General features: G+C 42.5%; 1 protein-coding gene across 1 annotated transcript; it reads left to right on the top strand.

Annotated features, from left to right (window-relative positions):
* Positions 1-10,087: 10,087 nt before the first annotated feature.
* DSP (desmoplakin) lies at positions 10,088-48,323 on the top strand (the record flags this gene model as incomplete). Its single annotated transcript, XM_082296429.1, has 24 exons — positions 10,088-10,299; positions 19,291-19,393; positions 21,005-21,153; positions 21,494-21,668; positions 24,274-24,402; positions 25,546-25,596; positions 26,551-26,712; positions 27,611-27,715; positions 28,906-29,001; positions 29,212-29,337; positions 30,107-30,259; positions 31,313-31,467; positions 31,864-31,990; positions 32,529-32,733; positions 33,231-33,448; positions 34,172-34,338; positions 34,654-34,792; positions 36,749-36,942; positions 37,809-37,971; positions 38,584-38,667; positions 39,576-39,683; positions 40,324-40,422; positions 41,262-43,553; positions 45,129-48,323. 24 exons carry the CDS (start codon positions 10,088-10,090, stop codon positions 48,321-48,323), a joined length of 8,607 nt encoding a protein of 2,868 aa, XP_082152555.1.
* Between the last annotated feature and the right edge of the window lie 15,543 nt (positions 48,324-63,866).

Below are 63,866 nucleotides of genomic sequence, written 5' to 3'. Positions count from 1 at the left end.
CCCCCACCCAGCTGCACAGGAGCTCTCCTTGGGCACAGTGTCTCTCTCATGCCAATTCCCATTTGCCCTTTGCCCAGCTCACAGGCAGGCAGAGCAAGGCCTGAGTGCTCCTGCCTCTCCCAGAAGAGCCAGGTTGTGCTTCCTCTTGTTCTTGTCTGCATCAACAAGCTGCATTAGTTACAAAAGCACAAGAAAGCACGGTGCTCTACACAGCAGTCTAGTTCATAATTATTATTTTATTGCTTTCTTGCAGACAAAACTTTTTTTGAGGATGTGGCTAGAGTCTGTCCTGGAGTAGGGACCATACCAGTCATGCAACTGGCAGGACTGGACTTGTTCTTAATTTAAACTCATACTCCATCTAACAGAGTGGCATGGGCAAGTGAAATTTTTGCTCATATTGAAGGAAATCATGTATACAGTGTGTTACATAGTTTTCCATATTGAGTGGTTTTACAGGATCTGTTCACAGGTATTTTAAACCCTACTTAGCACATTTAGGTCACTGAGACCAATGCAAAAGGAGGCATTTGTACAGTGAGTTGATCTGGTTTCCCACAATGCCAGTTAGAGGTAATTTTCTAGGAATCCATGCAGAAAAAATCAAAACTGTTGATCCCTCAGTGCCAGCATAAGAGCTCAGAGCTATGCCAAGAAAGTTAACACAAAGTAGTCCTTTTACTTCCTTGTTTCCCATCAAAGTCATTTTGTATGTAGAGGGTTGACTCTGGCTGGATGCCAGACACCCACCAAGGGGAGAGAAAACAGAACAAAGGGTTCCTGAGTTGAGATAAGGACCAGGAGAGAGCATTCACCGAATACCATGGGCAGAACAGACTTGACTTGTGGATATTAATTGACTTTATTATTAACAAAATCAAAATAGGATAGTAAGAAGTAAAATAAATCTTAAAAACACCTTCCCCCCATCCCTTCCTCCTTCCCAGTTCTACCTCCTCTGCCATGGTGGCACAGGGAGACATGGGGGTTATGGTCAGTCCATCACAGGTTGTTCCTGCTGCTTCTCAGAGAGAAGAGTCCTTCCCCTGCTCCAACTTCGGGCCCCTCCCACAGGAAACAGTTCTCCATGAACTTCTCCAGTGTGAGTCCATCCAATGGCAACAGTACTCCATAAAGTGTTCCAACATGTGCCACCTTTCCACAGGGTGCAGTCCTTCAGGCACAGGCTGCTCCAGCGTGGGTCCCCTATGGGGTCAGAAGTCCCACCAGGAAAACTGCTCCAGCATGGACTCCTCTTTCCACAGGTCCACAGGTGGAAAGTGGAGTCTGCTCCAGCATGGGCTTCCCACAGGTTCACAGGCATCCACCTGCTGCGGTGTGGGTCTCCTCCATGGGCTGCATGTGAATCTCTGCATCCCCATGGTCCTCCATGGTGATGCCTTAGGTTTTAACTTTTATATTTTTCAAATCCTGTACTGCCTAGTGTGTAACTCTGAAGTTCCTTGCAGCCTGTTAACTTCTGCTCTCTCCTGCTAGGTAGACATAACAAAGCCTCTCCAGGCCTGCTCTCCAAGGACACCCAGACTGTCCTAGGCCCAAAAAATATAAACCAAAAGCCTCTTAAGGGGGGCAAGCAGAGGGGAATTACATCATTAAACTGAAGCTTTAATTGGAGAATTAACCCTGACATGCAAATGAACCAGACCTATAAAAGTGTGAAGAACTCCTGACCTGGGGTCCATCTTGGGGTCCATCTTGGCAATAGCCTCTGGCTCCCCAGGGGTACCTTTGAAGGCCCTTCAAATAAATACCTGCCTTTATTCCCTTACTCCTTTCTAGTCTCTGTTTTTAGGCGGCCTCTCAAGGCATCAGTGGGCTGCAGGGACACGGCTGTCTCACTGTGATCTTCACCACGGGCTACAGGGGAATTTCAGCTCCTGGAACACTTCCTCCTGCTCTTTCTCCACTGACCTTGGTGTCTGCAGGGCTGTTCCTCTCACATATTCTCACTGCTCTTCTCTGGCTGCAAATTACTTCTGCAATAACTTTTTTTCCTTCCTAAATATGTTACCACAGAAGAGTTACTATCACTCCTGATTGACTCAGCCTTGGCCAGTGATGGGTCTGTCCTGAAGCTGTCTGGCACTGGCTCTGGGGAAGCTTCTGGCAGTTTCTCACAGAAGCCACCCCTGCAGCCCCTCTGCTACCAAAACCAGGCCATGCAAACCCAACATAGATGTCAGCCTTGTGGGTTCTTATGCTGCTAAGCATGCAAAAGATGAGCATTTTTATGGAAACAGCTGATGTTTCCTAAAGGGAGCTAAATCACCCTAGCAGAAAAGTGGATCTGAATAGAAAAAGAGGAAATAAAACAGTAACTTTATTTCCTACATGTCTTTCTCAGACTTACTTACATAGAGAAGATATTGTAGATACCCACACATCCAAATCAGATGGAGAGCTGGGAAGAAAACACTGATGCAAAGTAGCGTCTTTAGCATCTCATCATATTAGGACTCTAATTCTCTGGTCCCTTTATCAGACTTTTGTAATTACATGGAGCATGGAATGAGAAGGCAGAAAACTAAATGCAATTGATTCTGCTATTTGAACTACAAAGTTTGTGTAGGTGTTTGGGGTAAGGAAACAAAGCACATCAGCTCCTGCATGCTGAGCAGCAGCACTATAGCGATAATTGAGGACTGAGGAGGAGGAGAATATTGCAAGTCTGAGAGAAACTTAGGCAGCACTGGAATTTGGTCTAGACTGGAGAACACTTCCACACTTATATTGCCACATCTTGAAAGCTGCAGAAATCGCAGATGTTTCATGATCCCCAGTGGCTGCCTTGTAGTATTCTGGTCCCTCTGATAACAACTGCTCAAAGTTTAAATGAGTTCTAGCAAAGGTTGTGCTTTTATAATGGAGGAAAATACAGTTGGAATAAAAGAGGTCCCATTTCTGATCAACATGACTCAGCTGGAGGGAGGAGAGAGGCTGACTTCGACTTCTCACTTCTGAATTTGTCCTTAGAGAGTAAAGGGATGTGTGTGTGAAAGACAAGGCTTCCTCATTTTCCTTTCTTTTCTCACTTGTACTGCAAACTTGACAGTAACAAAATCCCCTGTTAAATGATGAGAATAAAAGGACTCTTAGGAAACTTGCTGAAGTCAAGTTTTATTTATTTGAAAAGGCTTTTTCCGCACCCATCAATTCTAAAAGCTGCCTTTGCCAAGTAGCGCAAGGTCTCTTTGGTGTGGTGAGCTCTTGTCGGCTGGGTGTACAAGCACACACAGCTGGAGCACACAACACTGCGATAACATCTGGAATTTGTACAGAAGGTATCTTGGTAAGGAGATTTCCAATTCTACCAGAAGATAAATTGCCCTCTGTAGCCTCAGGGTTTCAGAGAACAAAATATTCCTGTAAGGATGACACCTCCACAACTCAGCTGTGAGAAACAGAGTTTCTGGCACAGTAAAGAACCAGATCTTTACTTTCCCTGGTTGTTATCAAAGTAGTTGTGGTATGACCCACAAATTGAACATGAAATTACAGGTCTGATTGCAAAAATTAGTGCAACGTGAGTAAATTGGAATTCCTTTATATGTATTAGATCAAATTCTCCATTATCCTCCACAATCTTGTATGCACCATAAAAGTTCAGGGAGATGTGCATGAAAACCTTTTTATAAAGTTCTATCCTTTCCTCCTCCATTACGTCGGTAGAGATGCTTGGAACCTTTATAACTGCTCTGATCTGGTATTCACTCTTACAAGGTACTTTAAATTATGGTGGTAACATTTTAATAAGGCTATCAGTGCCTCAGGCCCGTGCCATAACCCAGTTATTTGAGATGCTGGGATGACAAACATCTGTTACGATGTGCAACCTTGCTAATGGAAGATTCACTCTAATGAGGGGGAACCCTGGGTGTCCACAGGGCTAGTGTAGAGGCTCCCATTTGATCCTTCACTTTCATTTCCAAGAATGAGGGCACAAGCAGAAGAAAGGGATGGGTGTCAATAAAATCATGGTACTCCTTATCCCCTTGGGCTTGAAGACACCTGGGTGTAAATTAGAGCAGCCTCATTGTGAAGCAAGTGTAAAGATCCCTTGAGAGCTTCTACTGTCCTACTTCTCACCTTGTGCTGCGTGTGGTTGAACAGCTCTGTGGTATCTAACACCAATTATCAAACCTGAATAATGAGGGGCAGATGCACCTTGCCAAAAGTTCATGTTTTATTAAAATAATTCATCCTCACAAATGAATGCATTTTGCATGCATGGCATGTGGCTGAAAAGATTTCTGTCCAACTACTAAAGAATAACCAGTCAGAAATAGCCTTGTATTGCTCTCAGCACTATTAAGTATCTTACAATATGTTAACTTCTCAAGCTCCAGCAAACATCACCAGGTGTTGATGAAAGAAACAGAATCATGAAGTGAGACTTTAAAGGAACCATAATAATGTAACATTAAATATTTGACCTTGTACAGTCACTGTTCGAGTGCTCTACTTGCAGCAACACGAAATCAAGAGCTGTGTAGAAATACTTGTGTGCATGTTCTGTGGGTCATGGTAGGACCATGCTGGGAAAACAACGTTCCATGCTGGTGTCCTCCACCTGAAGCTGAAGAGTGAGGCATCCTGAAACTTTTTGTCTGAGTAGTCAGTCAGGTTTGACAAGGCTGACACCTCCCTTACCACACCCTCTACTTTTGCATGGTACAGAAGGAATTGTGCAGTCCTAAGCTTCATTCTTCCTGATGAATTCAAAGACTTTTTTTTTTTTAACCCTGCCAGAGACTGAGATGGTAATATTCCAGGGATTCTCTGGAAGGAGCACAGCAGGTGTCCAGTGTTGGGTCCCTTCCCCCTGCCATGTGGTCCTGGGAGAGGGGCCCTGAGGGGACAGACACGGGGTTTCCCTGCCCCTGGTCAGCCTCGTTCCCCATGGGTTGGTTTGTGTCCCCTGCGCGGGCAAGGACCCTCGGGTCCCGTGATTGCTGCAGTTCCTTGGCGGATCCCGGTCATGCGGCTGGAGAAATAAACATCTCTGAAACATCTATCAAGAATCGGTCCATAGATATTTCTTTCCCACGGGCCTCGTTGTTTGATACAGCATGTTGCAGTATCTGCACTGTAACAGTCCAGGGAGCTGGAAATGACAGCTCTTGGCAGGCAGCTCTGGACTTGACTGCACACAGGCTCACAGTGAGCGTCTTGTATCAGTCGTTCCCTGCCCTCCCCAAACTCTCCAAACACTCACTGGGGCATACCTACTTTTTAAAGTGCATTTTGCTGCAGGGCACTGTCAATCTGCCCATAATTAGGCACCATTTGAGTGTATTTAAGACAGATCTTCTCCAGTGTTGGGGTCCCTCCCCCCCTGCCATGTGGTCCTGGGAGAGGGGCCCTGGGGGGGAGACATGGGGTTTCCCTGCCCCTGGTCAGCCTCATTCCCCATTGGTTGTTTTGTGTTCCCCTGCGTGGGCAAGGACCCTCGGGTCCTGTGATTGCTGCAGTTCCTGGGCAGATCCCGGCCATGTGGCTGGAGAAATAAACATCTCTGAAACATCTAACAAGAATCGGTCCATACATATTTCCCACGGGCCTCCTTGTTTGATACATCGTGTTACAGAATCCCCACTGTAACACTCCATGACAGGGATATACCTGAATAAGTTGTCTGAGCCCTCTCAGTTTGTTGTTAATGACATTTCAGACCATGTCTGCTGTTGCTACAGAGGTGTTCCTACTGGCACCAGCCTCTTTTCACATGGATAGAACAGCTCAGACTCTGGAGTGCTAACTGTCCATTTGCTGGGGAGAATTCTGCCTGAGCAAAGGGAGAAAGTGGAAATTCCCAGGACTGACTTCCATGTCATCACAAACACGGACTTTGTGAATGCTGCCACTCAGCTTAAGCTGCCTCTTCCCAGGCAGCCCCTGCACAGGAGGGCTGGTGCACATCAAGCACCTTACAAAGACTCATAGCCAGATTAGTGGCTTGCACGTGCAAACTTGTCCTTACTGCCCAAAACTGTAGGAGTTACGAACACAAGAGTCACATGCTGGTTTACCTGGATGATTTGATCTATATGGAAGGCCAGAGCTGGTTTTTTTGCAAGCCACCATAATGGGAATCAGTTACGAAGTCATATTCAGATTTGTACTTTGAATGTCAGATGTCACTGGTTATCAATGTGTTTCAGCTACTTTAAATTTATTTGGTTCCTATCCAGGCAAGGAGGGCATTAAAGAGAGGATGCCATTAAATAAGCTCAGAAGAGGCTATGTGAAATAGGAGGGGCTGGCAACTACTGCCAAAAGCAATGAATTACCAAGCCATTGAGGGGAATTTCAGTGCGCCCCTGGGAATTCAGTTAAAGAATAAAACACAGAGGTTTCCCTGGTATAGGCAGGGACCAACACAGGGTGTTAAGTTCAGCTCAGGTAGTGTCCTTAGTAAAGACCCACTGTCCAGCAGCCTAAGCCTAAAACAGAGCTTTTAGATCCACCATTTGGGGTTGGGAAGGAGCCTTTTATTAAAACTAAAGAGATATGCCTAGCACTAATATGATGTATAAAGGAACCTTCCTATGTTTACTGAAGCAGTCGTCAGCTGCTGACACTTTGCCTCTTTGGAACTGCTGTTTCCTAATATCCTCATGGCATCTGCAATTCTAAGGGAGGCACATTAGGAAACAGGGCTGCAGCATGGACTTTAGCTCTAGCTTGGGTTCAGGTGCCTGTAGGGAATATTACATCTCCTTTAGACTAACTTGCTTACAGAGTTTCTCCTAAGACCCACACAATTTTAATAGAATCTTACCTTAGGAAACAGAATGCTACCGAAGGGAGATGAACTATAAACTCCAAATTACTGCATTTTATTCTCTCCTGCATGTAGTTTTCCTTGGGAAAATCATACAATCATGGTCTGGTTTGGGTTGGAAGGGACCTTAAAGATCAGCTGCTTCCAACTCCACTGCCATGGGGAGGGACACCATGAGGGAGGGACACTATGAGACTGCAGTTTGCAGCTCACTGGCCATTTGCACTCAAAAATTCTTTGATACCAAAGAAAGTCAAGGAACTTAGGATGTGGCCTTAGGTATGTCCTAAGGACTGTCCTAAGGACTGGGCCTTTCCAGGAATAGTGGAGCAAGGTTTCAGTGAGATCATCCAGCTATGACACTGATATTTTCATGCATTTGGATGAATTTCAAGCAATATCTATGTGACTTGATCCTGCTTCAAGATAACTGAGTCCAGCTAGGGTAAGCACCCAAGAAACATTGATGGTTTCAGCAAATTTAATTATTTGTATTTATTTCTTTCATTTCTCTAGCCATAAAAACAGCTAAGATAGGAGAACTGCTTTTCACCGTATCTCAGTCTTATCCTCTCACCTTCATTTCAGTGGGGCTAATTGTGCAAGTAGGACCACCAGAACCCAGTCATTATTTAAGCATTTAAGTATTTTTCTACGTGTCCAGGTAGCAGTGACTCATCCAGGCCTCTGGGCGTATCACACACATGCTGTCTCCATCACAGATAATGGTGTGTCTCACTGAGCTGGCACACCAGTCCAAGCTGAAAGGTGGGGCTGATTGGAGGTGGTGCTAAAACTCAGCAAGAACCTCAAATCAGCATAATACATTTGGGTCTCTAAATATGCATAAGTATAAACAGACAGCTTTCAAAGGGACTTGCTGGGGGAAAAAAAAAGCTTTATGTTTGTATGTCTAAATACAAGTGCCTGGCTTGATACACAGTCCCTCAAAAAACTCTGACTTTTATGTATATTGGTGGTAGTAATTCAGAGATCTGTATTTACGTTTCAAAAAGTTTGGAGTGGAGTATCAAAGCACAAAGTTCAAGTTTCCGTCATTCTGCATTTCCTGCCTATTCTACATCTGTTTTCTACTTTTTTCCTTCCTTCTTTACAGCATTAAGCCTCTGTATTTGTTTTTCTTACTCATCCTTGATTTATATTCTGCTCCCTTATGGCTTTGAAACGTAATGTCAAACCATCAAATCGTGCAGATGTAATCTGTATTCAAAACAGCATCCCGAATCCATATATATGCACAAATATATATGTAAGTCTGTATACGTATATATGCACTCATGATTCATGTTATATATAATACAGCATATATATTACAATATAAAAGTCACTGTATGAGTTCACATATAATAAGCCACCTTGCATTCTGCCTCTTCGTAGCGCTCTTTACAGCTCCAGGCGGTGCCACCAGGATGCCCTTCAGGACCAAGCAACCCCACGTTTGCTTGGTGGAGCTCTTATGCTTCCACTATGCCACACTTTGCCAATCAGCTCCAGCAGCAGGGCAGGTCCTCACATAACCTGTGCCATGGTGCTCCCACAGGGTCCCAGCAGTTTCAGTGCCACCGGGGAGAACTGCACTCGTTTGGTTGTCTCTTGAATAGTTTAGGAAGTCTTGTCCTTTGATATGTTTATGTGGTTATTACTTACTGTCCCATGACCTATCACTTGGATTTAAAATACCAGGATAATGATGAGTGCAGAAAAGACAGAAACAAGCACAAGAATTTGTGCATGGTGTGGGCTGCTGGTGATCTCACACAAGCTTAAAAATTCCAGCAGGCATGTTGTTGCAGAGCATCAGGCAGCTGATATGTCTGGCCCACGTACTGCACATCGGGATGAACACCTCAGGATTATTTCAGAAAAGCCTGGCAGAGTTATTAATGAGTGACTGCTGCTTCTTAAAATCTGACCATCTTTGTTTTCCAACACCACGGACAAGTGGCCAGACCAGCTGAGGCAGTGCCACTGAGAGCAGCTAAGCAATGGTTCTCGGCTGACACTTGAGACTAATCCAGTGGTCACTGGCTGACAACAAAGGCCCCTCTGGGCATCCTACAGCAAACTGCCTTTGCCGACACCCTGTACACACATGAATGTGTTAAAATGACTTTGTCTCCTAAAATATGGTCTGGGTTTTCGTTTTTAAAAGTTAACCACAACTTTCAGAGCACCTGAAGGCAGGAATCAAGAAAATCTGAGGAGAAAAGACAAGTTTAAATGCCTGTTTCTGAATATCTTCTTTCTCAGGCACAAATGCAGCCAGCACATGGTACTAGTCCAACATTTCATGCACTGGGGCACAAGTTTCAGCCCTGTTTCAGAAATACACTGGGCTTGGAGTGCCCAAAGCCCTCCTGAATGTGGGACCCTGTGTATTTTGGAATTGATGAAACACGCACGTCGTTTTCCCGACGTGTATCAGCACCCTGTGATGTGCAGGGCAGAGGGCAGCTCCCAGAGGACCGGACCCATCCTCTGCGGAATGGTTACCCAGCGCTGCCTTGTTTAGGTGCCAGGTTCTTTCCGGAGAGGCACGAAGGTGTTTGGCGTCGGGGGAACCCCGGCCCCGTCCATCTTCCCCGCAGCGCTCCCAGTCCTCTTGTGAGCCGCCCCACGCCCCGGGGCTTCGGACGCAGCTCCAGGGCAAGCGTCAGCCCGCAAACACGGTACCGGTCGGGAGGAAGTTTCCAGTGGACTCCAACCTCCGCTGGCGACTCCTGAGGGCAGCACACGCACTGAGGAAGGTGGTGGAAACACCGGTGAGACGGTGACAAAGACCGTGCGGTGCCCAGGCGGCCACCGGGGAGCGACACCGCGGCGGCCGCCGGGCGCGGCGGGGCGGGGGCCGGGGCCGGGGCCGCGGCGGAACCCGGGGCGGCCGCCGAGGAGGCGCGGAGAACGCAGGCGAGGCGCGGCTCCACGCCCAGGAGCGCCGCTTAAAACCACCACGGAAAGGTGTGGCCTCGCCTTTCCTCTACCGGCGGGGAGGGGACGGGACGGGACCGGACCTCCGCTCTTGCCGCCGCCGCCAGCAGCACTCGCCGCCCGCCCGGCTCCGCACAGCGCACCTGCCCTGCCCTCACCTGCGGGCCGCCCCGACCCCCGGCCCTTCCCCGGCCCTCGGCGGACTGCGAGGGAGCGGCGGCACCGCGGCGGGCGCTGCCGCCCGTGAATGCCTTTCCTGCCGTCGGGTCCGGCTCAGTGTCCCCGTCGCTTCGCCCCTCGCCCCGCGTCGCCCCGGGCGGCTCCCCCGCTACCATGAGCATCAACGGCGGGTCCCACCCGCGCATCAACACCCTGGGCCGGATGGCGCGGGCAGAGTCGGGCACCGACCTGCGCTACGAGATGAGCTCCCATGTCGTGGGGGGCGGCAGCGGCGGCGGCGGCGGCGGCGGCACCACCACTCACACCCACAAGACCTACTACTACCAGAAGACCTACGGCGGGGACTACGCCTCCGATGGATACGGGTAGGTGCGGGTCCAGCCGGCCCCCGGCCCCGCTCCCTCGGGGCCGCCTTTGGACAGCTGCCGTGAGCCCGCTCGCGGTGGGATTCCCTAGGTGCTCAAGCTTGCAAGTTTCTTTTTCCTGTTTCTCCCTGAGGCGTCTTAACTTCTAAAAGGCTTTTAAACGCAAGCGAAGAACTTACTTTTTGAAAACCGCTTTTGGTGGTGACTCTCCTTTGAAGAGAGTAACAGGACTAAAAACTGTGTCTCCCATTTGCGCTGAGGGCTGTAAATGAGTCTGTGCTGGCTGTATTGACCCAACAGTTCTCTGCTGATAAACCCCTGCTTTGCTCAGTGATGCAAAACAAGCCGAACTGAAGTAAATTGTTTTATACCCCATGCACCCAGGCGCTGCCTTCCCCAACAGTTGCATAACTAGGGCTATAAAACCATTTTAAGTAGTGGGAATTGTTCTCTTGTTAATTTTTGAGTTTGTTTCTAGCTTGTGCGAGGCCTGGGAGTTTAAGTCAGGATCTTTTACAGAGCGATCCCTGACATTTGATGGCAGGGGGCAAAGATACAGGACAAGCAACATCGGTTTCCTCTCCTTGCCTGTTACCTTTTTAAATTTCTGCTTATCCTGTTGCTGTGAGCACAGTCAAAGTCTTGTAGGCAGGGTGCCAGCTGTGAATCCTGGCTTGGGGAATGTCTGTTCTCATGGATGCAGCTGTACCAGCAATCTGTGCGCATCAAGTCTGACAAGGACTTTCTACAGAGTGCAGTAATCATGAAGACTTCTCCACTTCTCTCCTTGTCTGGGAGTTCACAGGACTAAAATGCAGGCAGCAGTTACAGTCACTGAAGGAAGTTGCATTGGCATATGGTACAGCACCCGTACAAAGCACAGCTGGTGGTGACTGGTTTGTGTGCGTGGAATGGCTGTATTAAACCTATTGGTCTAATTATGGATGCTGCTGACTAAGGAATTGATGCAGAAGCACTGTCATGTATTTCGTGCTAGAATTTAAGCCCTAATTTTATGTACCGTACATAATTAAATTGCAAAAGGGTTAGAATTAAACAGACATAGTAAATAAACAGCAGATGAGAAAAGGCAGGCTTCTTTACGTCAAGCAGATCAATGAGAGTAGAGGTCAACTGTAGAGAAGTAGTGTTATCTTAGAGAGCACAGTGTGCTCTGCTTAGGTATGTCAGATCAGTTGCTAGAGCACCACTGAATGAATGACAAAACTTGCATTCTACATATTTTTTGTTTATTACTTTGCCCAGTTCTTAGTTTTAGTTCTTTGTTTGACTTTCGGTTTGTTGTGTGCATAGGTAAGTTAGTTACAACACATTACAGCTAGACCACATCTAGTTATCGATACAGTAGTATGAGAATATCTATTTATTGCTGTATAGTAAGAACAATTCAGTACTTTCCCATTGGGGAGTGCACACACTAGGACTCCAAAATGCCACTGCTGCGTTTCATGTGTGAGGATTTGTTTCGCTAGTGGTGCTTCATTGAAAAAACCTTTACTGTTTACAAGAGACAGCCATGAAAAATGAATGGCAGTGTGTGTTACTTCCTGGCCATTCTCTTTTTCCTCACTTTACACTGGTGCAACTATATTTGGATTCATTAGGGTGATCTCCATATCACTCCTGACTTTCACTAGAGGAGAAATGCTTTCCTTTAATTTAGCATTCTTTGGCTATATAGTTACATATTTTAAGCCAGTCTGTAGTTTGTTAGGCTCTTCTTTCTGTAGCATTCAGTGGTGGTGTAGCAAAAGTAGAAAGGACAGACCGGATCAAAAAGTTAACAACCTTATGTCAACATTTTTTAATTTGCTTTTTATTACATAGTATTCATATCTCCTTTTTGGGAAGGTATGCCTGGCAAGGAGGTTGCAATGAAAGTGGAACTAAAGGCAATTATTATTGAGATTAAAAAAAATAAATAAAACAAAAAGTATATTTATTCATTTACATATTGGTTTATGTGAAAAAATCTGACTGTACCAAATACTTTTAATATTTTTTTGCAACAGAGTATGTGTGTTTGCCACCTTACTGAGTTGCATAGGTTTATTTTTAAGCAGTGCTGATTTGAGTTAAAATGTGTCTCAAAACAAGGGGTTTGTTGTCTGTTAATGAAAAAAGCAGTTTTGCCTGATTTTGCACGTGTGTTGTGTGCAGAAAATCCACTAAATCCTCTGCATGTTGTGCTATTGGGATCAGGGCCGTCATCTATGGAGTTGGTTTTATTGATTGCATTTAGCCTGACATACTCAGTGCCAAAGTTTAGTGGCATCTACTGAACTCAGAAAACGGAGGCTTCTTTTTTCCATGGTGAAGATCACTCTACCCTAATCTTTAAATGCAGCAGGATTCAAGTTAGGGTCTAGTCTTGTAAGTTTTGGGGCGTATTCTGCCAAACAAGTCTGTGCTGAGTATTACATTACTCATAGAGCAATATGAGACGCTCCCTACCCTTAGGGCTCAGCAAGGTGCTTTTACAACATTCCCGGTTTCTTCTGGCTTGGGAACTCAGGATGAGCTTGGCCCGGAGTACAGATAGTCAGCTTGACAGTGAGTCACACGCTGCTAAACTGCCAATTCATCAGTCAAATATTTATCAATGTCTTTGCTATGGAGATAGAAAATCTGATAAACCATGAGAGAAAAGAAAAAAATGCAAAGTTGTGCAGTTTTACTTGTCATTTCTGAGATTAGGGAAAAAAATAGCCTAGGATTCACGGTCACTGGGTGACATGAACATAAATTAATTTACACGGTTCTACTTAAGGATTAACGTAACTTCTGTTCTTCAAGTTAGGACAGGAGTTAGAAATTACATCACCTGCCCTGACACTACTCTGAGGAACCAAGAAACAAAGTAAACGTGGGGAAAACAGACTCAAAGCCACGCTTTTGCCTTTCCCATCAGTCTCGCAAGGATCTGTAGAGTCCTGGCTAAGCTGAGTGGTGGTAGAGCTGGCGTGGTAACTTCCCCTTTGAGCTGCTCAGACGGCGAGGGAGGAATGTGTCTGAATCGCTGCGGAATACCTGCCCTGCCGGCAGAGCCTGCGCCGCGCTCGGGCTGGCAGGGAAATGGTGACGCTGCCACGCCGTGACAAGAGACTCAGGTTGCGCTTTCCCAGGTCACTGTTCCGTAGGGACGTGCGTGAGGTTCGAAGCTCCGTGCCTTTGCAGGTGTGGAAGCCTCTGTCAGGAGAAGGGGGTTTGCTGCGTTTCAAGCGGCCGCTCTCCAGCAGAGGTGTATTTCCATGGTCCACGCTAGAGCCAGAGTTTGGCACCTCCCTCTCTCCGAGGCGGAGGTGGGAGAGGCAGTGTGCGAGCAGCCTGCTGCATCGGGCAGCTACGGCCTTTGGGAACGGTTCTGTTGCTCCTGGTGATTCATACCAGTGGGAAAAAGCACGAGGATTCTCTGTGAACAGGTGTGGCTCGATCGCTTGTGAAAGCCTGCATGCTGCAGAGGCACTAAGACTCAGGGGTCTTAATAATTCTGTAATTCACTAGTGACTCCCAAGTTTTTGCACATTTGTAATGGTATTTAGAGCCTGATTGTGCCAGATGCAGAGGTCTTTTGAGGTTTCCAGCCATCATGCCCTAGTCTATGTGCATACTTGGCAGATGGGACTAGTTTGGTGAGGCCGTGGTGTGCCAAAACTGGTCCTAGTTAGAGCAGAAATATGGGGAGAGCCTAGTTATGAAACTCTTGATGATTTGACAGTTTGTATTTGCCTTCTTTGAGGTGGGAGGGGGAAAACTGGACTACAGCATTTTAATTCCTGGTTATATTCTTATGGATGTTGTGATTCACCACCTTTATGCCGTTGCGTTTTCCAGCTGGCAGGTGGTGGCAGATGGGTGGTGGTTTGGTCCGGTGGTATGTGCAGGCTCTGTGCTGGGAATGCAGATTCCAGGTCAGGTTTTTCTTCTGACTTGCCTACCCTGGGCATACCAGGTAATCCCTTTATGAATCTTTTGCTTGTTCAAACAAGTTTGGGTGGAGGGGGCGGAAAGTGTGAAGAAAAAGAAGCGCTATTTTTTTGCTCTTGTTGAGTTATGGGAATCACTCAGTACTCTGGATCTGCTAAAAGACTTTCTTTTAAAGCTTCCTCCACTTTTTGAATGAATAAAAATAATTTAAAAGCTTTGGATTTTTAAAAGGCTGAAAGCTTTGTGGATTATTCTGATTTGTTTTAAATAGTATCTTCAGGACTAGAGCAACCTCTTTGTGCTTCCAAAGCTATAGGGAGCTGTGAAGCTGTGGGAAGGCCCCTCAGAACTGCTGGATGTGCCTCTGTGTCTCCTTTGCCCTGCTTCTCTGGGCACTGATCGCACCCTGGATAACCCAGCAGCCTCTGGATGTGTAGTAGCAAAGGCAGACACCAGAGCAGCCCCCCCAGTCCAGGTGACTGTGCTGGGGGTGTGCAGGTCTTGCAGCAGCAGGAGGCAGATGAGAAAGCAGAAGGTAGCTGGCCTTCTGTCTTGCTCCTCGGGTTCTTCCTGTCATCCTTGCAGTGATGACATCAGCTGCCATGTGGGGCCTGTGAAGGTGCAAGCTGAGTGTTTAGAGAAGATATTTGATTTGTTCAAAAAACATCACTTGGAATAATTTTTGACTGCTTGAATAAGTCAGTGGCAGCTGTGCTCGGGGGATGTGGGCACTGCTGACATGTCTGTCTCAACTCTCATAACTCATCATGTAGCCTTGAGCATGTTTCTCAGTCCCTTTTAGGAAAAGCAGGAATAGTTGTTTCTTGTTTCAGTAGAGCTGGGGGTCTTGTGAGATTCACTGGTACTGCTCATGAGTTAAACACAAATCCTAGTTCAGACACTTGGGATTCAACAGTAGAGTAATGGCTGAGTTTAGCTCAGGTGGGGTATATTCCAGCAGGGAGCTGTTGTCTGAGCTGCTATCCTGCCCAAATGCCAGTGGCAGCAGGGGTTGGGCTGTCCTCTCATTTCTCAGGGAGAGCAGGAGCATCGTATAGCAAGGGAGCAATGTGTTCTGCCTTGGCATGCACTGAACAGGGTGGCTCCTGTGTGGAATGACGACAGGGAGATGCTATGCTTTTCCTAGGGCTCTTCTGACAGTAGAGAGCAACAGGCCTACATTTTAACATGCCAAATAAAATCAATTCATCTGTGTTTTGAACTGTTTTCATAATTTTAAAATGAAGACGCTACCCCCTTTTGTTTTCCTTTGTTCCTTTAATAGTTAATGACTATTAAAATTATTTTAATAAAGAACTCTGCTTAATAGGTACTTTTTGAAATTCATGAGTTTCCTTCCAAATAAGTGCCATGATCTAAAATGAGTTGTAGGGACAAATACATAGTCAAGGTCTGAGGCAGTCCAGGCTGTTTCACTCAGCACTGTTCTGTGGGGTTTACAAAACCAAAGCAGCACAGCAAATTGTCAGGTTATTGCAAATGTATATATTTATTAGTAGGAGACCCTGCAATCTTTTGTTTTGAGTCCTGCTGAAAGACCAGCCTCCAGTTCTTTCAATTTCTGCTGGAATGGTTGATAACACATGCTGTATTTACAGAGGGGCAGTAAAACAGATGAAAAATCTGCCCATATTTTCACTGCCTGGTGTGCCTACAGTGTCTGATACAGCAGGATTCTATTCATAGGTTCGAGGTTTAGACACTGCCAGAGTTAAATCAAATTGTCACAGCAGCAGTAGGTGTTATAGTGACCAAACATTACTCTAAACTTTTTCAGTTTCCTGTAAACAAAATCAGACAAAACAACAGAGACATTGACAAAATACCATGTAAAGTAATCCACTTAATCTGTGTTCTCTGAGGATTGTCGGTATCCTACATTTTTGTGAGAGGCAGAAACGTATTTTTATGTAGCATGTAGGTTACATGGTTTTACTTAAAAAATCCAGCTTTGTTCTTGCCTCCATGCTATGATGCTGTCCAGCACGTTCAGGGGTTGCCTCAGTTTCTTTGGTCCAGTGTTTTCTGGGTTGGATACAGTTTTACTTTGGCTCTCTGTTTCCTGCTGCCTCGGGGTTGGTTGTCTTATTACTCTGAATTGGAGTTTCTGGTTTGATCTGCTCATCCTGTTGGCTTCATTAAGAGGTGTATTGTACTGAGAGACTTTGACACTGCTAATGAAGTACCTTCCTGTCACATGGGTGAAAAGTATTGAAGATGTGTCCCTGTGAGATTGTGCTAGTGCCATCTGATGTATCAACATCGGTATATGTATGTTGAGGTATAGTCTCGCTAAGTATTCTTATATTTTAAGTTCAGAGATTGATTTATGCCCTTGAGCATATTTGTACTGCTAAATCTCCTTCACATTTGAAGTCCTTGATTCCTGTTGGCTTGGTGGAGCTATGCCATCAAACATCAACTCCTGTGCTGGCACCTGCTGTCTCTGGGTGTGCCCCAGTAGCCCCATGTAGCTCTGTTTGGTCTTCTGACAGATTTGAAAGCCAATGCCTCTAACAGGCCATGGCCTTTTTATCCTTATCATACGATTGATCTCCATATTTTCACTAGCAAAACTGGTTAGCTTTTTAACAACAAAGATAACATCCAAGATGTTAAAAGCAGCATTAATAAAATAGTGTGCTCTTTTCTGTTTTCAATTTGTATAGCTCCAACTTCTGCCATTATTTTGGTTATATCTTTATCTACTGGATTGGAGAGCCTTAAATATGTGCTGCTTTCTTTTTGTGAAGGTCCCTGTGAACTGTAAATAAGTAACTTGGAGATCTTTATTTGAAGACCTAGATAGGATGTGCTTAAGCCTCTCATTTCAAGGCCTCTGCTTCTGCTTTTGAAACAATTTTGTGCATCTATATTTAACTATCTTCAGGTTTTTAATTTTTAAAATTATTTGGACAATAATTATGGATGTGGCATTAGGATGAACACAAAATGCTTGTATTTCTACTTTTTTAATATTTTAATTTGTTTTAATAGCTTGATTTACTTGAAAATGGCTTTTTTCCCCATTTTCTTACCATGTTAACTATTAATAGCTATTGTTTAGACCTTGTCATGGTGAAGTGATGTCTTTGAGTTCAGTAAACTTACACTGAAGCCAGTGGAGATAGACTGATTAGTGACAGTATAAATCTGGTCACCATCTATAGTTCATTTGGCATTAATGGATATCCAGCATTTGTAGCTGCCAGAACATGATGGAAAAAGTGATTCAAGAAAAAATACTCTTCCAGTGTTCTAAAAAGAGAAAATTGCTTGGAAGGTTCCTTTCTCTTCTTTATTATGTTTCATTCATGAGAATAATTGTGGGCGTAATTAAATGTAAATTTCAGATGCAGTCAGATATTTCTATATCTAAACACAGCAGCGATGCCTAAGGAGAAGGAATGATTTAGAAAAGGCAGCTGACGTGGAGCCTGGCACAAAATCAGACCCATATGTTATTTTTCATAATGGTTTCCTTTAAGCTGTTTCCAAGACACACAGGGGTGCATAGCACAGTGGGGCACAGTGTTTGTGCAGCCAAAGGGTCACAGTACAAGCCGGGGGCTGCATGTGTACAGCTTGTTTTATGTCACACAGTGACTCTCCAGTCTTGTCTCTACATCTTTGAGGGTCTGTTCCGTGGTATTGGGGGAAGCTGCTGAAAAGTTGCTCAAACCTTTTGCATTTGTTCCAGATGAGCTGATACAAGAACAGCAGGCTGCTGATGCATCAACTGCACATGCTGCAGAGGAGCTCTTAACAATATAGAGTGTTTCTCACCACTCCAGTGATTTTGTCAAGGACAGTTCTGCTGAGTTTTTTTTTATTGTCACAATTCCTTTTGTGAAGGATGGTCAGAGTCTGTTCAAGTCAGTGGAAAGATTTCCATTGAATCCAGATTGCTTGCTTGGCTCTGAGTTGGACAGGTTCACACTGGTAGTCTTTTTGGCATTAGTGTTGTAAGGAATGTTTGACTCTTCAGTGATTTGTAATGGAAAAGGTTACCTACTGTGAGCGCAGGAGTCAGAAAACTAGGCAAGGCTTGGAAACACCTTAGTTCTTACTGTCTGTTAGTGGTTTATTTCAGTTTCACTGGCGAGTGTTTGGTTTTAGGAGCCGCCCGGGCTTGCCTGGGAGGTCTGATCCCATCACCAAGGAATGGTTCCTCATTTGAAGCACCTCACCCCCATTCAACTAACAGTGGCTCACTTTGGTGGCTGAATCCTAAGCACTGGAAAAGCAGCATTCTGGCAGTATGGATGCGGTAGATTATGTGTAAGACAACAGTAATGACACCGTTACCTGCCTTGGCTTTTTTTCCCACTAGTGTTGGAAAGTTCTGGAGTTTTACTTGGAGACTTCAAACTCATGCTTTATGTATTTGTAAGAAAGCATGTTCTCTGACTCCAGGCCCTACATCTATTTTAGTAGTAGCTTGTGTATCTTGCAATTCATTCCTAAGACACTGCACTAGCTTAGTGCATTTCTGCTGATAAAAGAGCCCTTCTTACACTTGTGTGGACTTGTGTGCTCATGTGCTTGCGTAGCCAAGGATCCTGCTTTCCTTGTATGCCCTGACATTGATGGCTGGTGGGATAACATGAACAATTACATCACACAAAGACTATGCTCTAATGTACTGACTTTCACAAAGATTGTGAATAATTTGTTCTCGCTGTTAATGCTGCCAAAGTTTTCTCTATAAAAGCTACAAATACCTGTGCTGGAAGAAAAACTTTCTCTTTTATGGCATGCCAGTTTCCATGTTCTACTCTATCCTGTGGCAAAGTCAGTCCATGCCTGCTACTGCAGAACTATAAAGTGGGTCTGCCATTGTGGGATTGTCATTAAAATTTCACAGTGCAGTTAATGTGTGTGTGTGTCTCTGTGAACCTAAAGGAGGTGGATTATTCCATGTAACTTCTCTCAGCTGTTCTGATTTTGTGTTTCTTGTATTTCTTCAAAATGTGCAATTCCTCTGTATTTACTTCATCTTCTTCTTCTCCCCCACAACAGTCAGAATGGGACCTGCACCATGTCCAGACGCCAGAACACCATTCAGGAGCTTTTGCAAAACTGTTCGGATTGCCTGACGCGAGCCGAGCTCATAGTGCAGCCTGTGAGTGCTTCTTGTTCTTCTTACCCAAAGTGATTATGAATATTACATACATATTCTGTGTTGTTATCTGGACTCACAGGCTCTGCTTCTTCATTTCCTTTCTCCCCGTTCAGCTGCTTGTGTGAGGCAACTGGGAGTGAAATGACATACCTCCCTCCGAGGTCTCCTTCTTCCCTCTGTACTCCGTTCAGTAAAACTGATTGAAATGTATCTGGTTAATAAAAGGGGTCTTCTTGATTTTTTAAAAAAAACCAAACCCACCCTCAAAAAGATTCTACTGCATCTTATTTTTCACTTTTAGATCAGGACCACTGTCAGTGTAAACACCTGTTACTAGTGTTAGGACTACTTATACTCTCTTAGTGGAAATACCTTCCTTACCTTTATTTTATTTTTCCAGAGGATTGCTAAAGAAGTAAATGGAACTAGACTAAAATCCTCCTGGCTGTTTCAGCTCAAATACATACAGATAATCTCTGCAGTATGCTACACTGGTACAAACCCAGAGTGCCTGGGGGTGGGTTGCTCACTGATGCTAAATTCACTCCTGGCAAACATGGGGTGTCCTCTGTTCCTGCTGAAGTCAGAGGAGGTGCAGGGTGGTGAGTGCATCCTGCTGTTGAGGCCACTGAGATGTGAAACCCATTCACAGTTCTGGCAGTAGATGTGATTTAATGCACACTTTTGGACCCTCTGTGGACAGAAAATTCTTTCAGAAATGAGCTCTGTGGTTAGGAGTTCATTTCCTTTTCAGAGATACAGGACGTGTGAGCATGTTTATATAAAAATCAATGCCAGAGTAAACACTGCCTTTTGTTCAGGATTAATATTATTCCAGTGAAGTTGAAAGAAAGATATGTTTAGTTCCAGCTTGGTGCCACAACATGCATTGCTTACTTTGTTTATTTCTTTTCTTCCTGAGGGACAGAGCAATGAGGTCCATAACATTTTATTTGCAAAATCAGGTCACAGCTGCCTTATGTTTTGTTCAGCATGGCTGTGTCAGTGTGGGATGAGGTCAAAAAGCCATGTCTTCCTGGTTGAAACACCATGACCATGCTGGTCCAACTGCACTGAGAGGGTGCATGGATTTGCCTAGACTTTGGGTGATATGGTGCAAATGTGATGGGGCACAGAGCTGGACCCAGGCAGATGGTACCACTCATGTTTTTGCAGGAGGGGGAAGTCTTAGAACCTATGGGAAACTTGTGGAAAATCAGGAGCAATATCTACCATCTCCTACTAGGACAGTGTTTCCTTCTCATCTTCTAAACACAAAAGCATAATGTCTTAAGAAATTAGCACACCATGAGAAGCCTTGGCTCCATTGACATAAACATCAAGATTGTTCTTTATGGAAAATTCTGTTTGATATTACATTTTAATAATTTTATTCCATATTTTATTTTAATAAGAACTTTCCAGTGACTGTGGATCCTTGCTAGTCGGCCTTCTGCTGGTTAAAGCTGGCAGTCAGAGATTTGGCAGTTCAAACTTTCCAGGCTTCCTAAGAAAAAAAATCAGTCCTCACAACATCTCTTTTAAGAAAACCAAAATGAAGCTTAGATTATGAATATTTAATTTAATCTCCCATCTTTTTTTTTTCTTTAGGAATTGAAATATGGGGATGGTGTCCCACTTAGAGGGAACAGGGACCTGGAAGACTGTTTTGCACAGGCAAATGACCAAATGGACATCCTGGATGGGCTGATCAGAGAGATGAGGCAGATGGGCCAGCCCTGTGACATGTATCAGAAAAGGTATTGTCAGGAAAGGATTGGGGGTGGGAATGTGACTGATAGAAGTTTGTGGTACTTCAGGTATCCCTGTTGTTGCAGGATGTGATAGAAATCAGTAAGGTGGAACTAAATCTGTTTGGTCATGCTAACATGGAGAAGGGCCTTGCAGTAATATATTTCTGATAGAAATTTATGCCTTAGTTATCTCCATGAAATCTTAGTCAGTATATTTTTTCCGTGGTCTTTGCTTTCAGCACTTTGTTTTGAATAGTTGGTGGTCCATTAGGTGAGATAAATTGCATTGTTTGCATGTTTTCTGGGTGTTTTGCTCACAGGCACTAAGTGGTTCTTTGCCTTTCAGGCTGCTTCAGCTCCAGGAGCAAATGCGTGCCCTGTACAAAGCCATCAGTGTTCCCCGTGCCAGGAGGGCCAGCTCCAAAGGTGGTGGCTGCTTTTCCTCTCAGAGTGGCTCAGGCTGGGATGAGTACACGAAACGTGTCACAAGTGAATGTTTAAGCTGGATGAGGCAGCAGAAGGTAAACCTGTGCAAAACCCAGGGACAATGCTAAAACGTGGTGTTGTTCATGAACATCACCTCATATGTAGTAATGTTTTGGGTGCCAGTAGAAAAGTAAAAGTACACATGAATTCTCACATGTTATTCCAAGTTCCTTTTTTTTACCCTGTAGTACTGTAGATATAGTGAATTCCCACTGAAATCCAAACATGGATCGCGGTCTTCTTTTGCAGAGGAAATGGTGTGGAGGTTTGATTTGAAAGCTAAATGAAACACAGGTGTTAACATCACAAAAGGCATTGGCATATTTGCATTAGAGATTATTATGCTCAGTATTTCCCTCCTTCCTTCCTTGCACAGATTTCCTTTGATTCATACTTATTTTAACCCTTTACACAGGACCTTCTTCACAGATTTAACCACTGTCCAGTGTTTTACAGTTGTTCTCCCCCTCTACTCTGTCTTTATCACAGAGAGGTAGAACTGATTGCTATGGGACTAGGCTGTCAGAAGTCAGTGCTGACATGCACACAGAAGTGCTGAAGCTACTGTTTGTTGCATTCTGAGAACAAATTTGCCAATTCACAGCTGTTGCTAATGTAACATGGAGTGGAAAACACACACTGAGAGCCCATACTCTGTGCTGTTGAGGTGAAAGTTGTGAGTTTGTGGTTGGACAGCCCTTTCTGAGGGACAGGTAGGAAGGATGGAACAAGGTGGCTGAAGTCACACTTAGCAGACTCCTTGTAATTTGAAATTGCATTATTTTTATCTCTCTTTATTAGTTTGTTTCTTTGTGATTCCATCCTTATTATCTGGGTATAGCATTTGCCAGGTGGGTCTTACACGAACCAGATGAGGAGGGTAGAGCTCTGTAGAGCTGCAGTATTTTTAAGTGAGTGCTAGTTATAGTCTAGTCTTTCGGTGTGGCATGTTTTAGAGGGGGAAGGGGAAGTGGAGGTGCACTCCTTATGTTGTAATGTGTGTAAGCATTGTGCCTGGGCAGCAACAGCAGAGGTTATTGCTCTGCACATGCTGTGGGAGAGAAGGCTAATCATCCATGGCTTGAGGAGTGATGTTGGACAGACTCTGGGCACGCTTCCAGTGATGAAAGATGGTGAACATGCTGCACCTCCCAAAGACACCACGTGATGCCCTGCTCAGACACCCCTCGATAAACACAGGGAGCATAAGCAAGTGCTTTATAGCTGTGTTCCCACAGTAAACCTCCTGTGAAAGTAGAAGGCGCAGACTCTCTCTCTCTCTCTTCACCTTCATCCCTACAGCAAAGCTGAGGTGGGGCCAGTAAGCACTTACCTCACTGGGAAAATATATTCTGAACTTGCCACCATGCTGCTTCTTTCCGTCGTGACTTGCTGTGTCCCATTACTTGCTCACATTGAGACTAGGATAATGTTTCCCCTAGTAATGCGGAAATGGGAAAAAGTTCTGAGCACCTGCAGTTTTTTGCTGTTTTTCTGGTTTTTTCTGGATGGTTTGCTGCTGGGAGAATCAGGTGGTAGGGAGGGTTGGTCAAATTTCCAGTGCAGAACTAGGGAAAGTGCAGTGAAATCCACACAGCCTTTGTTCACATATGGCAGCCAGCCATGACTGCCACTGTTGCTACAGTCTCTTTAGACTTTAAATATAACGACAAGGGTCAAAGTCCTGTAACTTTTAAATGGCTGAATGAAAAATGGTTTCGTTTGTTGGATCGTTTTCAACACTGCCTTTGAACCCCTGTGCCTGAGTTCTGGCTTTATTGTCATCTGTTGACTCATAGAGATTAGACTCCAGGCTGGTAATTACTGAATTCAGTCCCAACCCAAGATTACAATACCTATTTCTTTACTGGGCATGTGCACAGACGGGCATTCAGACAGAGCCCTAGTGTGTCTTTGCGGCATAAAAAAGGATTTGGAGTTTGTGGAGCTGAATTTAGAGTTAGGTGGCTTTTAATATTTGAAAAAAATGAAACAAGGAGCTGCAGTCAGTTTTTGGGTTAGTAGTTAGCAGGTGTATTACTGTTCTCAAGGCTGTTTCTAGAGATTTGCACTTGGCATCCTACAATAAATGTTGCCAAAATGCAAGACAAACAACACGTTTTCTAATCATTTCAGTTTAGCTTCTGTGGGGTATTTTTTCATTTAGCGTTTCTCCATTTAACGGAGGTTTTTGAAGTTTACATGACCAAATTAAATTGGAAATCTGATGTACTGGGCTATAGAACTTAACTGGGCATTGTCACATGAATTGCATGAATAGCATTGTTTGATAAAGTAATTTGTTTTCAGAGTGATAAGAATGTAATTTTACTGTAGAACATAAAATAACAGTTTGGTCCAAAGAAAACCAGATGAAAGTATACTAGTGAGTGTGCTTCATCTAGTCTAACTATAAAAAACTGAAATATTTTTCCTATTTTGTTTCTTCTGCTTTGGGAGCCTGTCACACAGTTTAATTGATGGCAATTTAGAGAAATTGTAACCCCCTATTCTGAACTTCTGTTTATTTCAGTTTTACTCTCTACCACATAGTCTGTTTCCTTCAGTTGAATTCCTTTATGCTCCATTTTAGGCAGTAATGTTGGAAATGAAAGTACCAATCCTGTTTCTTGCTCCTAGGTTGAAATGGAGCAAGTGAAGTGGGGGTTTGATGCAGCATCCATTGAGCAACAAATTGGCGAGCACAGGAGAACTCACAATGCCATCGGGGACTATCGTTGGCACCTGGACAAAGTCAAAACAGATCTGGTAATTACTGTCCTCCCTTACACATTGCTTGGTCTGGATTTATAGCATTGTCTTACTGGTGTTCTACTACAAAAAAGGAATGCTGGAAAGTTCATCCTCTCTTCAGAAAGCGCTGGTGTTGTGATAGCAACCACTTTCAACCCTAATCCTAATTCTGTGATAATTTTGTGTTTTACGTCTTTCCTCAGAATTTTAAAATGAAAATTTAGTAGCTATTTGACATTTTGTTGTTGTGCACCAAGGCTGGCAATTAAATACTGCCATATTTTTTTGTGAGAAGAATTACTAAGAATGATTATTCTCACTTGCTGTCTGAATATATTAAACAAGAAAGTGAAAGAATAAGATGGAGCCTTGAGTCATCAGGTTTTTTTCTGTAAAAAATGTCCAAATTCTGGGCTAAGATTAAAACTTTTCTTAGGTGTGGATACTATTTTTAGTTTGGTTTTTTTTTTCCTCTGAGACTTCTGTTGCCCTCTGAGTTTTGTGATTGGATTGGAATAAAGAAGTGACTGAAAATGCAATTGTTAACTTCCTCCCCTATCAGCCCAGCATTTAAGTATAGGAGAGACAAGGCTTATTTAATTTCCATTCATCTTTATCTTAATTGGGAGGAGAGTTCAATCTAAAGAAAAGATAGTCTGTTCTGGGGCCCTGATCTCTCAACCAAGCTGAAGAGTGAAAAGGATTTTACTCCCTTTTCCCTTCTTCAAATAGGAAAGGTGATATTCTGCCCTGTGGAATACCAGTTCCAAGGCTGGGCATGAAACAGGGATAAAGACTGGAGCTGTCTGCTCACATCATAATTTATACTAGTTCATAATCTCCAAAGCTAGCTCTAGGACTAGCTGGTCTAGGAGTTTGGTGCAGAAAGAAATCCAGTTTTGAGTGTTGTTTTGGTATTGCAGATTATGTGCAGACTTGGTTATATACTAAGCATCCCTTAGAGTAGTAAGTTTGTCCAAGCCTTGGTTTTATTCTTCCTGAGTCATTCAGTGGAGCAAATCTGCTGCTGACAGATGTCTCTTGCAGGCATTTGCAGGTTACCACCTGCAATTATTATGATATTGACACTGTAAAGCAAATACCAGCAAATAGGCAACTTGTAAAAGGCTCACTAAGTGTTTGCTGTCTCTGTTCCAGCGGGAGAAGGCTGCGGTTCATCAGCTGGAGGAAGAATATGAAGGCCTGCTGGTAAGCATGGGATGTGATCATTGCTGATACCCTGTTTGCTTTATTAGCGCCTACGTGATTGTCAAGGGACCCTTCAGGTTTTGGCACAGTGACAGATCCATATTTAAATAATTTTATTCAGCAGTGCTTTGTAGTTTCTGAAAGTTTCATTTTGAATCACAGACTTGAGATTAATTCATTGCCTGCTGTATAATTGACTTATTCTCACAAGAAAGTTTCTAGTTTGCACCTGGTGCAGGGAGTTGATCACTATGCTGGCAAAGAGTAGAACTGTACCTCCTTAATGGGAATAAATATAGTGATGAAATTAGGCTGTATATGAAACTTAAAAAGTTACTCAAAGGTAGGACTAGAACCAAATTCTGTGTAGGGCTGTGCATTTTCCCTGCTGTGGATCTTCATGTAAAACACAGCGAGAATCTTGTGCAAATGGTTTATTTAACCCTTGGGATCAGAATCTGATTCCTGGCAGTCTGATTTCAAGCAACAGGATGTATATTATGATGTGAAGACAAAGAATGTTTTCGTGAAGTGTCAACTGTGCAAAAGATGCTGCTGTAACATCAAGGATGGACTATGAGCAGCAAATGCAAGTAAAAGTGATGTTAAATATTCAGACATTTCTTGCACTTCCCTCCATACCTTTTTGCTTGCTTGCCTACCTGTCCGCTACATGTGTGTTTGAAGTAACTTCGAGAAGTTGCTGACATTAGGTTCCCATTGTTCTGTAAGTCCTGACATGTTGTCCACTGTCCACTGCCAGCAGGTTTCATGGTTCAATAAACCCAGGGACATCTGCTGTCCACTGCCAACAGATTTTACAGACGTGTGGGTTTCCCTGTTATTTCACTTGAAAAAAAAAAGCCATGCTGTGCTGTGCTCTTGGCTTTCCTTTCTCCACCCAACTCAGGCATTTATGTGTTTATGGCTTCTCATCTCTGTACTTCCTTGCAGAAATACTCCTTTGAGAGAATGGATCAGCTTCGCCAATTCCAGAACCTCATCCAGGCCACCAGCAGAGAGATCATGTGGATCAATGACTGTGAGGAAGAGGAGCTCCTCTACGACTGGAGTGACAGGAACACTGATATTGCTAGGAAGCAGGAGTCCTTCTCTGTAAGACAGCTCAGCCTCCCCATGCTTTCCATGGGCCCTCTTGGAACAGTCAGGGAGGAACAGCCTTTCTTGGAGACACTCATCACAGGATGTTTCTTCACTCTTTTGAAGTTCCTGGGGTTTTTTTATCAACAGTTTTCAATTAAGTACTGTGTAATAACCTTTTGAGGCAAGGCAGGACATTTTTTGGAAGATTTTGCTCCCATTCAATGAGTTGTCATGGTTTATTTTGACCTTGGAATGCGGCCTTCTTGGTACAGTCCACTATGGACCAGTGATCACATGCAGCTTGTGCTGGCATGCCAAACTAAGGGACTTGAATCAAGCAGTTTTATTTCTCCCTCTTAGGACTATGCAGGGGTCAGAGGTCCCTGTATTTGGCCCTGATTATCTCTCACCGGGAAGCAGAGCTATGCTCTCTTCCTCTGGTGGTTCTGCCAGCAGCACGTAGAGTGCATGGTCAGACATAGTTTGCCCTGCTCCTTGTCGTATGTGGGTGTGTAGGGAAATTGAGCATGTGTGTTTGTTTAACCAGCATTGGTGCTGATCACCAAATTGAAAAAGGAATGAAAGTTCACACTGTTAGGGAGGTGGGTTTTTTTTTTAGTTCAGTTGTTCTGGATGTTGCAAAATGCAGTCATTTTTGCTTCCATCATTCCTAAGAAAGGCAGAACTTTGTGTGCTTTGCTCTGTGAAGCTGCAAGCCTAGAGACTAGAATCAAGAAGATTGCACCTTCTTTGATTCTACTGTCTTCATAATTAACCAGTACACCTAATGGAAACACTATAGCGTTAGAGGGGATAATTTTACATTGTTACAGCTATCTGGGAATTTAATCAAATCATCCTGTGCAGTGTACCTTTGGAGCTTGTTTAATGCTGTGTTTTGGTTGTTTAGAAACGTATGAGTGAACTGGAGCTTAAAGAAAAAGAACTCAACAAGCTAAAGCAAGAAAGTGACCAGCTGGTGCTCAATCAGCACCCTGCTTCAGACAAAATAGAGGTGAGTTAGACTTAGTCTGATTTCACTTTCTCCTTTAGTTGTGACATGGGAAAGATTCTCAGTGAAAGTCCACATACAAAATGCTGTATTTTTACCCAGGAAGGGTTTGTCTGCCCAAAATTGTGTCCATTTCACACAGCCGTATGAGCTGCTCTAATAATTTTTACTACCTTCCTCTACAAACCTGGCCATTAACAACTGCATGATGATAGATGCATGTAAAAATTAATTCTGAGCTTAGGGAGTTATCTGAGTGTGTTGAAATTGCTGTATCTCGTTTGAGCTGACTACAGTGCGGTGGAATTTATGGTAGGAAGGCATGTCGTTGCTGTTCTGCTGTTTTAGAAGGCATGTTTTGATAAAAGCCACACCCTTTGTTGAGGGTTTCTGTTTAATCCAGGTGCAAATACTTTCTGCAGCTGAAATTCATAGTGCCTTTCTACAGCTTAGCCAAGACAGTTTTGCTTTCACAGCTTGATGTACACTTAATTTTTAATTAAAAAGGCTGCAACAATTTGGAAGACTTCATTTTATTAGGAAATGCTGTAGTTGTTACAGTTTTAAGAGTGCATAAGAACCCTGCAACTGAAGAAGCTAAAAGGAAAAAAAAATTAAACCTTTCTGCTTTTCAGTGTGTTTACTTTGTTAACTGTTATCATGTTGTATAAAATCCAATTTCTCCTGTAGTCAGTTTCTTTCTTAAAAGAAAGATCCTTGTAAGCTCCAGCAGTGAAGTGAAAGCTGCATGTAGTTTTTTAAAGAATATACATTATGGCTGCTTGAGTATTTTGAATCTAAAAACAACCAGCATAAAGTATCATGTTTGGAGGTGTTCCTTGAAAGAAAGAGAACATGGCAATTTGCAGCTGAAATACTTTATTTGCACTACTTTGTGTATTTCACCCCTTTTTGTTAACATACCTGGGGCTTTATGCTGATCAAACAAATTCAGGTCACGAACAGATTTATCTTTGTGTCTCACAAGCAGGTATTTAACTCATTTCAGTTAGGTGGATGCTTAGAAGTTGCAAAACCATTTGCATGAGTTACATTGTTCTGGTGTGCATGAATTTGTTTTAGCAGATTTTTTATTTGCATTTATGTGGAGCGTAGATAATTTTGGTTGAGTCTAGGTGTGGGAGAGAGATCAGTGTGGTGGCCTGAGTTGTGCATATTACTGTTTTTGTTAGGCCTACATGGATACATTGCAAACTCAGTGGAGCTGGATTCTTCAGATCACCAAATGTATTGATGTTCATCTGAAGGAGAATGCGGCTTACTTTCAGGTGAGTAGTGATGTGGAGAATTCACATTACTTTTTTTAAAAGTATGGTTCCCATCACAGATGTATCTATTGTGCATAGCACACTTGTTGCCATGTTATAAATGCTACCATTGAGCCAGAGATAAACTGGGATTTCTCATTAAAGGAGTCCATACATTTTTAGCAAACATTTTTAAGAGCTACAGCCAAATTCACAACTTTTCTCCCATAGTTCTTTGAAGAGGCCCAAGCCACAGAGTGCTACCTGAAAAACTTACAAGACTCTATCAGAAAGAAGTTCATCTGTGATAAGAGCATGTCATTGCAGACTTTGCTGGAGCAGATCAAAGAGCTGGAGGTACTGTCACACTCTCCTGATGGATTATGTTCTCCTTTTCTGGGAAATCAGCTGCCCTCTTTAGATACCAAATGTAAACCCAAGTGCACTGCAGTGTTTAAATACAGTACTGTATGAACTTGATACCACTATATTTTTAAGTCTGTAACGAGTCCAGCAAATTGCCAAGTTTCTGACATGCTAACAATTGAAAAAAAAATGAATACTTTTATGCTTAGGTGGTAGAATAGATTTTGCCTCAAAGGATAAATGCATTTGATAAATGATTCATCATGTCACTCTATCACCATAGTCTCTTTGAAAGGATATGTCAGCTTTTTTAGCTGTTTATCATGCTTATCATGAATTCAGTACTACTGTCCCAAATTGGAGAAAAAATGGTCAGTGGTGTAAAAGGCCAATTGATGAAGTTAGATTTAAAAGTGTAGTTGCTCCCTTTTTTTTTGGTTAGCATTCATTTAGTTAGATTCTTTCAGTTTATGCATGTGTTTCTTAAACACCACTTTAACCACATTGAAGATTAAAAACCTGCTATGCAAATTTTGCAAACTTTGCATCTTGCCAGAGCTGCAAAGGTACTTAGTTGGATGTTTCTCTGCTCTTTTTAAAACTGCAGTGTTACATTGTAGGCCAGTCAGTCATCCCACTGGAGCTAAAGTAAGTTTTGCCGACTATAAGCTCCACATGTATCCCTCTCTAAATAAAACAGTGGGAACTAGATGTCTTTTCTTTTTAAAATAAAATTTTAACATTCAATTAATCTTTGCAGAATGAACGAGAGAGAATTCTTGAATACAAGAGGCAAGTGCAGAGTTTGGTGAACAAATCCAAGAAGATTGTGCAGCTGAAGCCGCGTAACTCAGACTATCGAAGTAACAAGCCCATTATCCTCAAGGCTCTGTGTGACTACAAACAGGATCTGGTATTGTATCCCTTTTTGGCTGAGAATTAACATCATGTAAACTAGAACATGGCAAATTACTTAGTAAGCAAACCATTGAGCTGACAGGTGTAACCCCTTTATCTGCTTTTGATCAGCTTGAACTTCTTAACAGAAGAAATTCTGCTTTTCTTGCCATTATGAATAAACAAACTAGGTTCTGATTGGTTAATAGATGTAGTCATGATTATTATTATTAATCTATTAAATAGCATTAATACTCATATTTCAAATTAACACATAGAAGTCTTGTTGATAATAGGATTAAAATTGTTATACAGATGCTTCCCAGCATCCACACCTTTTTTTTTGGTGATTTCTCATCTTTCCAGTGTCTCTCTGGATCCTTAGGTGAACAATTCATCTAACAAAAAGTGAGGAATATGCAGCTAGCCATTGGTATTCCCACTTTTTTTCTGGATGGGATATGAAATGAATGTTGATGTTTTTCTTCCTCCTCAGTACTGGGGCTTCTTGGGTTTATTTCTGTATTTTTAACTTAACAGTAAGTTTAGATGTGCTTTCTGCTTATGTACTTTTTCCTGCACCATGGCCACACCCGTGGCTGCCTGGTGTGAGGATTTCTGGCAGTTGGAGCTGATGAATCTGGCTCTGCTGCACTCACTTCCAGTCCCTTTGCAAATAATGGATGCAGCACTGAACATCGTTGTGCCTCCAGCTCACTGGCTTAAAGCCATGCGTGGGTGCGTAGCTTACCAGCCCATGTGTCCACAGTCAATCTTTGGTGTTTGTCGGGGTAAGCCCCAGGTCTGATCATCTACAAGACTGGCAACTGCTCTGAGAATTCTGTGGCTCACACTTGGGCTTTTCTGGGTTTTCTTCACATGGAAACCAGATTCAGGGAGAAGGGGTTGATCTGTACTGATCTTTTGCCCCAGTATGAAGCTGAGATGCACACCCAGACCTGGCAGCTGGGAAGCACTCCTGTTTCTGTGACCTAGAAGTATCTTCCTTGTCTGTCTCTCCTGGAAGCCCCACCTTACTTAACTAAACATTGTTGTGCATCCCCTACAGAAAACGGTGCGCAAAGGAGATGAATGTATCTTGAAGGACAACAATGAGCGCAGCAAATGGCTGGTGACCGGCCCTGGAGGAGTGGATATGCTGGTGCCATCTGTCAGTCTTATCATCCCACCCCCCAATCCATTAGCAGTGGATCTTGCTACCAAGTGAGTTGGTGCCTGGGTTTGGACACTTGCCACGGGGATTAGAGTTCACCCACAATAGCAACCAGTCACAAAATATGTTCTGTGCTTTGATCAGAGTGCACTCCCCCTACCTGTAAGGGTGGGGGATAAAGGACTAGAACCTTGAGGAGACATGCTTCAGTGAAACTTGCTGGGATCTAGGTTGTGGTCTAAAAAGATTTAAATGTTAATGTCTGTGAGGTTTTTCTCATCTGTAATAATGAAAGTCATGTATAAATTAATTTCCAAGATTTTTTCAAGTAGAGAACGAGTCTTAGCACACTCCACATCTGGTGCGTGTTTCTTGGGATGTTTTGTGGCTGTGCTACAAGTATAGATGCATTTTGATCGTGCTTTTTTTTTTTTTTCTCATGCCAGAATTGAGCAATACTATGAAGCTATTTTAGCTTTGTGGAACCAGCTGTATATCAACATGAAGAGCCTGGTGTCCTGGCATTATTGCATGATTGACATCGAGAAAATCAGAGCCATGACTATTGCCAAGGTAAGACACCAACTGGCCTTCCCTGCAGACCAGAGACATCCATGACTTGATGTCTGCTGTCCCAAGCAGACCCTTCAGTATCCTGTGCAGATGTATGTTCAACAAAACCATGGGCCTTCCTTTTGCTGGGTTGCACAAACACTCACACGTATGGAAGTTATAATTTTGTTAAAGGAGAAACAAAATGCTTTCCTACTCAAACACAATACAGATTAGCAGGAAGATTAGCTAAAGGAATTTATTACATATTTGCTGTACCTGTTCCCGCTGTACAAGGGCATGGATAAACAGAGTAAGAGGTAGAATTTCAAACTGCTCTTAATGATGAAATGATGGTAACAAGGATAGATTAACTCTGATGGTACTCTTAGCACCATACTTTCAGAGGCAGCCTAGTTAGGATTTATTCTAAAGTGTGATTACTTTGGGTTTTTTATAGGTTTATTAGTTTGTTCCTTGATGATTAACTAGTCATAAAACTTCCCCAATTGATTTTTTTTTCTCTTTTATTTTAAAATTCCTTCCTTCCTTATTTCAGCTGAAAACAATGCGTAAGGAAGATTACCAAAAAATAATAACTGACCTGGAGATCCATTATCAAGAATTCCTCAGGAACAGCCAAGGCTCAGAGATGTTTGGTGATGAAGACAAACGAAAGATCCAGACTCAGTTCACTGATGCTCAGAAGCACTACCAAACCTTGATCATCCAACTGCCTAATCAACCACGACCGCCACAAACAGGTCTGTTGTCTTTCTGGCTCTTGCAGAGTTTGGACTGCTGAGGTTTCTTTGTTCCAGAGGTGGTGGGTGGTGCATTCTTTTTATGTGAAAATGTTCTCTTCAATGTATGAATGGGAACATGTTCAAGAACTGTTTTGCTGTCTCCCAACATAACAAAACTGGCCATGCACAGGGGAAGATTTTGTTCTTCCTTCCTTTGGTGGGAATCTGGGAATAGTCCTCCAAAATTCATGGAACTTGCTGGGAGAATGAGAGGAATTTAGTCCATCTGATACATTTTATTAGGAAGCAAAATCTCACTGTTGCATTTCAGGAAGCAAGTTTACTTTTTTGTGAAGGAGAAATTTCATTCCCTGAAACAGCTGCCTAAGGGCCCAGATCTTCTACCTGTGCTCAGTTCTACTGATCAGCTCGGTGCTTGGATGGCTTGGCCTTGGCTTCCTGCATGTGGGTGCTCAGTTCTCTGGCAGTTGATGCTTACCCAATTCATTTTACAGTGGTCCCAACTGAGAGCTGTCCCGTGGGTTCCTCAAACACCATTATCGTTAACGAGAGAAACCGAGAGCTTGAGAAGCAGGAGGCCTGGCTGCTGCTGGAGCTTCAGAAACTTCGGCGTCAGATTGAGGCTTCTGAGGTTCAGATGGTTCAAAGAGCTCCTCTTGGAGTGGATCAAGGGGCTATGCATGACTTCTCAGCCAGAATAAAGGACTTAGAGGTAACTGTGGATGTTTTACTTTGAGCATCTCTGTGCTGCAGAGCATGCTGCAGTTCTGTTTATGATCAGCTGGGAAAGACACACATCCTGTGCAGAAAATTCTCAATTGGAAGCTAATCATGATGATTTGGATTAGAATTTAGCTTCTAATTAGAAAAAGTTGATTCTTGAATTTTAGAAGTCAAATTCTGCCAGGCAAGGAATACAGAAAGACTGATATCAAGTGGCTGTGGGTTCATGTTAAGCCTCATCCAGAGCTGAGGGCCATTAAAATCCTTTTTCAAGGACTTCTCTTAACTACCTACCTGTAAAGTGCTGTCTGTGGGATACAGACTGGATACACGAGACTTACTATCCCTTTGCTAGTTCTTTAGATTTGTAGGAGACCAAGGAGAGAAGATTGGTACAAAAAGATTATAGGTTCAGCATATGAGAAATTCTTGTGAGGCAATGAAGTTGCAAAAGTCTCAAGAGCAGAAGGACCATGGCTTGTCAGAGCTGAGTTTTGGAGTGGAGATGCTCAAAAAGACATATTTTGGACAAAAGAAACTGCTCAATATTGCTTGCCTTGAAAAAAGCAAGTTCAGCCGCTGCTTCAGTCCTCAGTCAAGCTGGTTATGTAACAGCAGACTGCTTGGATAAGGAGACCAATTCCATATGTGCTGTAGAACGATCATTCAGCCAACCAAAAATGTGTAAACCAGGCATTCTGTTTTTCTTTAGGGGGTGCAGAATGACTCTCAAATAATGGCTGAAACCCTCAATAAGCATAAGGACTTGCTGCCTAACTTCAGAGGCTGTGAGAAGTATGTGTACTTGCAATCGGAGATAAATGCCCTCTTTCAAAAACTGGAAAATATCAATGGTGTTTCTGCTGGCTACTTAGACAGGTAAGTAAATTGAGGCTATAGCAATAAATATTCACTTTCTCCTCTAATCCTTAGTCCAGAAAACTGCCTTTCGTACCAGTAGTGTAAAATTACACCTTCTTCTCTGCAAATTGTGTACATGTTGATAGAAACAGATACTTACATTAATTTCCTCTCTTTTCTGGAAGACTTTAAAAAAAAGAAAGTGAGAAGAATGGGTATCACAGAAATTTCTTGTGTTACCTATTCTCTTTAGCCAATCATCTGCAATTAATTAAAAGTATCACCCTTCCTGCCTTAGTCCATAATGGATTTGTCTTGTATCATTTAATTTAGCTTGAATGCACTGAGGTGTCTGCTCCAGGTTATTCTGCAAACGGAAGATGTGATCAGAGTTTTTGAAGTCAGACTGTCTGAAGAGGAGACTGTTCCTTTGGATCTTGATAAAGTGGAGGCTTATCGGGCTTGTCTGAAGGTGAGGGGCCAAAACCCAAGGACACAGCAAAGCAAAATTCGTAGCTGCCAGCACAGATCTATTGAGCTGGGGGAAACCCTTCCAAAACGACAGGAGATGGAAATGCTGATCCTGTTGTATTTTATGTGTAGACAAACAATGTTTTGTAAATCAGGCGCAGTGTTGCTGGCTGGTCAAGGGAGGGGATTGTCCTGCTGTGCTCTGCACTGGTGCAGCCTCCCCTTGAGTTCTGTGTGCAGTTTTGGGTGCCTCAAGATAAGAAATATATGAAGTTATTAGAGAGTGTCCAAAGGAGGGCCACAAGAATGGTGAAGGGCTTTGAGGAAGCCATATGAGGAGTGGCTGGGGTCACTTGGTCTGTTCAGCCTGGAAATAGAAGACTGAGGGGAGACCTCATGGCTGCCTACAGCTTCTTCACAAGGGGAAGAGGAGGGGCAGACACTGATCTCTTCTCTGTGATGACCAGTGATAGGACCCAAGGGAACAGGAAGGAGCTGTGTCAGGGGAGGTTTAGGTTGGATATTAGGATAAGGTTCTTCATCCAGAAGTGGGCTGAGCACTGGAACATGCTCCCCAGGGAAGCGGTCACAGCACCAAGCTTGATAGAGCTCAAGAAGCATTTGGCCAACGGTCTCAGGCATGTGGTGTGACTCTTGGGGTGGCCTGTGCAAGGCCAGGAGTTGTATTCAATGATTCTTGTGGATCATTTCCAACTCAGGAAATTCGGTGATTCTATGAAATTACTGAAAGGAGTATATAGGTTATTACTTCTTCCACACCCTGGTTGTTGCTGCCCCCACAGCAAGGGCAGCTGCATGGAAAGTTTCTGTAATCCATTTGTGAACACTATTGTCTATTTGTATCACTTGTGAATGTAGATTTGAAGGCAGTACCTCCTTTCTTGCATACAGGCTTGTTAATTACCCTTGTTGTCCTCTAGGTGTAACAAGTGAATTTGAGTATTATTGTGTGTCCTGGTTTTGCTAGAATCTATGTCAAATCTTAGAGTGAAAAGTATCCAGCCTGTACAAGGGGAAAAGGGAAATAACTGCTTTGCTGAGCACAAAGTTGTCTTGCAGATCCAGTCTTTTATCTGCCTTTATCTGCCGGTCCTTTTGTGCACTGAATGCATTTGGGAGAACAAGAACTCTTTCATTGTTTTCTGTTCTTACATTTAGTAGGGGAAAAGTGTGTAGGTGGTGTAAATGGAGCACAATCTGCTTACCTTTTTATCACGTTAAATGAGAGCTGCAGTTCAGTTGCTGGGTGTTGTTCTTAGCTGGTGTAAATTTGAGCTACACCAAAAAAAAAAAAAAAAGCTTGAGCATAATCACTGAAGGTTGTAGCCATCCCTGTGTCTGGGGGATGCAAGGCAGAGCCTGTGCTGTATATTTGGTGGTGTTTGGTGATGCACAGTATGCAAGTATATGTACCTAAACAAATGTGTGTATGTGTGTAAAGAAACATCTCCCTGGAAGATGTCTATAAACTTGTAAATAGGAAAAAAAAAAAATCTGTGCAGGTTTTTAGATGTTTAAAAACTGGATATGCCAGTCCTGAGGCTCGATTCCACAGCTGTTTCAAGTGCAGAAATCTTTTGTACTTCAGTGAAATTTTCTAGTCAGTTGTTTCTAGGAACAAGCAAGATTCTTATTCTGCTCTAGTAACTGCTCTGCAGAGTTCAGAGAAACTGAAATGTTGGCTTCAGAATATGATAGCATAGACCTTAGGTTTAGAAAATTATTTAGTCTAACTTTAAACACATTTTTAAGCCAAATTGTACCAAAATAGGTGTTTCACTTTAAATAGGTTAAGTTCAGCTGACATCACTATATGTACCTTACTGAGTTAGAAACAACATCTTTAGATCCCAGCATATTGTGCATGCTGTTCAATTGGTTAAGTATCAGTATCTTCTCCAGAAAAAATTAAATGACATTTTGGTTTTTTCTCCAGAAAATGAAAGCAGACCTAAATATGAAGAAGTCACTACTGAATACCTTGGAAAATGAGCTGCAGAGAACACTTCAGATTCACTCACAGTCTTGCCAGTCATACACCCTGTATGACATGGACATTGGAAAGTACTGTGACAAAGTTACCCAGCTAATAGACCGCTGGCAGAGGGCTGATAAGCAGATAGATAACAGGTTTGTTCATATTTTTGTAGAGTTTTCCTTATTGCTATTGCTACCAAGAACATCTTAGCAGTGAGTCTAAAAGAACTGTTGTGCACTAATCTTTGCTTCCAAAGGACAAATAGTGACTTCAGGGCAATAAGACTTGAGCAATTGTGAATAGGTTGAACATACTTCAAAAGGAATTGTGTAAGACCAAGCAGAAAAATATAGTTAACCATGCAAATGTCTAACCTATGTGCTAAAGAGTTGTTCTGATTGTCTTTTTTTTTTTTTTTTTAATTCTTACTAATATTCTTGGATTAAATACTTCCAGTCAGCATTTTCCCCCCTCAAAAAAAGCAACCATGCTTATTCCTAAACGCCCTATAATTGAGGGTTAAAAAAGTAACACTAAGAATTAAGTAACAAAATCGAACCTAGAATCTGAATCTTGAACTAAAGGCATATTCTGATTGGGTGGGTAGGGGAAGGGTCGTGGTATGGCTTGTTTTGGTTTGCTTTATTTTGTTTTTATCTGTGGACAAAATGTAGTCCCAACTGGTTTCACTGGTTGTTCAGTGAAAACTGAGAAGAAGAGTACTGAAGTCAGCGAACTTGATTTTTATTACTGCAGTTTTATCCATCTCTCACTTTGACAGGAAGGCCCAGCCTCTGTGTATTACAGAGTTACTCAAAAGTGAGGTATTAAAAACCCATATTGTGTGACTGAGAACCAATACAATTCTCATTTAAAATTTTTGTTTAGAATCTCCTTTTCAGAGCTTCCTATAGTTTTACATTAGTTTATTTCTGTGTCTTATTTCTGAAAACTGTGTAAAGAGAGAGAAAGAGAATGCACTTTCAATTTTGACAGGTTTTTCCTTTTTTTCCCCTAGATCATGGGATTTAGAAAGGCAGATCAAACAGCTGAAAACTTACCGAGATCTCTACCAGGCTCTGTGCAAGTGGATCTGTGATGCCAAGCGTCGGCAGGATTCTATTGAGTCCATGAAGCTGTGTGATTCCAACACTATCATGAGATACCTACATGATCAGAAGGTATGTAGCACCTGAATGAGTTGTCTTCAATTATCTGGATTTTAAATTGTTTTGCTATACAGAAAATACCAGTATCAATGCAGTCTGCAATACTGTGGCCTGTTTTGAATTATAAAGTATGCAAGCTACCAAAAAACACCACATATGTAGAAGGCAGGAGGGAGGAAATATTATTGTCCTCATTACTTTCTGTCAGTACTGCAACAGATTATGATACAGATTATGAACAAGGCTGGTTTTGGCTCCTTCACATTCACTGACACTTTTACACATCAGCTTTGAATTAATTCAAGGGACTGTAAGATCGTGCAACTTATGGGACAAATTACAGCACAAAAATAAAAAGCGAGTCACTACATCTAAGCTAAAGTCAAAGAACTCTCCCTACCCAGCTCTGGGTTCAGTTGCTGGGTGTTCTCTCTGAGTACAACCTTCTCATGCCCGGAGAGCTTGCTGTTGTACAAACTGGCAGCTGCAGGTCATTTCAGGTCTCAGCCTCAGGGGCTGCAGTAGTCTCCTGCTGCAGGTGCTTTCTGATGGAGGCAGCGTGTACAGGAGGAAATACTGGTAAATCTTGCAGGAGTGTTTCATGGCTCACTTTTCTCTTGGCAGAACTTGCACAGTGAAATCTGTGGGAAGCGAGACAAAGTTGAGGAGCTTCTCAAGCATGCAGATCAGTGCTCAGCTGCAATTAAGGTACTTGGATCTCAGCATTTTTGTGGGGTGTGGTTTTTCATGGTCAGGCACATCCCATTGTCTCTGCTCTGCTGACGGGTGAAGAGTCAGCTCCCTGATGTGTGTGTACAAAAATTGGCAGGGTGAAGTACTTCTGAGTACAAAACACAATGAAAGCAATTTGTGTACTTACCACCTGAAGACTATGGGATCATGCAGCAGATACCAGTGAGAGCTTCTCTTCAGGTGAATCAAAGCCTCCTTCTAGCCAGACCAAACTTTGCAGTTCACATGTTAGACATCATAAGGAAGTCAAGAACAGTTTGGTACCTTAAAAATTAGATCTGATGAGGATCTGATCTAGGAGGTAAGACAAATTCAGATTAGCAGGAGGAATGGTGTGTAACAGCCGTGAAAACCAATAGCATAGAGAGGGAATGGTTTTGTGGTCCTTGCATTTTTATGTCACCTTTATATCCGTGCTTTCTCCAGCTCAATCTTGCTCTCTGCAGCAAAGGTTTTGTTATATATGTGACATGACGTATGTGATACAAAAGAGATGCAGAGACTGTTATTTCTGATGAAATTTGGGTTGATAACAGTACTTAGACCAGTTATTCCCATGAATCTTTTTCATCTCTGAGTAGCCCATAACTTACAAAAACTTTTCTTGTTTTTGTAAAATGTTTTTTCTCCTTTTCCCTTGTCATTCTCTTTCATGAATCTCCACAGGGGTACTTTAACTCATGAGCTTCTGTTTATGACAGGATCATCTGTACATGGTCAGAAATATAAACAAGGGAAAAATGTAGCTTTTCATTAAGAAAACAAAACCAAAAAAACCCAAAACCTTGCATTTTCTGAAATAGATTACCAGAGAATTCTTTGGCAGTTTCTCAATGGGTCTTGCTTTTCCTCTTGTTTTTCAGGATTATGAACTACAGGTTGCTTCCTACAGTTCGGGATTAGAAACATTGCTCAACATACCTATCAAGAAGAGTGTGGTTCAGTCTCCTGCAGTGCTGATTCTACAAGAGGTATCTTTCTTTCCTCCCCATCAGTTTTTTGAATACATTTGTTTGTCTCTGTGAGCCCTTGTGAGTCCTACCCAGCTGTATTCTAATACCTGGCACCATCACTGGTAATGTGCGCTAAGCACGTAATACGGCACAAGGAATTAGTGCAGAACAGTCATTGTGCTGTAAAATCAGACCTGGGCTTGTTTAGGCAGTAGATTAGCCCTCAGGAATTTACCTCATTCCTGTGTACTGTCCACTGCATACATATTGTGAGAAAGGTAGATTCGTGCCCCAAGTGGTTTAGTGGCTTTCAGCCTGGGAATTAACTGCTATTAAAAATTTAACTTGGGTTACTTGTGACTGTCAGACCAGAAGAGCATGATGGACCAGGGGATGATGGCTTGAATTTAATATCACATCAGCCATGGGGAGAAAACAATCTAGAAAAACAAAATAGGTATGCATTTTTCAGAAGGAGGAATTAACACTTTTGGGGTCCTCAGAAAGTTGTGTGAATTTGTGAGGAGGAGAATTTGCTTTTTACTTTGTCAAGTGATGTGTTTGCTAAAGTAGATTGGAATCCTTTAAATGATCTGGACATAGGTACATTCATGTCTAAGTCTAGTACAAGCTGCTAACAATTCTGTTTCTTTTGAAGGCTAATGAGGCTCAGTCCCGCTATATAGAGCTTCTTACAAGATCGGGAGATTATTACAGATTCTTGAGTGAAATGTTAAAGAGCATGGAGGATTTGAAGGTATTCTAACTCTTTTATTTTCTTTAGCTTTCATTTTTATCACGGGTTAGAAAACTATCACGGATCAGAGGCAGAAAAGTATAGTGTAAAATAGCTCACAAAACTATATCCAGAACTCAGAGGTGTCCTATGAAGGAGGCATATTAGCAGTGTCACGCATCTTTTGTGAAAGAGTACAGTGTTCTGTGAAGTGACCTCCAAGGTCACATGTGAAGTGAGGTAGAGACCTGGTCTTCTTGGTAAATAAGGAGGTGCTCATCAAGGCACAACGAGTGATCCTTCCCTGCCCATCCCAGCCTTGACCTCAGTGAGAGTACATCTACCTCGGTGCTGAAAACTTGCTCTTCATGATTAAGGGCACCTCATTTCAGCCCATATTCTAGAGTGTTTCAAAAGAATCAACTCCTGTTTTGATACAGCTTAGTGAAACAGAGGGGCCTGTTTAAGAAGTTGCATATATGGAATGTGATTTTTACCCGTTAGAAAATCACGGAGGTTCTAAAGGTGACTATTTCACGCTTTCTTGGTGAACTTTTGATACACCACATTTTACTATCAGTAATGCACCTCCCTCCCCCCATCAAATATCTTTTCCCCTCTGAAAGTCATTATATGCTCATTTCTGAATAAGGTTTGAATAAATAAGGATTCCAGAATTTGTCTTGATGACATTAAATTAAAAAAGGGTTTTACCTCTCAGTGAAGCATCGAAAAAATTTATTTTTAAATTTTCAGTGTTACAAATATATATTGTATTGCATATCATTATTTTGAAGCAGTTGTCACAAGTATTTATGGGAGTTTTTCTGTTTGTTTGATTTTCTGCTACCATATTGCAGATGAAAAACACCAAAATTGAACTCCTGGAAGAAGAACTCAGGCTTGCTAGAGATTCAAATTCAGAGACAAGCAACAAACATAAATTCCTGGAGCAAAATCTGCAGAAGTACCAGATGGACATTTCTCAGCTTAAGGCAAAGCTGATGAGTTTGGAAGAAATGAAAAGACAAGCTGAAATGGATGGAAATTCTGCTAAGCAAAACCTAGACAAATGCTATGCCCAAATAAAGGATCTAAATGACAGAATAACCAGGTTGACTTATGAGACTGAAGATGAGAAAAGGAAAAGGAAGTTGCTGGAGGATAGATATGAGCAGCAGAAGAATGACTATGACCAACTGCAAAAAACGAGACAAAATGAGAAAGACAGTCTTGGTTGGCAAAAGTTAGAGTCTGAGAAGGTCATCAAGGAGAAGGAGTACGAGATAGAAAGATTAAGGGTTCTTCTTCAGGATGAAGGCACACGGAAGAGGGAGTATGAAAATGAGCTGGCTAAGGTAAGAAACCAGTTTAGCGAGGAGATGAGTAATTTAAAGAACAAGTATGAAACAGAAATTAATATTAAGAAGACAACAATCCAGCAGATAGCTGCACAGAAAGATGATGATGCAAAAGGCCTCAGAGCCCAGGTTGACAGACTGACAAGAGAGAACAGAGATCTTAAGGATGAGATTGTGAGGCTGAACGATGCCATTCTGCAAACAACAGACCAACGGCGGAGGGCAGAAGAAGATGCTCTCCAGCAGAAGGCTTGTAGTTCTGAGGTGTCACAGCAGAAGCATCAGTTAGAGCTGGAGCTGAAACAGATCATTCAGCTCCGTGGGGAAGACAACTCCAGATACAAGCAGGCTCTTGAGGAGGCTGCCTCAACTATTCAGGATAAAACTAAGGAGCTGGAAAGGCTAAAGCTTCAGCTTCAGGAAGAGGCTAAAAGCCGATGGGAACTTGAAAATGAGTTGGCTAAGGTAAGAAACAGTTATGATGAGGAAATTATTAGCTTAAAGAACAAATATGAAACTGAGATTAATATCACAAAGAACACAATTCACCAGGTCACCATGCAAAAGGAAGAGGAGACAAATAATTATAGAACACAGCTTGATAATGCCATGAGAGAAAATAGGAATTTGTGTGAGGAAATTAGGAGACTGAAGAACACAATAAGTCAGACAACAGATAATCTACGGAAAATAGAAGAGAATGCTCAGCAGCAGAAGGCAGCTGGCTCAGAGCTTTCTCAGAAGAAACAGCAGCTGGAGATTGAGCTAAAACAAGTTATTCAGAGGCACTCTGATGAAAGCATGCGGTACAAACAGTCACTTGATGATGCTTCTAAGACCATTAAGGAAAGAAACAAAGAGATTGAAAGGTTGAGAAAGTTGTTGGATGTAGAAACAAGTCAGAGGAAAGAAGTGGAGGATGAGAACAGTCAGTTGAAAAGAGTCCAGTTTGACCTGCAGAAGGCAAACACGAGTGCTACTGAGACAATTAACAAGCTGAGGATCCAAGAGCAGGAGCTGGCCAGACTGAAAATTGACTATGAAAGAGTTTCACAAGAGAAAAAAGGCAGGGATCAAGAAAGTGCAAAGTTCCAGAGCACTGTAAAAGACTTGCAGATCCAGAAACATAAGTTGGAGGAGGAACTTTGCAGACAGAACAAAAATTTAATGGAGGAGACATCCAGGAGGAAAAAACTGGAGGAGGAAATAGAAGGCATGAGGAGATCTCTGAGAGACCAGTCGGTTAAAATAACTAATCTCACACAGCAGATAGAGGAAGTATCTATTGTAAAGAAGAGGAATGAAGATGACCTTAGACACCAAAGAGAAGTATTAGATGGTCATGTGAGAGAGAAGCAAAGATACATGGAGGAGATAAGAAAATACACATCAGATATTGAGACTTTACGTCGTCAGTTGGTCCAAGAACAGGAGCAATTAAAACAGGCTCACCTACGATACGAGCACTTACAGAAAACCTCTGAGGAAAAAAGCAAAGCCTTGAATGAATGCAAAATAGAAATTGAAAGGCTTCAGTCTCTCACCGAGAACCTCACCAAGGAACACTTGTTACTGGAGGAGGAGCTGCGAAATGTTAGATTGGAGTATGATGACCTCAGAATGGTCAGAAATGAAGTTGATGAGAAAAATACCACCATTGCTGAACTAAAGAATCAGCTTCAGATGAGCAGCAAGCAAACCCTGGAACTTCAGGGGTTGATTAATGATTTACAGAAAGAAAGGGAAAAATTGAGACAGGAAATTGAAAAATTCCAAAAGCAAGCTCTAGAGGTATTCACACATATTTTGATCCCAGCTTTACTGTCTCTCAGATATATAATTAATTGCAGTGTCCATTTGAACAAATTAATTCACCCTTTGCTGTTTGAAGTCACTGTACTTGTGATTAACATCTCCTTAATGACCCTTCCTCTTGTTAATTTTTAAATAAAAATGGCAGGATTTGGCCACTTCCTTAGCCTCTTTACTCCCTGGGAGCTGTTCTAGGGAGCCATAAGCTCTCGTCACCTCGGAGAGCCTTGTCCTCAGCCCTTGCCCCAGAAGAAACCTGTGTTCTGTGCCAGTCTCCAGCAAACCATCCTAGGGAAAAATGAGAGCACCTGGAGAGTACCACTGTACTTTAACAGTTCCCTGCTGGCTGTGTGCTTCCCAGGCTATTTCAACCAGGATGGCTTAAAGCCATCCTTTGAGGTTGACCTGAGTGCTGTCACAAACTGAACTGGCTAAAAACCCCAGAACCAACAAGCTGTCAAGGTGCTGATTAGCTGGGTAAGATGTTGACTACAAGTGAGGATTGAAAGTCATGTTGTCAGCTGTACCTAAGGTACTAAAAGTCTATCTTTCATGGGCTGTTTTGGGGATTTATGTTCCTAAGTCACTAAGGGCATTTGAAAATTTTACTATTGGCCCTTATTTCTTAAACTTTAGGTGACAACATAAACAAGTTAAGCAAAACATTTTTTAATATTTTGTTCTGCCTGGTTTCCTGTACAAAGAACTGCTCTTTAAATATATACAAGTGAGCATTTGTGAAAATGTTTTTTTCCTAGACTTGTCCATTATATTTCTTTTCTTGTTTCATTTATTCAGTTTTTGTTTCCTTTATTGTTTTTCTTTCCTTTATTCTAAAAATCCTAATGCTGATTTTTAAAAAATACTAACATTTAGCATTATATAACATCTGTGCATATATATATATATACACACACATATATATATATGCTTTTATTACAAACAGATAAACTTGTATTCAGTTTAATATGGACTGCATACAAATGTGCATGCCTGTGAGTGGTTTTGCATATACATATATGAAGACATTGCGAGACTTAAAATGCAAGGCAACGCAGGTAAAATTGTTCGGAGTGACATGTGAAACTAACAGGAGAGCAAAAATTGAGTAATGTATTTCCTTTTTATCCATGTATGACCAGTCCTTAGCTGATGCAAATTACCCTGGATCAGTAGGACTGCCAGGGCATCTGCTGAGCATCAGACTATTAATGAGTCTTGAATGCTCTGTGTGTTTGTCAGTGTACTGTGAGAAGAATCACAAAGTTATAGAGAAGTCAGTCAGCCAAAGACTGAGGCTGTGGGTAACAGAATAAAGTCTCTTGAGTCTCTGGCAGTACTGCAGACACTGTAAGTGAAGGGATAATGTGCCTTCCCTGGCTTATGTATATCCATAATCTTGGGTAGAGCACTGCTGTGACTAGAGTGTTTTCCAGTGGGAGCTTGCTGCAGGTTAAATGACAGGCTGGAGAGCACTGTAGGTGGAGGGCATAACTCTAACCAGCACAAACTCTAACCATCCTTTCTTGGTTTATTTCTCCTCCACAATTGTAGGCATCCAGTAGGATTCAAGAATCCAAAAATCAGTATAGTCACATTATGCAAGAAAGAGAAACCCTGCTGATAAAAATGAGTGCTTTGGAGCAAGACAAAGCCAGGCTGCAGAGATTAGAAGAGGAACTGAACCGTTTGAAAGTTACCCTGGAGTCAGAATCACGTTTGAAGCAACGCCTGGAAAGTGAGAAGCAACAAATTCTCAATGACCTCAATCAGTGGAAGAGCCAGCACTCCCGAACAGAGGAATCCATAAGGAAGATCCAATGCGAGAGGGAGAAGAGCGAGAGGGAGAAGAACAGCCTGAGGAGTGAGATTGAAAGGCTGCAGATGGAAATCAAACGGATTGAGGAGAGATACCGGTGCAGGCTGGAAGAGACCGCTGTCAAAAACCAGTCAGAGTTGGAGTCAGAGCGTCTCAGGCTGCAAAGAGAGATTGAGAAGCTCAAGCAGCGCCCATATGGGGCTCACAGATCTACACAGACCGAGGAAGACTTCTGTATTGATGCCTCCAAGCTGGTGTTCAGTGGGCTGCGGAAGAAGATCACAGCCATGCAGCTGTATGAGTGTCAGCTGATAGACAAACTCACACTGGATAAACTGCTGAAGGGGCAGAGGTCGGTGGAAGAGGTGGCGGCTGACATTGAGCCCTACCTCAAAGGGGCAGGTGCTATTGCAGGGGTATCCCTTTCGCCCAGACAGAAGTACTCTTTTGTTGAGGCCAAACGGAATCAGCTGCTTACAGCAGAGAATGCAGTCCTGCTCCTTGAAGCCCAGGCAGCAACAGGAGGTGTGATAGACCCACATCGAAATGAGATATTAACAGTGGACAGTGCTATCGCCAGAGATCTGATTGACTTCGATGATAGAGAACAGATCTATACAGCAGAAAAGGCTATTACAGGATTTAAGGATCCTTTCTCAGGCAAAACCGTGCCAGTATCTGAAGCCATCAAGAAAAACTTGGTTGACAGAGAAACCGGGATTCGTCTGCTTGAAGCCCAGCTGGCTGTAGGAGGGATTGTTGATCCTGTCAACAGTGTTTTCCTACCAAAAGAGATAGCTTTATCTCGTGGGTTGATTGACAAAGACCTGTACAGGATGCTAAACAACTGCCAAGGCAATACAAAGAACTTCATTGATCCCACCACCAAAAAGGCAGTCACTTACATGCAGCTGAAGGAAAAATGCAGGATTGAACCACACACTGGTCTGCTCCTCCTTCCAGTGCAGAAGAGGAGTATGTCATTCCAAGGGATAAGGCAGCCTGTCTCAGCAGATGCACTGCTTGAGGCTGGAATCATTAAGGAATCAACCAGGAATGACTTGGAAAGAGGTGCAATTACAGTGGAAGAAGTGAGTGAGAGAATTATTGATTTCCTTCAGGGCTCTAGCTGTATTGCCGGTATCTACAACGAGGCAACTAAAGAGAAACTTGGCATTTACCAGGCTATGAAAATAGGTTTGGTTAGGCCGGGGACAGCCCTTGAACTCCTAGAAGCCCAGGCAGCCACAGGGTTCATAGTGGATCCTGTAAGCAACGTGAGGCTGCCTGTTGAGGAAGCTTACAAAAGAGGCCTTGTTGGAATTGAATTTAAAGAGAAACTTCTCTCTGCAGAAAGAGCAGTCACTGGGTACAAAGACCCAGAAACTGGAAACATCATTTCTCTGTTCCAAGCAATGAACAAAGAGCTCATAGAAAGAGGCCACGGCATCCGTCTGCTGGAGGCCCAGATCGCTACTGGAGGGATCATTGACCCCAAAGAGAGCTACCGCTTGCCAGTAGAGACAGCCTACAAGCGTGGCTACTTCAATGAGGAGCTCAACCAGATCCTCAGTGATCCAAGTGATGACACTAAAGGGTTCTTTGATCCCAACACAGAGGAAAACTTGACGTACTTGCAACTGAAAGATAGATGCATAAAGGATGATGCAACAGGGCTCTGCCTTCTGCCCCTGAGAGAGAAGAAGAAGGTGGTGCACACCTCACAGAAGAACACCCTTAGGAAGCGCAGGGTGGTCATTGTAGATCCAGAAACAAACCGCGAGATGTCCGTTCAGGAGGCGTACAGCAAAGGCCTCATAGATTATGACACTTACACAGAACTAGCTGAACAGGAGTGTGAGTGGGAAGAAATAACTATCACAGGATCAGATGGCAGCAGTAGAGTAGTCCTTGTCGACAGAAAAACAGGTAGCCAGTATGACATCCAAGATGCCATTGATAAAGGCCTGGTGGAGAGGAAATTCTTTGACCAGTACCGTTCTGGCAGCTTAAGCCTGACCCAGTTTGCAGACATGATTTCCTGCCGCAATGGCACTGATGAGGTGTTCCGGCATGAGTCAGTGACTCGGTCTCCCACCGTGCTGAGTGTCAGGAGTTCTTCTTCAGTGATCAGGAGCGGTTCTTTCTCAGAGACCCCAGATGAGTGCAGTCCTATTGCAGCCATATTTGACACAGAAAACTTGGAGAAAATCTCCATTTCAGAGGCTATACAGCGGGGCATCGTGGATAGCATCACCGGGCAGCGGTTACTTGAAGCCCAGGCCTGTACAGGTGGCATAATATGCCCTACCACTGGCCAGAGGCTTTCACTTCAGGAAGCCACTAGCCAAGGCATCATCGATCAGGATATGGCCACACGTCTCAAACCAGCCCAGAAGGCCTTCCTAGGGTTCGAAGGCATAAAGGGTGGACGCAAGAGGATGTCAGCAGCTGAAGCAGTGAAGGAAAAATGGCTGCCTTATGAGGCTGGGCAGCGGTTCCTTGAATTCCAGTACCTCACTGGAGGTCTCGTGGACCCGGAAGTGCGTGGAAGAATAACTACTGAAGAAGCCATTAGGAATGGATTGATTGATGGTCGCGCTGCCCAGAAATTACAAGACACCAACAGCTATCCTAAAATTCTGACCTGCCCCAAGACCAAGCTGAAAATATCCTATAAAGATGCAATGAATCGGTCAATGGTGGAAGACATCACCGGGCTTAAACTGTTGGAAGCAGCCTCCGTTTCCTCTAAAGGCATATCCAGTCCTTACAATGTCTCCTCGGCACCCGGCTCTCGCTCTGGCTCTCGCTCTGGCTCACGTTCAGGCTCACGGAGTGGGTCTAGGAGAGGAAGCTTTGATGCCTCAGCAAGCTCTTCATATTCTTACTCATACTCAACCTTCAGCAGTGGGTCTATTGGGCGCTAATAACAAGTGAGGGAATGTGTCTGCATTTTATTATCGTTTAGATTGTGGTATATTCTGTTTACTAAAAGAAAAAAAAAACACCAACAAAGTAACTCAAAGCAAAGCCTTGAAGTCTTTTCTGGGTGTGTTACCCTTTTCTTCTGAAAAAGCTGTAAAATGCTTGAATGCAAACTTATAGAATATAGATTGGGGAATGCAAAAGTAATATTTGTGAATTTTGAGTTTCGGTTCCCATTTCCTTTTAGTCTTTGGATTTTAATAGGTCTCTATGTATTTTAAATACTGTGTCATGTGCCTTCTCCTGTTATCCATAACTATCAACCTATAAGGTGATAACTGAGGTTAGAAAGTCTTGGAGTAGTTAACTTTTTTTCTACATAGACCTTTTTCAATTTGCTATTATGAAAAAAAAGATATTAACAATACGGACAGAAAATGCCCTTAATACTGGTTTAGAATCTATACCATAAACATGAAACTGTCTTTCAGATGCTCTACTTCTTTATGTTTGGCTAGCCATTTTCTGAAGCATAACTTGGTGGATGTAAAAGGCTATTATTAGGCTGGGCTTCTGTTTTACTATTAATCCATATACATTTTCTACTGTTTTGCTTTATTTCCCTGTAACGAAGAAAATAAAAAACATCTAACTGTACCATGTGAGCTATTCTGGGCAATAAACTTCTCAAGTTTTAAAGTATTTGGTGTGTACTTACTAATTTTATCTGTGGACCTTCTTGGAGGTGCAGGTTGGAGAAAGAACCATTTTTAAAAGTAGTAGATATTAGCTTTGTTGTAAAAAGTGTACAGGCACACTACTTTTCATGATGCTGAGCCATCACTTTTGTGAATGAGGACTTCCGATTCTGATTTTTCAGTAGGAAAATGAAGATATCACCAATAATGGAAGCTATGCCCTAGAAGCAGAAAGCCTGTTTTCTCAGTTGCTTATATTGATGATGATGATAGGAAGCATATTTCTTCTGCTTGTGACCCAGCTCATTGTCTCTGCAGCTACAAGGGACTGAGTCAGATTCTCCCTTATACATCCATGTAACTGGACAATGAGCAGAACTAAAAATTGGCTGGCGCAGCTGGCCAATACAGTGGCACAGGAACATCTTTCAAAACCTGAACAATTGCCTCCTCTAATGTCCTTCTGCCTCTTCTGCTGGCTCCTGAAAGCCTAGGTTGAGAAAACCACGGTAGTGTATCAGTACTTGCATGATGTCTTGCTGTCATCACTTTTATGTAGGCTGCTGGCATCTCCTGACTCCTCTTATCTGAGCTGAGAAACCAGAGCAGGACTAAATGACCACAGTATTAGAGGACACAACAGTGATATTTGACACCACTTCAGCTCTAATTAATGTTCCTTAGCCAGTGCAGATAACTGGTATACATGGAGGCTGTCCTGTCCTCTCCCCTGTGGCACACAGTGCAGATACCTGTGGGTAGGCACCATATTCTCAGCAGAGTGATTGATCACTTACAAGAATTTAATATGGCTTTACACAACGGCTAGTACAGTGCTTTAATGACAAAACTATTCGTATAATTTGCCAGTAGCTGAAATAACGTTTTCCTTTAAGTTGTTCAAAGCATATACCTGCTTTTAGCCATGTAGGAGCCCTGCTGCTATATGAATTTTAGTTGCTATAGATAGGAAGAAGCTTATGGACATAAATGTTAGACACTGTTAATAGTGCTGCCTATTTTTTTTGTAGAATATTCCTTTTCTCTGGTAAGGAATAGCACAGGTTCTGATCCTGCTGTCTCTGGATAAAGTTTACTCTCTAGCCTGAGAAGCATTTCCAGTGTTTCCTGAAGATGAGGGCTGTGTATAAAATCTCTGCCATATATAAAGTATCTTCAGTTACTGGACTAAGAAATTAATGGGACTCGTACAAGTCAGTGTTGGAAACCTCTACAGAAAGTAGGTGAGAAAGTGCATCCTGTCTTCTAGGGAATCTTCACAGCTTCAGAGATTTCTCTCTACAGCTGAGTTTATTAGCTGTATCATAGAGGAAGAGTCAATGTCTGAAACGCTGACTGCTGGGGAGAAACTACTCCGTAAAAAAAATTAAAAAGCACTGCTTTATTTAATCCCAGACTGGTTCTGCAGCTTTAAATGACTGTGGGGTTCCTGGGGTCTACAGTAAGAGTAAAGCTGGTCATTACTAAAGGAAAGTTCACTGGTGGGTGCACGCACTCCTGTGGTTTGCATGGGCTGAGAAATCCTGCAACACTCCACAGCAGGCTCAGCGTATGTTTTTTCTTCAAGGCATTCCTGGCATGTCTGATACATTGTTTAAAGCTCCATCTTTGCATACTACCTTTCTTACTGCTCAGTCAACATTTTGCCCTCTCCTAGTGACCAAAAGAGGAGATAATATCACAGAAATTATGGTGACAGTGCTTTCTCCTTTTAGTGGTTTGGTCTAAAATACTCATTACTGTTTATCTTCTGTGAGATAAGAATTAGGAGAAATGCAAAGCAGGCACCAAACTTGAAAGAATATAAAGAAGTTTATTAACAGACCTAAAAGAAGGGAAAAAAAATAAATTACACCACCTTCCTCCCTTCTCCCACTGACAATGTAAAAAGACAACCCTTAAGATGTTCAGTCTGTTTACCACTTCCATAATAACCTTGTTCTGTCCATTTAGAAAGAGAAGTCTCTTCTTGCTCATGCTATGAAAACATTATCACAACGAGACAGCCGCCCACTTCCAAATATTGTTCAGTCCATTTAGGAAGAGGAGTCTCTCTGCCTGCGTGTGAGTCCCTTCCCCCAACTTGCAGCTTTTCCCGCAACTGCTTTCGAGGGTCCACTCTTGAAGGTTTTTGGAGTACAATTTTAAGGTTGAGCTGTTCAGAAACAAAAACAGAGGCCCTTCTCCTTCCCTGGGAGCAAAGGGTCTTCCTCATTTCATTGTTAGGACTATCTCTGGGAGCATCTCTAGGAACTGAGGTTTCTCCTTTCCCATTTGGAGCAAAAGTCCTCATCTGGTCCATCTCTAGGGACTGAGGTTTTCTCCTTTCCCGTTTGGAGCAAAAGTCCTCATCTGGTTCATCTCTAGGGACTGAGGTTTTCTCCTTTCCCATTTGGAGCAAAAGTCCTCATCTGGTTCATCTCTCCCTGTCCAAACTTCTCATGAAATTACAGCTGCGTCAGCATCTGCCTATCTCAGCGCAGGTGCTTTTGCTTACGAGTTGAACACTCCACCCCCCATATCTTCATGAAATTACAACGGGATAGTCTGATATATCATAGCTTCACAACAGAATTTCAGCTTTAAGCATCTCCTCTCTCTCTTCCCTCAGGTTTTCAGCTCTTCACAGCAGTAAAAGGGTTAATCTCACCTCGGCCTTGCAGCTTTGCAGCTGGAATGTTGAATTTTCCTTATCGCAGTGGAGAGGGGGGAGAGCCGAGCTGCTCTGGCTGCCCACGGCAAGGCAGTGTGGGGGTTCCATGGCTGGAACAGGTCCATGGCTCCAGGATGGCCGTGGCCCGGCCCGGCCTGGCCCAAGCAGGGCCTGGCCGGGCCCGCTGGCCCCCACATGGGGCCCGCAGCCACCTGTGCCAGCGCCGGAAACGAGAGAGAGCTTGGAGGGGGAGTTTGCCTATTCTTAAATGTGGATCACAGAGGTGGTCACAACTTTAAGTGGCTTAGAGAATTGTCCATATTCAAACTGGCCACTGATAGGTTCTATCAGGTCCCAGAGGAAACTGTAAGCACCCCTTAGCAAGGACATCCCCTCCGGGACTATGCTTGCTAACCTATGACACTCCTTCCATACACTCCAGCAGCAGCTGCTAGTGTGAAATTAGTGGTGGCTTTACATGGCCAGAGGTGTGTGAGACCCAGGTGCCCAGGGCCCGAGTAGCAGCTGAACCCAGAGTAGGCAGCAGGTGGGGCAGGACACTGCTAATGGGGGATGCTAAAGAGATAAGTGGAGAGTTTTCTGCCACCATCAAAAGGTGCCGAGGAAGGAGGTTTGGAAGAATCTCTTTTTTCCATTTGCAGCCCTGTGGGGAGGTTAGCTGACAGAGAGAGGCATGACAGTGATGCCATGAAGACTTTAGCTTTTTCTTTTATACCCCTGTTATACCTTTTTACAGCTTCTGTATTCCTAGTGCTTTTTGCCTACATTCTTAGACTTGTTTGTTAAGCTAAGAGACTAAACATCTTAGAAGCTTCGTAGCTAGGGATCAGTGTGCCCCAGACCCCAAGGTCCTGTCCAGAACATATTCTGTAAACCAAGATAGAACTATCCAGGGGAAGGTTCCTTGGGGAGGGGGGGCTCATTTGAACCTCTCATTGGGGAATCTTTGATAGATATGCTAATTAGAAAAGCCTATAATGTTATACCCAATGTTGGGGGGACACACACACACGACACACGGAAGAAGAGAGACACAGAGACACAGGGAAAGACTCGGTGGGGTAAATCTCGATGCATATGACCTGGACGTGTACATCTAAGGATCCTTAAGAATAAATACCAAGGTAAAATCCCTTTTCCCCTTCTAACCGTGTATGCCTCTTGATTTTAAGACCAGGAAAAGGCATCAACAGGTGAGCACGTGCAGCGGGGCAGTGTGGGCACTGTGTTTGTAGCAGTGCTCAGCATTTCTGGGCTAGGACAGCCTTGCCTGGGTGTTGAAGACTAGGCAGGCTGTGGTTTGTTGTGGGATGTAGCAGGAGCACATGAGCTGGGGGCTGCTGCTGTGTATTTGGGGCAGGATGTTCGTAAGATCTGTAGCTCTTTTGCACCAAAGGTGGAATGATCTCTATACGTGCATTTTAAAAAGGAAGACTGGCAACTTTGGATGATCTCTGTTGCTGAGACAGCAATTACTTGACACTGAAAAACCTGAGTGTACTTGGTTCTGCCTGTAGCCGTGAGTACTTCCCTGTTCAGGAGGAGTGCTGAGCTGGGTGTTCTCATTAGGAGCCTCATACTTTCCAGCCACTTCTCTCAATTTGCTGCTTCTTGCTTCCTCCTTGTGCCTTGGGGTAGGTGATGCTCACCCTGTTCAATGGCAAATGTGTGCCCAGTGTGCTGGCTCGGCCGCAGTGCCTGGGGAGGGTTCTCATTAGCAGGCTCAAATCTTTAGAGAATCGGTCTTTGCTCTGAGCAGGATAGCAATTCATTCATGAGAGTTTTATTGACTAATTTAATGGCCTTGATGTTGTGAATTTCCTTCGTTTTGAGGCTGGTAAATGACTGCTGGTTAGGGCCCAAAGCATATAATGCACCATAAGGTCTGCACAACACAGCAGTGCCCAAGACAGAGTTTTGTCTGTCTTAGGCTATTCAGAAATGTGCACATGCTATGGTTAATTAATAGTCCAACCTTATGAATATGGAAGAGGGGTGGGGAGATTTACAGAATAGCAGCAATATGACTTAGTGTAACGATGTCTAAATTGCTAGTAAATTATAACTGTTTAGGCAGAATGTGGGTTTTGGTTGGTTTTTGTTTTCAATTTGTTCCAATTTTTATACATTTTTTTAATATAAATCTGGAAGAGTCCTGGCATTTCTGTAATCCTCGGCTGTCTCTGAGCTGAGCAGAATTTATGTGTTGTGTAACGCTCTCAGAATAACACTACACTCAAACCCACTTTTTTTACATGCCCAAACAATATGTGACTAATTCCTGCTTTGATGGGGAGTGACTCTGAGAGGCAGGGTGAAAGTGTACTAGTGTAAAATTTGAGGAGGATCCAAGTCCAGCACATGCACCAATACCAGCAGTGGTGAAGATTAGGAGGTCAGTGGGAATGGAGTAGCAAAGCCTTCTCTTAAATTCTCCAATACATACAGCACCCTCATCATGCAAATCATAGAATCACTGAGGACAGTAAAGACCTCCAACATCTTTAAGTCCAACTGTTAACCTAACACAGTCAAGTCCAGCACTAAACCATGTCCCTAAGTGCTACATTTAGGGCTTTGGGGTCATCATCACTTAATCACCATATGGCAAATGCTTAAGTGAGAGTGGCTGGGTTCCCTGGCACTGAAAAGGCTGCTGGAACACAAAGCATCTTTCTCTTCCTTTTCTTCAACAGTCACACTCGTGCCGTTTCACTCACCAAGGCCTAGGAACACATCCCATTATCTGCCTGTGTGGTGCAAACTCTCATACAAACTCAATTTCTTACAGAGGTTAAATGACTTCTGATATTGCAGCACAGCTAAACCAGTAAATACGTAGAAGCTGCTGCTGAGTACTGTTATTTGATTACAAATAAGCCCCCTACTGTACACGAAGCTTTCCACTCCTAAGACTGCATTTAATGGCTGAATTGATGGTAAATAGAGGATAAAAGTATTCCATAAGAGGTGGCTGTCATTCAATGTGAACATTATATCCAAGTTCATGGCATCCATCTAAGCCAGAGAGACCTCTACCCAAATTGCCCTTTTACCTCTTACAGCTTTTGTCTCTTGGGAGACACAAAGTAAGAGGAGAAGCACATCTGGCCACAACTCTGCTTTGTGAACTGACCCTAGGGGCATTTGGATTCCTACCTGCTTTCCCAGCTGTTTCTTTCACTCCAAAAAATCCCTAAGGTCCTCTGAGGCCAGGCTCTGCATTAAGTCTAGGCAGATCAAGTTTCTCTTTTTAAAAATATTGCAGATTTAATTTTTTTTTTTTTTAAATAGGCCAAGAGTAACGTGGTTGTTGTTTATTTTTTTTTTCTCCTATGAAAGCAAAGTACCGGAAAGTTTTTACAAGCAGCCAAGGGTAGAACTGGGATAGCGTTTGGTTTCTTGTCTGAGGAGTTTAAAAACATAATCCAATGTTTCTTTTTCATATGGTTTTATTTTTAAAACTTTATTATTAAATTCAGTTCAATTTTTAAAAAGTTGCTATAAATATTTGCATTTAGGAAATATCAGGAAAATCTTTAAACCTCTCTAACTTTTTTTTTATCTGTAAATCTGTTGACAGCATTTAGCACAGCTTCAAAATCCTTGTAATTGATCTAGCATTGTTAGTTTTTCTGGCAAAATATTTGGGGGATACGTATGGAGGAGAATAGGATGAATGCACTTATCTATAGCCCGGAAATTTTAGAGCCTCCATTTCTTTCAGGTTGCTATTAGAGATTGCAATCTAATATTGCCAAATTTATTCAGCTTGTCTGTGGACCCTCTGCTGTGCAAGTTGGAGGAGGAATGAGTCCCAGCATTGTTAGACACATTTGACAACATTGGCCTTTGCAGATGACCTGGTTCTATTATGTGAATCTTGGGATGGAATGCAAATTATTTTTTCTGAAATTTTATAGGTCTCTTGGGATCTGACAGACCTCAAAACACAGGGGGAGAAGTGCCACAGCTTTACATCCAGCCTGCAAACAACTCCTATGTGAACAGTGGCTGTCTGGTGTGGACAATAAATCATATGCACATCCCTCAATATGATTGACCCAGATAGTTCCAAAAAATACTTTGGTATACCTGGGTTGGAATATCTAAGATGCCTCTACTAGAAAAACTGAACAGGTGGTAAAAGCAGATTGAGCAGGCTGTACTGAAACCATTTGACAAACTGGGAATCTTGAAGGAATGCGCTATCCCATGACTGATGTACTTAGCAGGCCAAGTTAATGGGAAAGCCATGTATCTTCAAACCCTTGATTTGGCAATTTGAGGGATCAGGGATTGGTTACTCTTTTCTACCTGTGATGCCATCCTGTATTCCAGCACTTGGGTCGGACCTCAGGGTATTGCCACACCTTGTGAAGTGGTTCCTAGTGTTCAGGTCCAGAGTCTGCACCAAATTGCTCAGTTGTCAGAAGACATCGTGGGATTTGTCATCTGGTAGGTGTAGAGAAGGTATAGACAAAGAGTTGGAACAACTATGGCTTGTGGCAGGTGGTGATTAAGAGAAAATTCCATCTATTTGGGACACCAGAGCAATCACAGTGATCTCAGAATTTGTGGGTGGTGAAGAACTAGTCTTGGGATGGGAGATATCTTCACCAAAGCTCATCTTTCCAAGGCCTTGAGAGTGGCAAACGTAGGATTTTTTTGAATGGGACCAAGTTCCTTGTGTTGCACACACCCAGGGCTGTGGGATTGCAAGCTTTGGAAAGGGTAAAATTAGTGACAACTGGATTGAGCATCATTGGAGTATTTCTCTCAGAAAGCTCATCACTGTGTTGCAAGTAAGCCACCCCACATTTCTGGCAAGAGGTAGGGAGGACACTCAAATTAAGAACTGTTGGTGTTCTCGAGCAGAGAGTGAGACTTGCTCACATATGGGTGGGCATTGCCCTTCAGTTCAAGATGGAAGGGTGAAGAGGCACAACCAGTTATGCGAACTGTTGGCAGAGGAAGCTAAAGAATGGCTAATATTTCAGGAGTCACTTTTAAAAGACCATAAAAATGAATTATATAAATTAATTATTTAAACATAAAAATGAATTATATAAACATGACCTATCAAGGCAGGTCAGGCCTTTCTAGTGGACGTAACTGTTTAGATATGAGAGTAAAGCATCACCATTTGCTGATGCAGTGATGAATGGCTGAGAATTCTGCATCTTGAGGAGCAAGTCCAGGAGGTGGCAAATGCCAGTAATATAAAACTCATTTGATTTCTTATAGGTACATGTGGAAAAGTGCTGAGGGCAATTACAGGCTACTAGCTGAATTAGTACTCTCAAGTTCCCACCTAGCAAAGATTATCCACTGTCATTTGAATCAGGCTCTATTTACATCTGTGGACATTTTACTTACATTCACAAGTCAAGCAAGAACCATTTTCAGTTTCTGTTAACCAGAAATTAGACCTGTTCCAGAGGATATAAAATAGCAGGCTGTGTCTCAAGTTCTCCACTAATGTGCACAGAGGCTGCATAAAAGGTCAGTTATACATTTCCTTGATTTTACTTGACATTAATAGCGCATTACTTTTCTTTAGTTATTTTTACATATACTTAGTGAGAGGTTTGTAAGTTTGCCTTCCATTCCTACCCCCTACTCCCTGCCCCCCCCCCCCCCCCCCCCGCATGACACTTTTGGCTTCTCCTTCTTCTAAAGGTATTTTTTGAGCAGATTTTCTGAGATTTGCCTGCTTTGCAGTCCTTTAATTTTAGTATTTGAAATATCTGTATCTAAAAGTCAAATTCAGACTTGGATCTTGAACTGTCTCAAAGTTTTGGTAAGCAGAAATATTTACGTAGATCTTTCTTCCCTCCACCTTGCTTCTGGAAACAAAAGTGGCTCCTACAAGCAAGGCTTCCCCCTTCTGCTGGCAACCTTGGGAACACGTTCTTTTAACAATTCTCATCACACCCTGTCAAGCTCTGAGTGCTGCACAGTGCTGTGTGCATCTGCTTCAGGGATAAGTAGGACTCTGCTTGTAGCAGGGACGTGGTGTTTCCCTTTGTCCCAGCCACATCCCAGATATCCACGTAATTCACAGGAAGACTGTAGATACGTGTTTCCCTGAGAAGGTGCAGTTAAGCCCTAGCACCAGGGCATCTTTCTGCCATCTGCCAGCTTTCCTCCAGGCTTGGCTTTCCTGCTGGGCTCTGCAGTGAGCTGGAAATGGTATTTGAAGAAGTAAAAAAAAAATTTAAATGCTGCTTCCTACTATGTTGGCAAATGGCAGATGCACTGTCACATACATTGGTACCACGCTGGGTCCTGAAACTGGTACACAGGTTCCACTGCTGAAGATACAGGTTGTGTGTGCTGCATAATACAATAAAGCCCAGTCTTCTTGGGGAGCCTCCTTGACCCTGCTCACTCTTACCTCCTGCCAAGGCAGTTGAAAACATCTGGGATCGTTCACTTCTAGAAAAGGGCAGTTAATGGCAATAGACTTTGATAGAAGCTCACTATGCAGTTAAGGTGAATCTTAAGAGAATTTTAAAGTCAGAATTATCATGAATTATGAAACTTTTATTTATTTTTTAGTTCTGGAGGAACAATAAAATATCTATTTCTAGTTCATTTTTATAGCAACCCTGACTAGCAGGAAGGGAGAAGCTTAGAAAGCAGCAGCAGTAGCCAAGGATATTACTGGGCTGCGTGGCAGGCCTCTTGGTGTAATCATAGTAAAAAATCAGGCTGTGAAATCATCTGGAGTTCTTTAGCCACTATCAGATTTTTGGCAAGGCTTTTTGCTGTAAAGTTGGTTGTGTAGTGTTGGAAGGTAAAGTTTTGGATGATGTTACTGTCTGCTATCATTTTATTTCTTTTTGTTCTGCATCCCAGTTATTTTGAGTACTAAAACTGATTTAATGCACCAGCCACGCTGTATCATCTTTGGGACCCAGAAATCCTTTCTTACCCCCTAGTGCTGTGATTCCCAGGGGACCCTGAGCAAACAATGAAATCTTTGCCAGGAAAAGCCTTTTTGCCTGAAAACTGGTTTCTTTAGCATTTTGAAGCGAACACTAACTCACACACTTCCCCATGACTGTCACCCACTCCTGAGATCCCATGTGCCCTTCATCACTCTGAAAATGACAAAGCACTCCAAATAAAGCTTCTCATCTTGCTCAATATTTCTTGGTGTTTCAGAGGATCTTTTTGCTATTGTTTGTATATATAAGTGAATTCAATGCTCTCCAATAATCTTGTTTGATATCACCAGATGGTTATTTCCAACACAAATCAAGAACTGCTTCAAAGCTGGAGGTTTGCCCATAGTGTTCCACTGGCATGCTTTTAGTTAGACAACTTCAGGAACAAGAGTATAAATTTGATTTCAGGCCACCTGAACAATGTATGGAACAGATTTTTACTTCTCCATCTCCTGGTCACTCAAGAAAAGATCCTGATAGATCTTCCCTTCAGGGAAAGGCATTTTCTGCATGCTATTATGCAGCAGAGTCCAAGTATTCCACTTCCAGGAGTAAGAATAAGGTGCTGTTTCACAGCAAGGATGTTGGCAATTTCCAAAAAGGGAAAAAAATAAGGTAAAAGGTTTTCATTGTGGATTCCTAAAAATCACTTAAAAAAAAAAAATTATGTTTGCTTTTACAGGAATTTCTGGCACCATTGATATCAAATCAAAGGCCCAAACTCAAAATGACCTTGTTTATTATCATATGCTCACCTTCTCAGTCTCTCCCATACCTCCTATAAAATCTTGACTAAAGCAGAATTAAAGGAATGGTGCTGTAAATGAGTTGCCTGAAACTTTGTGTGGTACAGAGTACATGACATCAAAAAGATTGTGATCCTCTGAATAACAAACATTAAAAAATATTTTGCAAAGATCACAGTCAATACTAATCACCCTCTATGGTAACAATTTTCTTAATTTTTAGAATAAATAATAATAATAAATAAATAATAATAATTATAAATATTATTATAATTATTATTATATTATATAATATATAGATTATATTATATAAAAATATTATTATTATAATTATTATTATAATATTATTTATAATATTATTCTAAATAAAAAATAATAAATAAAATAATCTCAAGACTGCAGTGTTTCTGCCTATCACGTAGCTGTATATTTGAATCCTGTCCTTTGGCTGATGAGGTGAGATTGCCCAAGTGCTCTGTCTCCTTCCTAAGTAATCTGTGCAGATACAGCAACTTTAAGGAGTAGGCAGCTTTTGGCAGTCCTAGTCTTTCAGGTAAGCCTGCTGAAAATCACTGAACTTGAGCCTGGTTTTCACAGTCTTCTCAGTGCTTGAATGGTCAGTCCTGCTGGAATCAGGAGGACTCATTTTTGGGAAAGGTATTTTCATGAGTGAGCAGGAATAGTAATTTATAAAGGCATTTTTGTTACAGTGGTGGGGTCTAGAATGTGTTGGGCCTGTTGGCATCTCTTGGGAGAACCAGCACTGGGATAAATCCTGCATTCATCCTGCTTTTGCTGACTCTCCTTATACAACCTGAGCAGAGAAGAGATGCAGGTGGAAACCAGTGCATTAAGCCCCCCACCCAAAACAACAACAAAACTACAACAAAAACACACACACACACAAACAGGCATAGAAAAAGTGTGCTCAGGAACGGTGGGGATTTAGGACTGGCTGCTGCTGACTGTAAGCCACACCTAAAGAGAATATGTAGGAGCTGTAGTGGGCCCCAGTGGCTGTTAGGTACTTAATGAACAGTGATGTGTCTCAATGCATGAAATCAGTGGAAGGCGGTAAAAAAGATTGTCAGTTGCATAGAGGTGAAGCCACGCTGGTGTTTGGGATGAAATTTATCCTAAAGATAGCATTTTCAAAAGGTATAATGATTTAATGTCTACTTGTAGTGAAATGTTGCTCTTGAAAATACTCATGTGCAAGTGCAAAACACTTGAACAAGGGTGAGGTGGTTATGTACTAATTAAGCAATTGATACTTAGTATTAAAGGTGCAATATGAGGCAATGCAAAATACCGGCATTCCCACCTCGAAAACCAACTTTACCTTTTTCTTGAGGTAAACAGTTATTCATGTGGACTATTTTAATACAAGTAAGAACTTTCAAGCCTGTGTAAAGTGTATTAAAATCTCTCTCTCCCTTTTGGAACCACACAAACCCGAAACTATTGAAATCCAGCTAACTGATCTGCCTAATCCCTGGTACCCGGTATCTGATAAAGAAAAAGGATAATATTTAATGAAGAGAATGGCAACTGGTACATGCTTTGTAATTATGTGTGTTGTTCAAGGATTATTTGCCACATGTCTGAATAGACAGAGGATCTTTTAGAGTCTGTTGGGTCTGAGACAACCTGTGAACTATAAAGCAAGTCCTGATTGGTAACTCTGGAGCAGGGACATCGCTGATAAGGTGAAATAACCTTCAAGCTGATATTCTGGTACCTAAAAGTTGGGAAAAAGATAAAAGTGCTTCTGTGAAAGGTAGTTCTACAGCAGTTGTTGGCCAGTGGTAGTACACTTTGCAATAACTCACACATACCATAGGCCTTATGATTTTATGTACATGCATGTACTAGGCTGGTCTAAAAGCAGGTTGTTGGGGAGGGAAATAAATAGGATAAGAAAGCACCTATCTTTAAACCATAATGATCCTCTAATGTTTCAAAGAGAGGCTGTGAAAGAAACATACCTGGCATATTGGTTGTGGATGGTCTTGGTGCTCAGCCAAGCCACCAGACCTTCCTTTTTAGTACTACCAGTCTGAAGACAAGGATTACAGTCTGATTAAGAAAGCACTTGCTACCTAAACACAGATGGAATTTTAAATTAAAAGCTGTCCAGATAAAAGTCAATGAAGGTGTTGGAGGCATCTGGGGGTCATGGGGTGGAGAAGTGGGCAGCTGTGTCAAAAATGTAATTCTCACTGCCATCACTGATTTCTTGTAGCATCCAGTTTTTATAGCCATTCTTAGTATTTCATACATTTCACTCTGTTAACCGGCCTTATCATTTTCAGTTAGATACAGTTCAAATGCAAGATACTGTCTTTTATATCTGGAATAAAGTAAGAGCATGAAAAAAATTATTTCATTTCTAAACATCTGACAGATAAGTTTTATTTGCTATTCCTAGGTGTGAATACATGGTTTTCCTCCCTATGATCATAGAATTACAGAATAATAGATAATATACTAACATTTCTCTGTCTTTGATATTTATGTCTTCTTGTCCCTGCCCAGTGTATATCACTCTTGGTAAAAACTAATGTGCCCATCAAGAGTTAAGAAAAATATTCAGAGATCAGGAAAAGCCTATCTTCTGAAAATTTAAATTTGCAGTGGCTCTAGAGCTGAAATTTACACTGGGAGTCAAATACAGATCCCAATCAGGGTAACCACACCTCTTTGTAATCTTAGGTAAATTAAGAGGAATTAGATGTACTTTGATTTGCAGCTATAATGGCTTTCCCTCCTGGAGATCTAGGATGAAGTTCTGGCTCTACAGAAAGAACAGGGAACAGACTACTGGTTCCAGTGGGACCAGTTTTCCACCTTAGTCCTTTAATATTTTCAAACAAAGTCAAATCTTTAAGCAAATGAGTAATACAGTCTTGCAACCCCCTTATGTTTCATGTATTGTCAGATGCTTGCTCTGCTTTAAACTGTAAATGTCTGTCCTTCTTATGAGGCAGACTGGCACGACCTGGCTCTGTGAAAAACACTGTTCCAATCTTTGGGAAGTTTCCATATATGCCAAACTAGCACTCTCTCTCACTCTTTTCTTGGGGTAAAGGGAAGAAACATGCAACAAGGAACGCAAATAAATAGAGAATAGATAGGCTAAACTTGGTTCATTAAGGCATTACTTGATATACACTTCTCTTATGTGTACCAAGTTGTATAAAAATATGTCTAATTTCCATATTTAAAAATCAATAAAGTAAAAAGGTTGCCTGCTCATCTTCTTGTAAGGAAGAAGTGAAAGAAAAAATAACAGTGAAAACTAGGCAAATTAATGTGTTTAAAACCTCAGGGAAAAGAAACCATGAAGATGTTTTATTTGCTGTCCGTCAGCTTACCACTCCAGGAACTTCACAGCAGGTTTCCTCTGCTGCTATGTTATGATCTACAAGAAGTTCAAGCAGTGGCACATTAATCTACAGGATAAGTCAACAGGAAGACAGGTATTAAACTTTCTGAACAGTTACAATCTAGATCCAGTCTGTCTCCTTATCCATAGAGACACCTTCTCTAGGTCCAGTCTGACTACTTGTCCACATAGACACCTTCAGTAGCATAGTGAGCTTTTCCCAAATGTAGGACTAAGTGTAATAACTAATTCCCAGTTTGTGGAAGAAGGAGTTTGGGAGGTTTGTGAATTTGTCTGCATGGGATGGAGAGGATTTCTGGTGTGGTGGTGCTTTCATCGTAAGAACTAATTGTGGAAATGTTAAACATCGTGGAAATATCTTGTGTGTTTGGCTTGGAGTGTAGAAAGGTCTGAAGTAATCTCAGCTGGAAGTGAGTTTCTAGAATTTTTTTTTGTGTATTAAATCCTATGTTGCTTTTCCCAGCTTGGATAGACCTATGTTGTTTCAGTGGTGGCTTTTTGTAGCAAGTCAGTGCCACATAGTGAAGACAAATGCTATGACTGCCAGTTTCAGTCTCCAGGGTTATTTTGATTATGGAACAGAGTCTTGTTCTGTATTTTGGACGAACCAAAGCAAAAGGCAGAACACACTTGTCAGTCCCTTTTGTTAAAAGAAAATTTTAAAGACTTTTGAGCCAGTCACTTCTAGTTACTGTGGAGCACACCCTTTGCGCCCAAAGTAAAACAAGCACTGTCCTCAGACCACTAACTACAGCTGTGTTTCTAGTGCACAGTAATCTCAAGGGTGATGAAGTAATAAATTCCTGCTATTACAACACGCAACCAAAGTCATACACAGGCTAACTCTTGGCAGCTGAGGTCCAGTGGAGATCTACACACAAAATAAGGTCTCGATGATCACCCAGGGAGTAACATTGTCCTGGGCTTACCTTGCCAGGGCACCGTCTCCCTCTGCCCTCCTTGCTCTGTTGGGACTGACAGGGGCTGTGCCTCCTGGCTGGCCATCTACAGACACACCTGCATCTACACACAGTTTGTACC

This window comes from Coloeus monedula, assembly GCF_965178545.1.
Source record: "Coloeus monedula genome assembly, chromosome: 1".
NCBI classification, from domain to species: Eukaryota; Metazoa; Chordata; class Aves; order Passeriformes; family Corvidae; genus Coloeus; species Coloeus monedula.
The sequence above is the reverse complement of the archived record's forward strand: the minus strand, read 5'-3'. Positions and strand labels throughout refer to the sequence as shown.